The sequence below is a fragment of the Hydra viridissima genome, unplaced genomic scaffold, assembly GCF_058129835.1.
Source record: "Hydra viridissima isolate aposymbiotic clone 2 unplaced genomic scaffold, HvirCarnegie_v1 scaffold_14, whole genome shotgun sequence".
NCBI lineage: Eukaryota > Metazoa > Cnidaria > Hydrozoa > Anthoathecata > Hydridae > Hydra > Hydra viridissima.
In genome coordinates, this window is record NW_028324313.1 from 1,543,336 (window position 1) to 1,604,283 (window position 60,948).

The following is a 60,948-nucleotide window of genomic DNA, read 5'->3' on the forward strand; positions in this document are numbered from 1 at the left end:
TCAAGAGTTAGAATGTACGATGGGAATTTACCTCCAGGTAACGGCACTGTACTCACTCCTTGGACACCGTACAACACCAACAATTACACGTATTTTCCAGGATATGACGGTGACAGCACATGCATCTTTTCCTCCTCAGGATTGGAAGATTTTTATTTGTCGTCATGGAACGGCTCAAATTTAACTTCCTTCAACAACAAATCGACTGGACTGCTGTATCAATCCACTTCATCCATCGGCTCTACATCTACCATCTCTTTTTACAGAAATTTCGGAGAAGCAGATTCTATGCCTACTGTTGCAGCTGGAAGAAGACTCGTTGTCACGCTCAACTCTGGTGATGCTCAAGTCGGTCAATCCGGAAGCTTTTACCTTCTTCTAGGACAAGTCTATTACTACGCTTAAAAAATCACTAGTGATTTCCATGAATCCGCAAGCGGATTTACATGGATCTAATGTACAGATGAAAGAAAAAATTGAAAATGACTTAAATAAATTTCTTTTCATATAAAAAATAACAATGAGTATGTCAGATAATGAATTTTTAGAAGATCAGTGCGATGAACTCTATGAAAGCGAAGACGATGATAGTTCTGTTGCTGAGGATAGGTCTTACAATTGGCATATGTTGGTTGACCCTGAAGATGATGATCCTGAAGATTTGCCTTACAATGGACCTTACAATGATACTATAGTTTTAGATTACAATTCGATGAGTGTTGAAGAACAAAATGAATATGATGATTATATATATAATGAATTGTTACAAGATATGCGTAATGAAACGGGTGGAAACAACTTTATCATTTATATCAATGATGAGGAGGAGAAAAGAAATAGATTAAAGATTGAGGCGTTGATTGAAGGTTTTAAAAAGGATGAATATAGAGTGTGTGCTTCTGCTGCTTAAATAATAAGAGAAACGCGAAGAACTACTACAAAGAATAAATTAAGTCATTCACATCCTTTTTCATAATGTCATCTCATTATGAAAATGCGCAAAAATGCTAATGAGCTTGAACCCTTCGCAAAAATGCCAATGAGCCAGAACCTGATAACACCATCTTAGATTCCTTAAGTATAGAAAATGTATCAATGAGCCAGAACCCGCTTTTTATAGTAGTAATATTGCAATGAACTAAAATAAAATAGTATTTTTTTATAAACAATAAGAAGTCAGTACAAACTACAATAAATCCAGTTCTTCTTATGTTCACTCACTGAACTTAAATATGTAACAACACATACACTTATGTGCCTTAAATAGAAAAATCCGCATAACTAATAAATAAAATCTGCAAAACTAGTTTAAAGAACCAAAAAGTTATGCCACGTCTACTCTCTAAAAAGAATAAATATAAGAGAAGTCATGAGGACAATTAGAGACTGGTTTGTGCCTGCTGCCACCTCAAAGATTTAAAATGTATACCCATCAACCTGAAACTGGAAAAATTGATCAAAGATCATATCAATCCCAGCTATTCAAAACAAGTGTTTGAGTATCCAACAGGTAAAACTTATATTGAACATTTTCTGTACAAGATGTTCAGATGAGAGGATGACATGGGGAACATAGATATAAGTTGAGCATTCTTTTAATCTATTGAGAGAGAGGATGACATGGGGAACAAAGGAACATACTCTGGGATCAATGGGGCTGTCGCTCTTGCATATGCAGATAACTTACAAGAAACCCACGACAACCTATTGCAGATTGTTGAGAGCCTAAATCTGCATAAATGCAAATATTCTCTTGCTTTAGACATGAAAATCATCAACATATTGTTGGGAATTTCGGTATAATATATTATAATCCAAGTTTATACTTTTTACATTACTTGAACATATACACATTTATTACTTGATAAAATGTAATTCAGGAGCCTTATATAAATTATTTTAGGCTCACGGAGGAAAATATTCCTGTGTCTGGTGTGAAGGTACATTAACTATTGTTGCTGGAGATCTCAGAACTTTGAGATCTTTAGATGATTGGTATACACTGTATTACGAGGATAGATTGCCAGGACTTCAAGGTGACTTTAATGAACATAATTTAAGATCTTTACAAAGTTTTGCCTTAAAAATTCTACATTTTATCAGTTTTTAATAAATATTACTTTTATCTAAAATGTTGTGAAGCCATGGTTGATCAAGGAAGAAGATAAATCCAAGTTGGTGTTAGATGTTATACCTTTGCCAGAACTTCACATGCTGATGGACTTTGTAAATCATATATCGTCATTTCAAATTGTGGCCCATGTTTGAGATGTGGGTTTCAAGCTTAGGATGTATAAGAAAAGGATATCATGGAACTTATGAAGGAAATACTTCAAAACGGATCCTAGAACAGTGCTATAAGCTGAACAATCTGTTACCAGTAGAGCTCCTACCTCTATTAGAACCCTTGCAAAAGTTCCGCGTGGTAGTTCAAGGAACATTGGGAAACTGTTTGAATCCCAATTACAAAGATGACATTCAGGCATTTACGCAATCTTATGTGGTTACCCAAGAATACTGTAAGGAGGTAGGCTATAGAATGTCTCTTTTTGCTTTTAATAATATTGTTTGCCCCAGTACATTTTTTAGTATTTCACTATAGTTTATACAAAATACTTTTCTTAAAGAGATATTATTACAACAAGCAGCATTATTTAAAAATGTTTGATTGATGTTTTATTATAGTATCTTGAAAAGGATCTGACTGTCACTTGGAAAATACATGCTATTACAGCACACTTAGAAGACTTTATCTCCAGATCAGGCCATTCTCTTGGAAGATATGCAAAGCAGGCTTCTGAAGCAGCTCATGCTAAAATGAAGCCTGTCATCAACAAGTTCAATGTTTCCCAAACGAGCAAAAAACATCTGACAAGAACCAAGAGAATTGCAGAGGTGTTTAGTAGTGCAAACCTGTAATCAAAGAACCTTATCAAAGTTATATATTAATAAAAGATTTTTTGTCATTGATTTTTTAACTAAAATGTTGTAGTCTTGTAATATTTAACAAAAAATAGTAATAAACGTTGTGTTATCAAGCATACTTTTGATTTAAATACTAATTAAAGAAGTTAAACCATTAAAAATCCTAAAAAATATAATGAAATTTTTTTTAAATTTTAAAAACAAATTTTCTCAAAAAGGGCCACTCATTAGATTTTTTTAAAGTTAGATCTTTAAAACATATGGTATTAGTAACCTAAATCCATTGAAACTTCCGGGGTCACATCATTTTATACCTAAAACCTATATTTGTGAACTGTGTTAATAAGTATACTGGTAGAACTTTTTACGCTGGTCAAGAATCTTTTTTCAAAATTAAATTTGCTATTCAGGGAAAAAAGTTATGAGATAAAAACGAAGACGGTCACATGTGGGGTTGAATGAAATACGCTAATTGCTCACTTTTTAAATGCGGCTTTTATTAGCTAAATCTCAAGTGACCAATCAATCTCTATGAACTTTTTATGTAATTTTCAAATCAATTCGTGTTAAATCTGTTCTAATATAAAATATTCCTCGAAACAAGTTGCTCTCAAAGAAAAAAGAAAAACCATACACAGAAGAGTAAGTTGCGCTTGCGGTGGCCAAAGTACAAAGTGGTGAATTTTCACTTAACAAAACTGCTCAATCATTCAGCATACCAGTAGTAACTCTTCACAGGCGTGTCCATGGCATAGGTGAAACAACTGGGAGTGGTTTAAACACGAGATTGTCGCAACAACTTGAATCAACTTTGGTAGATATCCTAATCTAATTATCCGATTGGGGCTTTGGTAGAACTTACAATGACATCGTTACACTAGTTACCGACTATTTGCAACACCAAGGTCAATCTCATTTGTTTCCTAATGGTACACCAGGGAGAGATTGGTATAAGCTTTTCATAAACCGGTGGAGTCATAAGTTAAGCATCAGGGCCATAGGCAATATTTCATCACTCAGAGCCGCTTCTTGCACACAAGAAATAGTTGCAAAGAATTTCAAAACACTGCAAAAAGAATTCAACGAAACAAGAATCAATTAAAGTACTTCATGTCATTTGTGGAACTTTGATGAAATTGGCTTTTCTGGTGATCAAGGTAAGCAACATATAGTTTGGCGGCGTGGTGCAAAACGACCATTGATATTGTTTGGCAACAATGAAAAAATCTATAATAGTTGGAAATTGTATCAATGCTGCTGATAATCGTCTTGCTCCATATATTTTTTTTAAATCAAAAAAACGCCTGTACAGAAGTTGGTGCTTAAGTGGTCCAGACGATGCCGTTTACGCCATATCTCCATCCGGATGGATGGAAGATGAGCAATATGTGAATTGGCTCACTGGCGTGTATGTTCCTGCCATTAAAAAAATTCCAGGTAATTAGTTTAATCTTTAATTTAATCAATTAATTACTTAACTAAATAAATCTAATTATAGTTATCCAATTATAGGCATTCATATTTTAGTCGTAGATGGACATGTGACACATGTCACCTATCGGGCTGTACTTATTTGTATCAAAAACAATATCTTGTTAATTTGCTTACCAGCTCATACGTCACACATTCTGCAGCCACTAGATGTCGGTGTTTATTGTCAGGTCAAAAGAGTTTGGCGCAAATTATTTCAACAGTTTTATGCAGAGAAAAAGTGCAGCAACTTATCAAAAGAATGTTTTAGCCAACTGCAAGCAAAACTTTTTAGCTCTGGTGAAGTTTTTACACGCACCCAAATAGTTAGTGGATTTCAGAATACTGCCTTGTTTCCACTCGACATCAGTAAAATCGATCAGTCAAAATTGCAAATTGCTAATACGTTTGAAACACCGTCATCTCAACCTGAACCTTCATCATCTTAACCACCAGAATCTATGAAAGTACCACAACCACTACTAGCACCAGGAACTACACCATCTCAGCCACTGCTATCTGAATCTATATCAACAACATCTAGTATCAGTATGTGTTGCATAGCATCAGCTTTAAAGTCACCTCCAAAGACAACTTGCCTGCAAACAACCTTCAATAGTCTAGTAACTCAGACTATTCAAAAGGAAACTCAAAAAGAGGTTGAAAAACAATTGCAAGCGGCCCAATTGTTTGCAGCAGCTTTGCAACAAATGTTTCGCATCCAACACGTTGACACAAAAAAAAACGAAGATGTGCCAAGGTTTGATGGGGAGTGTCTCAGTAAACCTGAAACACTCGCAAGGTTGAAAGATGCTGAGAGCAAAAAAGCAGCAAACCAAGCTAAAAAACAATGTTAGCTAAGCTTTAATGACGAGCAGCAAGTAAATCAAGCAATAAAAGCAATTCCAACAACAATAACACCTGCAAACCAACTCAAGTGTATAAAGTGCCGGAAAGTTTTAGGCGAAGCTTCAACAAGTCAATACATGGAATTGTATCAGTGTGAAAATTCGAAATGCAAGGCTTGGCTGTGTCAAACATGCATACCAAAGCGATATGTAAAAGGTGCTGAGTTTTATTGCACCAAAAAGTACCGCACAAGTGACAATTCAGCTCAACCTCTAGTACCTCTCTACGACTCAACATCATCACAAAAATAAAGTTTTTTTTATTTGGTTGTTTTTAATTGCTATTATTGGTTGTTTTTTAAATTGTTATTATTGGTTGCTTTTTGTTTTTTTTAGTTAAGTGTTGTTTTAATTACACATAAATTTGCGTATTTCATTCTCCCCGAATGTGGGGGTAGAATGAAATAACTTTTTTTTTCAATTAAATAAAGTTTCTTAAAAAACTAAAAACTTTTTTTACTTGATTTGTATATATTTAAATACAGCTCAAATTTCTCTACAACTTTAAAAAAAAAAATTAAAAACCTTTTTCCCTTAAAAAAAAATTAATTAAAATCCTTAACTATTTCATTTGACCCCGTTTTACTCTATATTATACAATATATATTTAAAATCAATTGCTTATAATTATTTGATAATCAGTATTATTTTATTTTTATTTTATATATTTAGTAAAATGTGATTTTTCAAAACAAAAATTACTATATCATGCCTTTTAAATGTTGTGTGACTGGTTGTAGAGGAAACTATGATAAAGAACATAAAATTAAACTTTTTCGATTACCAAACAAAAACGTAATCCTCAAGAAAGAGAAAGATGGATTAGATCTTTTCCAAGAGAAAACACTCCAAATAGTTAAAATACATTCATTTGTGAAAATCATTGGCCAGTTAATCATGAAACTTGTCACATTCATGGTAAAACTCGTCCCTTAAATCCACCAACTGTTTTCATCTGTGTATTTCAAAGTCAAATTTCTACACCTCCACCAACAAAAAGAACAACAACAAAATCACTATCATCTACGCGTAACATGAAACCTGATGAAATTTCAGCTCACTTGGATTTGTATGAAATTAGTTGTTTTGATGATATTTGCCTAAAAGTAAGCAAAGAAGTTATTCCATTTCCAGTAACATCTTTTACATTGGATGGTTTAATAGTCCAAAGTAAGGATTATATTGATACCTCTGCTATTCCACAGTTTCTTTTAAAAGTTAAAATTGATATGCGATTTGAAGGTTTTCATTTTGGATCTAGATGCTCTATTATGCCACTGTGCAGTAATTGAATACATAAAATTACAAGTTACTTACAAATTTTATAAGCTATTAGATATTTACATTTCGTTGAAATGGATCATAAAAAAACATTATCCTACAACAAGTTGTTAGCATGCATGCATTAACACTTGTTGGTAATAAAAAATATTCTCCAGAAATTCTAAGTAGGGCTTTTGAGTATTTTTCAATTTCAAGATCTTTTTGCAGTCGTATTAGAGATGACTATGAAATGCCAAGTATTGTAACACTTGGTAAACTTATATCTAAGGTTAGTAAGCTAGAGGATTTTGATTTCCTCAAAAAATATTTTATGCAACTAGAAGATCCTCGTCAAAAAAATGTAATTATATAATCGATGAAGTTTATGTAAAGCCACAACTAACGTATCAAGAGGGTAACTTATTTGGAGAAGCAGTAAATACTCCAGAACATTTTGCAACCACTGTTTTGAGCTTTATGATTTGCTTATTATTAGGAGGAAAGAGGTTTTTGTACAAAGCACTCCCAGTGTATCGTTTAAGTGCTGATTTTCATTATGAACAAGTTGTTGATATGTTAAATTTGATTCGTTCATGTAATGGCATTACTGTTGCAGTTTTATGTGATAATAATAGAGTAAATCGATCATTCTTTAAAAAATTCAATTTGATTTCTCCATGGTGCACAACTGAAAACATTTTTTTGCTCTATGATTATGTACATCTTATCAAATCTATCAGAAACAATTGGTTAACAGAAAAAATGCAAGAGTTAAAGCACTAAAAAATTCATCCAGAAATGCAGGATTCAGGAGGAGCTGTTGATTTTATAAAAAAATTGTAGACCTTTTTAAAATCCTAAATGTAAAAAGTCAGTTCGAAGACGTTTAAACTAAAGACTTAAAAAGGGCTGTCTTTGATAACCCTAACGATCAACGATTAGATTGTTTGAAAAAATGGTTCCTAAAAAACAAGGGCAAAGAGTAAAACAACTTACCAAAGATACTGCTCTTGCTCTTGCATACACGAGTAGAGGGCTGGTTGAATCAACCAAGCATCTCCTCAGCACTTCACACGAATATGTATGCCTAGGAAGTTTTTCCAGTGATCCCATTGAAAAAATGTTTAGTAAGCTACGTCAAGGTTCTGGTGGAACATATTTTATTAATGTTCAACTAGTTTTACAAAAGGTAAACATTAAGAAAACAAAGCTTCTCCTAAATTTAAACACAGATTTTGATGGAATTCAAACAAGTTGTGAACATACTTGTTTGAAATGTGGATTTTTGCTAAATAATGACAATGCCTTCAATGTGTTTCACAATCTTTCAAATATGGAGTAAGCCTTGTCTAAGTCTGTAAAAATGGCTTTAGTTTATATTGCAGGATACATCAGTAGAAATGATGTAGATGAATATGATACACAGTTCTATTACGACGAATTTGGAGAATTTACTAAAGAAATCAACAGAGGAGGCTTGAAGATACCTGGAGACAATGTGTCAATGGGTGATTTATTGCTATGTATTTTTTCATCACATCATGTCATTAGTTTGTAGGACAAGTTTTATAAATATAACAATGATGATAGTAGAATTTTATGGATTTGAAAATATAGATAAATTTCATGGTAATATATCTAACATATTATTTAACAACTATACCAAGCTTTACTCACCTCGATCGACAAAAGAAACAGCTTTAAAAGTACCTAAATTGTCACAAAAATGATCATAGCGGAGCAGAAATATAAATGTATTTAAAATGTTTTGTGAAGTTGTAGGATTTGTGAAATTTGAAAAGAAATCATTTATATTGTTAAAGAAAAGTGTTGCTTTTTTTAGTAATCGATTAAAAAATGTTATCTTATTGTAAAAGGTTTTTAAAATAAACAGCTCTCAAAATTTGAAAACAAGCAATTTAGCAGTTAGTATAGCGAATTTTAAATTTTAACTCAACTTATTTGTTTAAAAAGTTGTTTAAATCGACATATTTGTTTACAAAATATCCGCCTACAGCTATTTTTTTTTTTGCGCGTCTTTCAGGCCTGTTATTAATTAGGTCGTGCAATACGCCAAAATATTGATAGTCTATATGGAATGAAAAAGGCTGTTACCGCAGTACTTTTTCACTGCTCACAATCTGACAACTTAGAGCAGCAATACCAGTTTTGCCCTAAAGGTTCAAGTTCATGGTGTAAGTACCATTTCAGACCAGAAAAATTACAGATCAAAGTGTATCCCCAAAATAATAATATAATTGAGCTCATTAAACAAACTTATTCCTACAATGATTTTGGCAGTGATGAACTGCTCAAGAAATGTTTACATGGCCAAACTCAAAATATAAATGAATCGCTAAATGGGATGGTTTGGACTTGCGCACCTGAAAGGGTACATGTGGAAAGAACAGTTGTTGAGATTGCTTTGGCCTCTGCAATAATTAGCTTCAACAATGGTGTTCAGGGTTTACTATCAGTGTTTGAAAAATGTAATGTTGTGCCTGGATATTTCACAACAAAAAGTTCTCTAAATGTAGATTAAGTACTCGTTAAACAGAACGAGATAAAAAGTACAGTTGCCACAAAAAACCAATGATATATAGTATATACTAGATGTCTAACTTGCGGGATTTTATTGGACAAAAAGTGAAGCCGCTTTTTTTGTTTACAAATTGAATCTGCCATTTGTAATAAGGGCAAAAACTATATCCGCCATTTGTAATAAGGGCAAAAACTATATCCGACGTGCGAAATAAAAGTTAAAAATGCACGTTTTTGCCCGAATTAGAAATGGCTCCCACGGCTTCACATTTCGGATCGAAGTTAGACATCTAGTATATATAATATATCATTGCAAAAAACAGGAAGATGCTAATAGGTATTAAAAAAAGGCTTTATTGACCAACTTAATGAAGCAGGTGTTACATACAACAGTGGTGGTTTATAGTGGGTTTTACTGTGTAAAAAATTTTATTTTTTTTTAAATTACGTTTTTCTAGCGATTCACTTTTTGTGCATCTTAATTTTTTAACAAAGAAAATTTTTTAACCGCTCATTAGAATTTTTTTAAATTTTCAACAATGATTCTTGACTTTATTTGTGATGTGCTGAACCAAAGAAAATTAACTTTTTTTTTTTAAATTAAAGTACTAAAATTTGAATTTTAGAAAGCTGAATTTGTACTTTTTTCTTTTTACTGATAGAATTTAGTGATTTTAAAGTTATTAAATGTTGTTTATTGTATAATTTTTAATTCAGCACATTTTTTGAACATATATAAAACTACTTATAAAGTTTGGTTTGTAGAACATGTATGGTTCTCAAGATATTCTTGTTTAAAAAAGGTTCTTTTTTTTTTTTTGCCTAAATATTACTTAAGGTTAATACACACACTATTACCTTTTATTTTCAAAATTACGATAGTACAACTTGTATGCCCCAGTACAAATTAAAAACCTAACTTTCTCGATACGACGAAGAACCTAAAAATTGACAAAAATGTTTGATGAACAAGTAATGCGTAACAATACGCATGTCACTTTCCATCGTGATTTACTGTCTGTGCCGAACAATATCTGTATATTACAATAATCGACATACAGACAAATGCAACACAACAAAATATTGTTATCGAATATGATTTTAGCTTAATATATATATATACACGTACATGTTAATAAAAAAAAAAAAAAAAAAGAATTAAAGTTCATTAAGTTATATTAGCAATAATTTATAGATAACGTATTCTTAGGAAGCTACGCTTGATAGTGATTACAACCAAAGTACATCGTGCGAGATTTAGCATAACCTGGAGTAAAATGCAGCTAGATCAGTTTGAACTAGCACCTTGTGACTGTTGCCATTGCTGCCACTGTTGGTTTTTATGTTGCCATTCTTGCATTTGTTGCTGATATTGGGCCCATTGTTGTTGAGAAGTTTGCTGTTGAGTTGGGTTTTGATTCCACCCGCTCTGTTGTGATGGAGGCTGTTGCGGTGGTTGGTGATTGTTAGTCCAATTTCCTTGGTGGTTTTCTCTCTGTTGCTGGTTTTGACTCCAACTACCTAAAAAGATACAGATGATATCAAGGATTATTGAAGAAAATTTTATATTCGAATCTAAGTTTTCGAGAAAGCTTATACCTTGGCTAGCACCACTACCAGACCAACCATTTTGTTGATTGCCTCCCCCATTATTATATTCGCCTCCACTACTTTGACTTCTATTATAACTATCATTCCCCCCTCGACTGCTAGAGTAAGATCCACTTCCACTATGACCTCCCCCTCTTGTAGCTACATGTACAGGGGGTCGTCCTCTGGGTGGTGGTGGGGCACTTCGAGGGGTACCATTTGTACTGTTATTATAGTTGGCACTGCTTACTGGTGGACGTTTAACCCCAGGGCCTTTGTCATCACTTTCTGAACTGTAGCGCACTTAAGATACAAATTTCAAAATTAATTATATGAAGATACAACAGAAATACAGCTCTATTTTCTTGTATGAATAATTACTAACTTCGTTTACGCCCATTGTAGTGGCGGCCTCCAAGCTCAGCTAACTTGGGTGGTATTGTCTGGTTTGCTTCCTCCATAACCTTTAAAAGTTCAGCTGCATATTTCCCATTCGCATTGGTAAAAAAAGTGTATGCTGTGCCGGTGTTCCCAGCACGAGCGGTTCTGCCGATTCTATGGATGTAATCTTCACCACTGTTGGGGTAATCGTAGTTGACAACGAAGTTAATGTCAGGAATATCTATAACATATCGCTAAATAATCATTTCATAGCTTTTGATGAAATCATAAGTTCTATACAAAAGTACAAAAAAAATTGTGGAAAACAAAACACAAAAAACCTAATTTTAAATGAACAGCTTAAATAAGAAAAGTTGTACCACAAAAAGGTACTGGACACCAGTGGAAAAGACATTGCCATATTGAACTAATACCAGTAAAAAGGGATGTTTAGGTATCACGCAATCAAATTTCTATGCCACTAGACAGTTTATTAAAAATAACTCATGTTCATTTGCATAAAAGGTACTACTTAAACCTGTTTCTTCCAACATCTAGATGAACTGAACTTATCAGGAAGCAATGCCAACAACAACCATACAAAAACAACCTGTGAGCCTTCAATGTTAAGGAAAAAGAGAAGGGGGGCCAACAGTGATGCATAACACGTAACTGTATTTTAGTAGTGGCATGCGTGATAACATGAGAGCTCCAGCAACTTCTATTCAAACTTCATCTACACCGCCATGGTGTTAACAAAAATTTATTTAGGTGTTTTTTGTTTAGGCCTACCTGCTTAACAAATTAAGAAAAGCATGGCGGTGATATGATGACTAGAGCTCTTCTTTTCGTTATCCCTACAAGATGAGCAATGTCTAGTTTACTGGCACCAACCGCAAAGCACCTACGGAAAAAGAAAAAGAAAATTAAATCCAAAATTTATATTTAAAAACAAGAAACTCTTACAACTTTTTTTAGACCTGAAAACTAATTTCTACAGAAGTGAAAATGATATAGTCTAGTATATTATGAAGAGTAATCTGAATCAAGTTATCAAAAATACTTTTCAAAATAAATAGAAAATCATGATCACCAATCAATAAAAAAGAATCATTACCCAATCCTCTTGAGGCAACATCAGTAGCAATAAGAATAGGAGCTTTACCACTACGAAACTCTGAAATATTAAAATTACTAATTAAAAGAAGCTTGATAAAAAAGTTAAACAAAAGCACTAGTTTTTTAAATAAAAAATATTAAAGCAATGCCTTCAAAACTTAAATCAGTTTTAATACATGCTTTGATGATTGTGTTTTGAATACTATGCTATCGCAGTGCTTGGTTAACACTAAAAAATCTTATTCTAAACTTAATGAAAATTTGCCAGATTTTATGTCAATTTACTTGAAGATGCAATCATTGTAAAAAGAGAATTAAATCTACAATTAACTTAAAATCAATGGCAAATTTTCAAAACATAGGTGCAATGTGCAAAGACATGACATTTTAAGTTTTATTTCTGCAGAATGCTGCAAGGCATTAAAATAACTCACTATTTTTATAAAACTAAGGTTGATTTATGCTTCAACAACAAAAAACCAAAAATCATACCCTTTAAAACCCATTCCCTTTCTGGTTGAGATTTATCACCATGTATACACATTGCAGGCCATCTAAGAAAGATTTCATTAAAATGAATACCACATGAAACATATGACATATATAGTAAGATCTATTATGTATTATAGTTCATTTGGAAAAAATATTGATAGGCACTGCATATCACTGCAAATGTTAGTTTCTTATTAATATCAGCAGATATATTGATAACAGTAATTAACTAGTTTAGTTAGGTCCTAATAATACAATGGTGCAAACTCAGTATTGATAACTAACTGTACAGATTTATATAGCTTTTAAAATTTCTTTTGTATTTATAAGATTTTTACAGATTAGAAAAAAGAAAAAAGAAAAAAAAGTGTATAACTATCTCTAATCTAGTACCAAAAAAATTGAAATATGCAAAATAGGGTGACAAAAAAAAAAAAAAATCAGTGCTCAAAATTGGACTCTCCTTTTAACTAAAATCTAAACTGTGCAAAATATTATTAGGATATTTTCAAATCTAGGGGTTTCTCAATGAGCATGATATTATCAGATTTAAGGGTCAATGTAAAATAAAAGCAAATGTTTTTTTTTTATTACAAAGTTTTAATTATTTTTATTCAAGTTTAGTGTTATTTACATGATTTTAATCAATATTTGAATCAGGTTGTTTCCTTGTTTTCACTTGTTGATTGTTCACTTGTTTTTATCAATGTGTTCACAATTGTGGACTTTTGCATATTTGGAATTTGATGTTGATACTCTTCTACAGTTTGTAAAATATATTGCAATTGAGTTTCATCTTTTGTCAAGACTTTTGTGTAATTTGAAACGAGTTTCACTGCTCATTCAGCTTTGTCATTCACAACTTTCATAGAATTAACAAGTTTATGTGCATCCTGGTATTCGTTTATTGTACTCCACTTATAAGGGCAATGTTCCTTCATAAATGTCCAATTTATTCCAAGCAATTCAAATACATATTTTGATCTCTTTGTTATAAAGTCATCTAAGTTCATGCATACAAATTTATCCATTAATCTTTTACCTTCATAACTTTTTAGCAAGGTTTTTGTGGCTGGCTTTTCATGTCCAATCAACATTTTTTCTTTAATTTGGTTATCACCATCATTGCTGAAAAAAGAGAGACCCACAAGGTCTTCAACTAAATACCATATATGTCCTGCAATGGCTTTTATGGCAGATTCAGCCACTTCTTTGTCAAATATTTTGAGATGATTCAATTCCCTAATCAGTGTCAGGTCATTATAAGGAGCAGATGAAGAGATGGGAGCCTGAAACCAATGTTCCATGTAAATCAATGTTGAAAAAATCAAAAGTCGTAGAAGATACTTATTTTCATTTTTTGTTAAATAAAATGGATGTTTAAACAAGTAAATTTTAATAGAGTACAGTGCTTTTGCCATCCATCGTGCTTGGTGCATAGCACCAGGAGAACGAAAAGTTATTCCCCATTGACCTGGAGTTTTTCCTAAACAGATTATTGAGAGTGGCTACAATTCTTTGTAATTGTTGCAAGGTTGTTTTGATCCTTGTATCATATTTACAGCGAATTCTACTGCTGGTGGTACAAGTGAATCATATCCTTTGAGATCTGAATCAGTTAAGAGCCATGATTCAGAATTAAATTTACTCCACTGATCACAAAATCATTGAAACAACTTAACCTCTGGACCAGAAGATGCTCCAAAACAAGTTTTGTAAACATGGGATAAAATCTTTCATGAAGATGGTGTCAACAGGCTGTGTATAATAAAGACTTTCCAGTAAATTTTTCCAGCAAGGTACAAGCACCTGAATGTATACCTGTGTTGTTTGAAGTAGTATCAAAACAAAGCACCACAATTCTGTCATATTACATATGAAATATTGATAACATATAAAATATATACATATAGAATATTGATAACATTCTCAACTTAATTAGTAAAATAGAAAAGATATATGATAAATTATGAAAAAAGGGTTCAAGCAGCCTTGCAAAATTAAAAAATTGGATTGAGCAACCCCTAAATATCAACAATATGTATCCAATATTCCCAATATCATTTTTTAATTAAATGGAACCAAATAAAAGGTTGAGAGCATAGGGGGAAAAAAAATTTTTTAATGCATTTATTTGTCACTCTAATGCAAAAGAAATAATAGAAAATTATCATTACTTACCCATCCTTTCTTAACCTTCTTGTTATGTCATCTGTTTTTCGTTTTGTTTCGCAAAATATAATTGTTTTATTTTCTTTTTCTCCCATTATTTCCTCAAGCAACTTAACAAGTTTTCTATCTTTTTCATATTCTTCACAAACATCAACAATTTGTAATATATTATGATTAGCATGAATGTCTGAAGAACCAATATTAATCTGAATATAATCAGTCAAAAAGTCTTCTGCTAGTTTTCTAACTTCCTTTGGCCATGTAGCTGACCACATAAGCACTTGACGATCAGGTCGAATTTGATCTATAATTTTTCGTATTTGTGGTTCAAAGCCCATATCTAACATTCTGTCTGCTTCATCTAACACTAAATATGTTACTCTCTTTAAACTTATTTTTCTCATTTCTATTAAGTCAATTAATCTGCCAGGAGTAGCAACAACGATTTCTGAACCTAAACAAATGAACTAATTTTGTAACCTGATTCACCATAGGAAATAAAGTTGTCATATAAAAATGATAAAAAATATAAAGCCTTTTAAGCTATTTTTAAAACAACAAATCAATTTAAATTATTTTACCTCTTTCTAAATCTCTAATCTGGGGGCCTTTTGATGCTCCACCATAGACACATGTACTTCTAACTCTAGTTGTCAATCCAAATTGTGCGGCAACGCTCTAAAGAAACCAAAACAGTCACTTTTTAAACAGTAATAAGATTAAATCAACAGCTAATTTGAACACATTACTGTGTCAAAAAGTATTTTTAAATTTTAAAATGAAAAACTAAAGCTTAAAATTCAAGTTTTGATTTTTTTAAATTAAGAAAAGTTAGCATTTTCCAGTTCTAATAAAAAAGCTACTACTGTCAAATATTGGCAGGTGACCCAGAGTTTGGAGAATAATAGTGTTTATTTAAGTCTATACAATATGTAATCATTTATGAAAGTTCAAACTTTATCAGCCTGCACAGTTATAAATAAAGAGCTTATTTGCAATACTAATTGCTATCTGGCAAATGATTTACCTAATTTTTTAATTATTTAATCTTTGATCACGTAGGAGCTTAACAACTTTTGTTGAAAAAAAAAAAAAAAAAAAAAAAAAATATAAGTGAGTTACTGTGGTGTGATCTAACTAAGTCCTATGCTTTAAGAAAGTCCTAATTTAAGAAATAAAAAATTTCGCATACATAAAATAAACATTTAGAGAAAAAAATTTAGTTATTTTATCTAACTAGATATCTAGTTAAAACAACAAAGTTTTTTTCCACAAATGTTTCTTTTATATATACAAAATTTGTCATTTCTTAAATTAGGACTTAAAGCATAGAACTTTGTTAGGTCACACCATGCAGGCTTGGTCAGGAAAGGCGTGCGATCGCACTCTAATCTTGACCATGTATACAATATTTAGTTGCGACAACTTGCCCACGGCTTGGCAAATGATTTTGAAATGTTCTCAAAACATTTTAAGAGCGGTGGCCAAGCTGTCGCAAATAAATACTTTATGCATGGTCAAATTTAGAGTGCAATCGCACGCCTTTCCAGACCAAGCCTGACCATGGTATATTAAACTTGATTTTCTTTTTCTTTACAGTTGTTTCAATAGTATGATCTTTAAGATTATAACCAGAAGTCGTGGTGCCTTAACACAGCGAGGGAGTTTTTACAGAAATATTTAGACGTCTTGACTTTCCAAATTAGTTAATATGTTCACTGTGCTTCTGTTCATTATCAAAAAAGAATCTCACATTTATATCTTATTTTAAATATGAAAAAACTGTAAAGTCAAGTGACTTTATACAACTTAAAAATAGTAAAAAAAAATTATTAAAAGTAACTTTTTAAAGTTGACTATTGCCATAAGGTGTGACATTTTGGAACATATTTTAATCATTCACTGCTTAAATATTAGTACAATAATAGTAATAAAAAAAAACTGTGGTAAGTCACCCCAAACCATGGTACTAGAAACTTTAACAAGGTCATTTACTAGTTGATTAGCTGCTATTAGTATGTGCTTTCTGAAACTCTATATAATAAGACTCAGTATCAAAGTGTTATCTGAAATACCTGCACTTGTATAGCCAACTCTCGAGTAGGACAAAGAACTAAACACTAAAAAAAAATTATTGAACAATAAAAAAGAGCATTAATAACAATTGGTTAAAATGTAACTTTTTCCTTCCTATGAACTTTGAAGAGAATGAAAAATTTCTTTTTCTTTCATTATCTTACTGTGCCATTTCAAAAATTTTTTTTTGAAATGGCACAGTAAGATAAGATTTTCAATATATAATTTCCACCTTTTGACAATAATCTTAATGATTATTTTAAGAGCTATTTCAAAAGAAAAAAATTTAAACTTTTACAAACTAAAAAACTTTATTTGAAATTGTGTTTAAATAAAATAACAAAAGTTTCAACAAAGTTAAGTAAAACTTAATTTTACCAATTTTAACTAACTATAGTTAAACATTCTGGATGATGGCATAGGTAGGTTGAGTACCATATGCTCACTCTTCCAGTATATTCTGTTAAGAAATATTTACATTTAATCATAAAAATATTTACATTTGATTTAAAGTTATAGTCATTGGTTTCCTATTTTAAAAATTGTATTTATAGAAATTTATCATTACTAGTTACTTACAATTGGTCCATCACCATGACTTAATGGAGGTTGATTATTAATATGTATTACAGCAGGAAGGACAAACTAAAGCCAACAAAACAAAAAATCACAATATTGTTACTTTAAGTAGAAAAATGTTAATCAGTTGTAACCATGCAACAACATGACAAAATATATTTAAGACAATACAGTAAATAATGTAACTTACAGATATAGTTTTTCCACTACCAGTTTGAGCAATACCAACCATGTTTCTTCCAGAAAGTGCAACAGAAAAACCCTGTGCTTGAATAGCTGTTGGTTCTTTAAAATTGAATTTACGAAGAGCATCAACTACATAGTCTGAAATAAGATATCTTAGTTAAGATTCATGAATTGTTTTACTTTTGGCCAATACATAATTGGATTTTTTTCATTTGATTTTTAACAAAGGCACTTTGTTAATAAACTGAAATCTAACCTGGAATACAGCATTCTTCAAAACTCTGGCAAGGTTTTGGTATATTTCTTCCTGCTACTGAAATCTCTCTACTTTTTCGAAACATTTCAACTTCTTCCTATGATTAAGTTTTTAAATATTTACAAACAGTATTATAACATTTTAAACATAAGAAGGTAAAAAGCATGCATCAAAAAAAGAGCATTAAAAATGAGAATTAAAAAAAGCTTACAAGTGATCGACTTTGAACAGCTGGATGCTCTCTGTAAAAGTTTTTCTCAAACCTTGGTAATGAATTCATATCCCAGCGTGGCTTTCTAAGGCTGGAACCAGGTACACTATATTCTTTATTAAAACTGGCTTGTGCTCCACTTCCATGATCTGCTCCTCCACCTCTTCCACTAGGATAAATATACAAACATTTAACAGTAGAGGCATTGGGTCAAAATATTATTTATTGCTTTTACACTCAAAGCTCAAATAAAATAACTATTGACACAATTAAATTATTAACACAATTCTATTATTACTTTTTTAAAGGCAGCAGTTGTTACCAGAACCGATTTAATCTTTCATTAAAGAAAAATATATCTAGCTAAACTATTATAAGAAATTATTAAATAACGTGTCAGAAACATGAACAAAATGAATACAGCTTTTCGACTAGTTTCGTAAGGCAACAAACTTATAGTTTTTTTGCAAGCCATTTTGTCATATCAATATTATTTTAGTGATACAAAGAACTGCAATTACTTACCCACCACCTCCTCGTCTGCTATCACGATTATCGTACCTTCTACTCCCACCAAACGATGTAGGTAATGAATCATACATTTTTCGACAAGTCCCAGTTTGGATTTGTGGTGTTGAGGTAGTTATTTACGAGTTTTCGCAATACGACATAGAAAAGAAACTTCTGAGCAAAATGTGACCGCTGAATTCTGGGTAACAAATTCTTACCAGTCTTTTTTTAGTCACAGGCTTTTGCACAATAAAACTTCGAAGAAAAAAATTCATTCAATCAGTTGTGATATTTAATGTCTCGGCATTTAGATGTTCGGAAAAATCGGAAAGAAACTGCTGAGAAAATCAAAACTTCCGAGCATATCGAACTTTCGAAACGTAATTTTTTTTTAATATCGAAACTGTCGTGACTTTTTTTCGGAACACTTTCCGATATTTTTTGTTAAAAAAAAGATTTTAAAAATGTTCTTGGAATAGGCCTCAAGAAGAATTCCAAAATTTCTGAACTTCAGGAAAAAAACTTTCATTTCTCTAAAGATTTGAAAAGCTAGAATTGAATTTGCAAATATTCACAGATATGGCCGCCGAGAGAGGGGGGTGGACGGGGAAGATTCCCGGGGCCCCGTGTGTTTACAAATAATTTTTTAAAATAATTTTTTAAAGATTTAAATAGTTTTGACTTTCAGAAGATTTAATTAACTTTCATTTTTAATTTTCAGTGACCACAGCACGCTTCTATAGGTCCTGGGTATATAATTGATCATAATGAGGGCTGTTTTTTTGGTTTTAATGGCGTTATCCTATCCTATATTTTTATATATACCTATCAATTGAATAAATGGTATTATAAATCGATTTGTTTCACATGAAGATCTTGAGGAAAATGGATATTTCAACAAGAAAACGACCCGACATAAAACTATTTATACAACACACTATTTTTTTTGGAATTCAGCAGCTTCAGTTTTCTTCATCAAAACTAATGAAGTTTTACAAAATCTGAATGAAAATAAATTTATAAAGTTTCATAAATCAAGTTTACGAATAAAATTACTTTAAGAAAAGATAAAAAATGGCTAAGAAAAAATATATTTCATATGATTCGTAAAAAAGTTGTTTTGGAGGAATAATATTCGGTTGATTCAGGTTCTAAAGCAGTGATTCCCAACTTGGGGGCGCGCGCCCCACCGGTGAAGCGTAGGAAATTTACAGGGAGCAATTATAAAATTGCAAACAAGAACCGATGTTGCAAATAAAAACCATTGTTAACCATGTTTTTTTAATTTGCACTCTTTAATTTTTTTTTTATTTTACAAATGACCGAATTTCGTTTCCAAAAATTTTAATTATTATTGAAAATTTGTCATTTAAAATCTAAATATTTTTCAAAGTGGAATAATTATCTTATTCATAATGGAATTTTTCTCAAATGTGATTTTAACCGAGGTAATAATTTCCTTCGCTCCACCGGTGGGGCATGCACCCCACGATGGGAATTACTGTTCTAAAGTGAATTTTATTATTGAAGTTTCAGTTTTTTTTCAGATTTTAACTAGTGACATTGTTGCTAATTTGGAAACAAATTGTTTTCAAAGAGTGATATTGAGGAAACCCGCAGCTAGAAGAAAAAATTTTCAAATTTGATGATCAAGAAAGAAATTACCGACAGAAAAGGTGCAATTTGGTTGCCTACGAAAAGCGATTTAAGAAAAGTTAAGAGCAGGTCAAAATTTAACGTAAATTTCGAAATTTGACGATTCAAAATCCACATTTAACGAATTTTCTTCTAAATAAGAGTAATGTTTATTTCTTTTTAAATTAGGTTATTGTTTATTGTTTATCAGATATTTATGATTACATTAAAAAAAAGTTAATTGAAAATGTTTAAGGAGAGGCTATGAAAGTTAAGCGTTTGTAATGCGTTGAGAAACTGACTTTGCAGCTTATCCAAAAGTTTAAAATTAATAGCAGTAAACGAAGTTAACATTTAAAAGTTGCAAAACTATTACGGTAATAGTCTAAGAATGTAGGTGTGAAAAAGACAACTTTTGCTAGCTTGTTCCATGTGACGTCGTCTAAAGCTAGAATGCCAAACTTTTTGATGCTAGAAACACTATAGAGCTACTATTTTACATCGAGATAAAATTACAACCCTGAAGTATTCAGTAAAGTATTAATCTACAAAACTATTTGTACTTAAAACTACCTAAAAATTGGTCTATAGGGATCCGAACTGGTGCCAGTTCTTATTCCAAGAGTTTAGATCGAGTTGAGTCCAGATTAATTTACTACAGATGGCAAAACAGCGCATTTTCACTCGGTCAGATTTCTCATGCACGTATAAGAGGTAGACGTGCAACTTATTGTTTTACATCAAAGAGGCCACAGAAATCAGCGAGCCATGCGAGTTTCCGACAAACTCTAAATTTTCCGCCGTCAACAAAAAATCCATTAAAATGGCTGCTGACAGATTTAATATAGAAGCTCTTATCACGTGGAACTAGTTTAAACTTTTATAGCATTTATTTAATAAGACTCTTCAGGATAAAGTAACTACTTTACGCGTAGACAAATTACTAAACAAGTTACATAAAGGAAAAGTAAGTTAGTTGTCGGCACGAACAGATTTTCATCATTTTTTTGTAATTATAGAAATTTTATCATTTTTTTCCTCAACTACTCTATAAGCTCCATAATATATATTCCACTATGAATTTTTTATGGATGTATTTTCTAATGGGCTTTTTTTATAATTCATTTGATAATGCAAAATCTTTTAAAAAGTTATTCAAATTTATAATTATCTTGCAAATTGCAGCCAGATATTTCATATTTTCGTTTTTTATATTTTATATATTATTTCACTTATCATAAAAAGCACATAATAACCCATTAGCTTAATATAGGTTAATATTAAATACTTAGTTATTCTTGCGGTTTGCCATTAATTGGCTTTGCTGAATTCTTTATCTATTAACAGTATATATTTTTGTTGTTAAACAAACAAACACACACACACACACACACACACACACACACACACACACACACACACACACACACACACACACACACACACACACACACATATATATATATATATATATATATATATATATATATATACACACATATATATATATATATATATATATATATATATATATATATATATATATATATATATATATATACATATATATATATATATCCGTTTTGTTCCATAATACTTATCCCATTTGATCAAACTTTTATAGCTTCGCTTATTTTAGACCGATTTTCAAAAGTTACAGCTTGTTGAAAAGGGTTACTCAAGGCAGTCTAAAATTAAAATAGGTGATTTTAAAATAAGTGATCCATAGGTGAATAAAAAATTACGATCCAGAAATAAGTTTCTCATTAATTATAGGTAATATCCACACTGTAATTCTACTAGCATTGTTTTGAGTACAACTGATTTTTTTTTCCCAAATTTTTACATTTAGAAAATAGTTAGAACGGTGCAGATTTAGCAAATCTTTAAAAATATTACTTAAATAGCATGCTTTTCAATACTCGGACCAAAAGTATCCAAATGTGACAACTATTATGAAACGGAGGTAGCATTAATTTTTTTCTAGTTATACATGTTCTAAAGTAGTTAAGTAGATGATCTCAATTTCTATATCATCCATCTGCGTTATTTTTGTCTAGCTAAATAACATTAAGCTAAGGACCAATGATATATATTATATATATTAGATGTCTAACTTGCGGGACTTTATTGGACGAAAATTGAAGCCGCTTATTTGTTTACAAATTTAATTCGCCATTTGTAATAAGCGACGTGCGAAATAAAAGTAAAAATGAATGTTGAGAGCATCTAAATATCCGACGTGCGAAATAAAAGTAAAAATGAATGTTGAGAGCATCTAAATTTCTCAATAAATTAAATAATGACTTAAATAAGTAATATATTACTTTTTTTAATAATGACTTAAATAAGTAAAAAAATAGTTGCTGCAAAGGACCGAGTACTTTAATGCAGTAAACTTCTCACGTTCTAATGCGATTGTCCACTTTTTGTTAAATTCTTAGTTAAGAACTGGAAATCTGTGAAAAAATGTTACTTCCTTTCATGTATCTATTAAAACGACCATACGCAACTCATGAATTCACTATTTTAATGTTAACTTTTAAAATATCAAATAGGTAGATAAGCTTTTTGCCCGAATTAGAATCGGCTTCCATTTTCTGATCGAAGTTATAAATCTAGTATATATAATATATCATTGCTAAGGACTTGGTTCCATTTCTCTTATATTTAATAAATACAAAGAAGTTGATGTGACTGGTTAGACGAGACCACCAAGAATTTTCGACGAATCCGACAGATTTCAAGAGAATTAAATTTCGATTGTTTAAAGCCAAAGATTTATAACAATGCGCAAAGAGCGCGGTTCGCCGAAAAAAAATAGAGAGCTTACGATATGAAAACTGCAACGGCAACGGAGACGACAAAGGTCTGGATCGAGCGGTTGCGACTTGCAGTTGCGGTATTCAAATAAAATTAGTTACGAATTTCTGCATCAAAAAAAAAAGAAAACATCTTGAAATAAACAAAACAAAAAATTAAAAATGGCTCTTTTAAGAAATGTTAGAAATAGTTTATTGCTTGCATTAGAATCAAATATCATAGACGACGAGGAATTTTTACTACTGTACAAATTTAATTAGTCTAAGAATCCAGATTTACCGTTTAGGAGTTGTAAGCAATTTTGTTTAGAAATCATGTCTGATGATGAATGCAGAAATGAATTTAGATTTCTACGTAGTGATATATATATCGCTTACTCAATGTACTTCAACTACCTCAAGAGTTTGTATGTTATAATGGGTTAAAAGTTACTCCGGTAGAAGCACTGTGTATTTTTTTAAATACCCATGTAGACTACTCGATATGATACTCGATATATATATATACATACATTTATACTTATGTATATATCTTAAATTTGTACCAGAAATTAAATAATTACTTTAGTACACATTAGGAGTAAGTGCTACTTTGATCCATTTATAAGCCTTTTTTAGAAAACACGAATTTCAGCGTTTTGACGTTGCGTAAAAAGTTTTAAAACGGCATTTCAGGGAATCCTATCTATTGCGCATGCCTAGTGTCAAATATTTGTCATAAATTGTATCAGTTGCCGTTGCGGTTTTCTTATCGTAAGCTCTCTAATAACGCTGCACGTCCGTCTCTTAATACGTCCATGGATTTCTTAACACCCAACCACCTTCCGGAATCGGCTTATTTCCATTACTATTACATCATTTAAGCATGAACTTTTGTTTAAAAGATATTATGAAAATAATAATGAAGATTCTGCAAATTATTTACGGTAATAAAGACCACAACTCAGTTATTTAACATATTAAAAACGGCTCAAGATTTAGCTCAAGATTTTTCTCCTCTTACATTACGCTAGAAAAACAGGTTTTAGAAAGTTTGTACATTTTTGGATCGAATTAAAACTGAACAATCGTTAAAAAGTTATTTCCGGCTACAAATATCCATAAACATTCCGTTGAGAGGCATAGAAAATAATTATGCTCGTGTCACGTAATAATAATACATAATCATAAAAACTTTTATAACTATTTTGAATAAACGTCAACACCTTGAGGAAGGATTACAATCCAGCAAGTAACTAATACTAAAGAGTTACAGCATGACATTAAGCTCTAATAAAAAACGTTGGTCTGGATTTGTTTTATAATAGCCTTTTTTTTATTTGAAACCCTTCCATTCTCTACAGCTTGGTGAGCGGGTTAGCAAATCGCTCGAATGAACGCACTTGCTTCAAAAACTTGCAACTCAAATTGTAATTGTTTCGAAAGAATACCTTCCTACATATTTATCCGGCAGTTTAATTCTGTTTTGAAGGAACATCAAATATGGTGTGAGAGAGGATATGTCACGGTGAAATTGTTTCTAAAAAAAAAAAAAAAAAAAAAGAAGAAATACTAAAAATAAAGCAAAGCATAATTTAGTTAGATAACTGAATGACTTGAGCTATTGACCTGTTTCAGAATCAGTCTCCTCAATTCCTCAACCATAGGAGTACATGTTGGAGACACAACAAAGGATAGCAGATGAGCCGAAAGTAGAGAATCGATCCATTTTAATACCTTAAGAGAAGTAAATTAAAGAATACCCAAAATTGTCACTTAAACCATTTGAATATTCTTTACAATAAATGTCTTATATCAGTCTAGCAACAATAAGTTCCCAAGAGCTCTTTATATTAAAAGGAGTTACTCACAATAGTTTCATTAAGTAAATGAGAATTCTTGAAGCTTAAATCTTTGGTTTTTAAAGCTGGTGAACAGATCTTTAAAGCAGCTACAAGAAAATGCAGCAAAATCTGAAGAATAAAGTTACAAATATACATATACACACATACAAACACATATATTGCAGCCATTTGCTATAGCTGGACCCAATTTTCTTGCCTAGTTCATTAGCTATTTACATTTTTTGTCGTTATACATCTTAAAATATATTCAATTGAGCACAAGACAGGGAAAAAAATTAACAGTTATTTGATTAAGAATATATTTAAGCATTGTTAAAATTCATTTGCTAATTTCTACAGCCACACTTTTTATTTAAATAGATATATAATACAATATTAAATTTGACGATGGTTTGAATGGACCCGAACAGTTGATCAGAACCTCGATGTCATCTGAAGAGCTTATCTAATTTAAACCATTAGAGATCTTCTACCAAAGTTATGAGTTAAAAAAATATTCTGATTTCTTCTGTAGATATCTCTAACACCCTATAAACCCATTGGAACCATCCAAATTAAACTTCTTTTTATCTGAAAATATCATCTGCAGTTCAGAAACACAAATAAATTTTTTAGATGTTGCATTAAACTTAATCAGTTTTATTGCTCAATATTTGAAAAGTAACAAAGATTTTACAGTATCCAATTGACATGCCATGTTCAGTTCAGCGAATTTCAAAACATCTTTCTTTGTGCATAGGAATTACATTTGGAGCCTTAGTCATTTTTGATCAAATGGTATTAAGACCTTAAAACCTTAAAAATTGTTTCCTTACAAACCTGTAGTTTCAGTAAAGAGAAACTTTGACAGTGATATAGTGGAATTTGAAGTTAGTTTCACAATACTTAGGCTATTTCTGTTTTTTGGCTTCTGTTTGGTCTTAGCATAATTTTTTGGATCTTAAGTAATTTCTTACTAACTTATAGAATCTACCAAGCCTACATGTGACTTCTATGATTGACATTGTCTGTAAATGTCAACTATTTCTTTCTCCTTTTCATCTGATGCACTTACTTTTGGCATTGTGAAGCAATTTACTTGAATTTTTCAACTTAAATTTAGTTGACAAAAAAAAAAAAAAATCCTGTGCTGCTATAAAAAAAAAAATGCTCAAAATTTTGTAAAACTTATCTTTTTGATAGCTATAAAAAAACACAATAAAAAAAGTTTAAAACAGCACATGCTCAACTAATAAGTAGATGATCATTGTTCGATTTCAATTTGAACATTACAAAGTATGCAAAAATGAGGTGTGGCTACAGAATATGGTCATAGTGTATATAAATACATTTCTTAAAAGTATAAATATTTCAAACAAATTAACAAATAAAACTTACAGCAGCTTCATTTGTTGATAACAGTTTTAGATGACTTCTCATAGAAACTTCATCAAATGGAAGAAGAATAACAGACGATCTTTCAAGACGTTAAAGAATCAACTGGCAGGCATAATAAAAACATACGCAATCAAAATAACAATTGCAAAAGAGAATCACAATAGAAATATTAAATTTATGTGTAGATATTTTCTTCATTCATATTGTAGTTAAAACAATTTTCTGAATCAGTTTGCTTAGCCTCAAATCTTTGAAAAAACTATACCAACTCTGGTTAAACATTAAGCCTTCAGGAATAAGGAATTCACTAATTATCAGTGATTGTCAAAAGTGAATGTTCATAAGTTCTTTTATTCATTACAAAATGAAAAACAATAACAAATAGAAGACATGAGCAACCAAAGCTACATAAAGCTTCAGAAACGAGGAATTCACTTAAAATATTTCATAAAATGTCATAAGTGAAATTTCATCATCAGCAGTTTAGTAAAGTGCAAAGAAAAAAACATAAGAGTGCATTGCTTTAAACTTAAAAAAACCCACTAGTTTTAGACAAACATAACAGCTTCAGAAACGAGGAATTCAGAGTATAATCAATCATTATGTAATAAGTGAAAAATCATCATTAGCTGTATATACATGGAGTTTAGAAAACCAAAATGTATTTACCACAAAGTTTGCCAAACTAATTCTAAAACAATTTTATTTTGATCTATTAATTCCTTGACAAACTTATTTCAAGTCTAAATTTTAAAGATAAATGCTAACCAAAGTGATAACATACTTGAAGTTTTATTGTATATGAATATATTTTGTAATAGATCTAATATTAAAATTTTGAATTTAAACTGATGTATACAAAGTACATAAAATAACATAAAGAAATATACACCATATGTCATGTTTAAAATATTAAACTTTTGTAGTTTTAATCTAAAATCAATTAATATTGCATAAATAAACAAACTATTTTGCATAAATTCTATAAGTGTGTAGTTTACTGCTTCTTTTTAAACTTTAACATTGAAAATATTTGTAAATACTAAATATTTCATAAATTTAACATTAAGAGAAATTATAAAGCTATGCGATAGAAAATAAAAAATGTATCATAGACTTTACAAGACCTAAGACATTTGAAAAGAATACAATTCACCATACAAAGTCTTGGATAGCTGAGTGATGTCTTTGCTGACTGAAGAACTGAAATAAGAAACCATTTAAATTCATTATCTAAGAAGAGATTCAATGAATAATATATTTTAATCAAATAATTTTAAACAAAGTTATGGAAAGCGTCTTTAAAAAGAGCTTGAAAATTTCTTTTTTTTTTTGTCTTAAATGAGATAAATTTTGTTACATTTACAGTAATTAAAATAAAGAAATCAATACTTTTGAATGTAAAGAATTATGGAATTACTCAATTGTTACTTCATTTCTTTTGTCCAACCCAGTGTTTGCCAATTTTTTGACATTTATTAGAGGGTAGAAAATGATATAAGAATATTTGCTAATTAAGAGTGCATAGAATATCAGACCCCTAGTATTTCATTTGATTGACAAGTTGAAATTAATTTCAGATATTAGGAACTAATTTTTATATAACATAACTTGATACAGAATTTAAATTGAATTAAGCCATGTTAAAGTCTTTGTTCATGTTAAAGTCTTGAAATTTGGAGGTTAAATAATAAAATTCATGGTTAATCTTAATTCTAACCTTACATATTTACAATTTTAAAAAAACTACATCATTTTCATACTGAAAAACAAAATTAAAATTCTTAATGTCTGATAATTGTAAGACACCCCAAATTAAACAAATGAAGTTTAAAAACAACCATCAAAACTAATTTAGCATTCATCCTTGTTGATGTGCACAGTAAAAGCACACTCAATTACACAGAATGCGGAATGTTTGTCAATTTTTTAAAAAAAAGCAAACACCAAAAAAGAACTAAACCTATTTTTATGTTTTTACTATTATTTATTCTAATAGATTTGATGCTCTGGTAAGCAATTAACTAGCAAGACAGGTAATTTTTTTGAAAAATATAAACTAGTTAAAATATAGACTAGTTAAAATATAGACTAGTTAAACTAGAAAGTTAAACTAGAAAAATATAGACTAGTTAAACTAGAAAGTTAAACTAGAAAAATATAGACTAGTTAAACTAGAAAGTTAAACTAGAAAAATATAGACTAGTTAAACTAGAAAGTTAAACTAGAAAAATATAGACTAGTTAAACTAGAAAGTTAAACTAGAAAAATATAGACTAGTTAAACTAGAAAGTTAAACTAGTTAAAATATAGACTAGTTAAACTAGAAAGTTAAACTAGTTAAAATATAGACTAGTTAAACTAGAAAGTTAAACTAGTTAAAATATAGACTAGTTAAACTAGAAAGTTAAACTAGTTAAAATATAGACTAGTTAAACTAGAAAGTTAAACTAGTTAAAATATAGACTAGTTAAACTAGAAAGTTAAACTAGAAAAATATAGACTAGTTAAACTAGAAAGTTAAACTAGTTAAAATATAGACTAGTTAAACTAGAAAGTTAAACTAGTTAAAATATAGACTAGTTAAACTAGAAAGTTAAACTAGTTAAAATAGACTAGTTAAACTAGAAAGTTAAACTAGCTAAAATATAGACTAGTTAAACTAGAAAGTTAAACTAGTTAAAATATAGACTAGTTAAACTAGAAAGTTAAACTAGTTAAAATATAGACTAGTTACACTAGAAAGTTAAACTAGTTAAAATATAGACTAGTTAAACTAGAAAGTTAAACTAGTTAAAATATAGACTAGTTAAAAGTAAAAAAACAAACAATGCCATGTTTAACAACTATTTCAAAAACTTTCAGAAAAAAAGCCTTTGTTAGTAAAATGATTGTTTTATATTATTTTGCATTTATCCTTGTTGATATGCACACTGATAGCACACTCAATTACACAAAATGCAGAATTTTGCTTACTAAGGCATACTTACTAACATACCTTAATAGGAACTTCATGATTGTCATGATTTGCTTTGATGATAAAAAAATGTTACTCCTTGATATGGCTTGAAATGCTTCCATGAACTCATATTTCAATATTAACTCCAGCATAGTATCTCGCAATCTAAATAAAAAAGATTAAATGTACAATTAAAAAATATAGAATGTTGGCAAAATAAAAATAAATCATTTAATACTAAAATTTCAGTAATAAGCTATAAATTATACTTTAATGTATTCCCTTTGAATATCCATGGTAATCTGATACTTTTAGGCTGCCTTTATATTTATCTATCCAGATTTTATATAAAAATAAAGTGAAAAATCGAGATTTTCAGTTCACTATGAAATTTATAAATATCTAGAAATAGTGAACTCTATTATAAAAACAACTGTAATTGTAAATTATTTTCTTAAATAATTTAGGAAATCAGCTGTTGGATTTCCATTTCTAATCCAAGCTATTCTGATGAACTGTACCTTCATCTTGGCTATTTGTTACAATAATAATTTGTTGAAAACATTTTTACTTTTCAACTTTATAAAATGAATTCATGTTTGTAATAACTTTCTTTTGCATTGTGGTTATTTTTAGTTACTTATATACCATCAACTCTTAATATTACATTGCGAAATAAGAAAACAACCCCCCCCCCCCCACAAAAAAAAAAAAAAAAAAAAAAAAAGGATTAACAGTATCCTATATTATGTGAAATGATCGAATAATCTAAAATGACAAATGTGTGGCATACCTTTGTGTAATACAACAGCTTTTAATAAGAATAATGAGACCAGGTCCTGACCAAAACTTTTTATCGGTAAGACACCTTTTCAAAGCTGCTTCAATAAAAACTTCATTATGTAAGTCAATTGAATGCTAAAAAGAAAAATTCAACATTACAATATGAAGTTATGTTCAAGACTTTTTATGAAAACACCCACTGCAGGTTAGCTTTTACACAAACAACTTGGTTATCAATATTTTACACAGACAACTTGCTTACTGCATGATGCATTTGGGCTTCAGACAAGTTTTTTTGGTGGGTCAAATTAAAACAGCTTTTTTCATCTTGATTTAGAACTTTGCAACAATCTACTTAAATTTTTAAGTACAAATGTATTTATATTACATACTAAATGTTTTTATAAAAATATATTACAAAATTGATTTAACTTTTGAATACGGAGCATTACTTTTAATTTTTCATTGCCATTTAGAACTTAACTGTATTTTTAACTAATTATTTACCAAACTACTGAAATTTTAAGCTTCTCTCTCTTTTTTTTTTTATGTATTTACTATATTATTGTGGATTCCTACTATCAGACTTTAAGCACAAAAAACTTTTACAGCTAAAAATATTCATTAACATTGTTTGAAGACAACCAGCAATTATGTATTCTTGCAGAGATTCTAGCTATTTACATTCCTTTAATTTCACATAGTGTTTACAAAATATTCTTCTTATATTTACTATTCAAAATGACTGGCTAGAATTATGACTGAACTGTCAGCTACTTCAATGCTTCAATGGAATCCAAACAACTTAGGAGGAACAGAAACAACCATTTCTCCTGGTACTATTAAGACATGGATAGTCATGTATGTGATTCTCTACAAGTGTTTTATTGAAGTTGTACAGAAGAATAACATGAAAACATGATATCAAGACGACGTCAACTGCAACTAGTTTGTGAAACAGCAACTTCTACATCAGTAGACAGATAATTGACATTTAACATGTTTGATGAAAATTAAAATTTGAAAAAACTTAATTTTGAATAAGTGGCCATTCCTTCGCACTCTAAAAATTAAAATTAATGCTTACAAACTAGCAAAGTTTAAAAAAGCACATACATTTTCTAAAATATTCTTTTTAGATTTATCATGTTTTCGTTTGCGGGATCCTGTATTGGAATCAATAGACATACTAAGATGATCTGCAAACTCAGCCAAAGATTGGAACTAAAAACAAAACAAGCAGACTTTTTATAATTACACTGTTTGTTTAGGAGATTAAGCACACATCTTTTTTAAGGAAACTGTACTTTGAAAATTGGAAAAACACAGGCAGGCAAGAAGGCTAGTTTGTAAATAGCATCATTACTATTTATAAATAAGAACAAACCTTATTAATATCATCTTGCTTTGCCCCTTTAAGTAGAGTTAGCTCAGATTTCCAACGTGATTCTATCTAAAACAAAAATAAGAAATTATTTTTAAACAAAATTTTGGAAATGGTAAAAATATCAAATTTATTTCCTGTAATGATTTCCTAAAACTATGACTTATGATAAAAAAGCATATATTCATGAAATTAGATGAAATAAAAATGTATTTGGAAATATTAGGACTTTCTACTTGCTGAATATATATATTTGAAGACTTTTAAGTTGAATATAAAATCCCCTACCTTAACAGGTACTTGAAGTACATAAACATCAGTTGTATTTGTAGACGAGGAAAAACTGAAAGTATGACAGTATTTTTAAAAATAAAATTTACTTAATAGGTTTTAGTCATCTACTTTTATATCATTTTTTTAGAAAGATGTATCAGTTCTCAAATAGTATATACAAAGTGAACTAAGTATATATTTTGTTGGAGAACTGGAATAATCTACCAAAAATGAATATCCACTTATGTATGAGAACATAACTGGGAAAGTGATATTGGAAGAGGATTTTTAACCTGTCTCAAATCTTTCAGAGTGTACAATCAATATCAAATCTTGTACATTGACAAAGTATTTGAAAAATCTACCAAAATTGTATATCCAGCTACATATTAGGATGAGACTGGTAAAGTGATAATGGATTAAAATAAATGCTTCAAAAGGTAAATTTTAGATTAGATTTTGTGAATTATTTTACTTATTATACTCCTTAAATTACTTATTAGTTTAACAATTTGCAATAAAACATAACTTACTTTTTCTTCATTAATGAAAGAAGTGATTCTTCATGCATCATGAAAATAATTTTTTTATTTTCCTCAAAAAACAAAATGAAACAAATAATAACAACCTAATATTTAGTTTTAACTCAATGCTTTATGTCAACCATTATTTTTTACTAAAAGCAAACTTAAGTAATTTGATTATATTTTAGCATAATATTTCTTTTAAAAAAAGAGCTGTTTAAAAACCTTTAGAGGTGTTTACCTGTAGAAATTAACACAAATAACAAGGTTTTTTTTAAGTAACAAGAATAAGTCAATACATGAGTTCTAAAATTTTATTCCATTCAAGCAGATACAACTTGTTTTTCAGCTTCAGTTCTAGCTTTAATGGCTTCTTTTTTAGCTTTGTAGTAAATTGCTGATTTTGCTTTACGTTTCTCCTCAAGAGTTTCAATAACAGTCTGGTATTTCCATCCAGTTTCAGAAGATAAACGAGCAAGTGTACAATATTTACGACCTAAATGAAAATATAAGTTCCTACATGAAAAATTTAGTTCAACGTAAAAAATTTAGCTATTAAAGAATTAAAAAGTACAATAAAGAAATCATCCACTTTATTCTTCTTTTAAACATATTTGGTATTATATCTGAGTTTGCGCCTATTAAAAAACCCTTCATAAATCTTATTCTTTGACACATTAGCTCAGCATTGCAACAGATACTACTAAAACAATTAACCAAAAACAGCAAACTTTTGCGAGGATCAATTGAATATATGACATAAATTTTAAGTATACACTATCAGTAAACTAACCAGGTGCTAATTTCACTACTCTAAGTGCTGAAGGTACAACCATTCGCTTCATTCTATCATAAGGAGGAGGAACACCATCAAAGACTTTCAAGCGATTGAGTGCTTCCATTCCACGCTTTGTTTTATGAGGGATCATTCCACGAACAACTTTAAACAGTCGTTTACTAGGACATCGAAAATGATATGGACCCCTCGATGGGTTTGTATTCATTCGCTTTCGAAAATAGTCCAAAACTTTCAGCTTGTTTCTAAAAAGACCTCAGTTTAATAACATTTAACTATAATCAAAAAGTAAAATTATTTGCCCTCTGTTAATGATACTGAAAACCTCCTTACTGTCTCAGAATATTACCAATAAATAAACCATTATAGAGTATAAGACATTCTTCTTCTTATCTGAACTATTAACTTAGATGAAAAAGTAAGTTGTATTAGACTTTTACTCTCTTATGAATGAAAAATTACTTATGTTATAAATCTTGTTTTTCATGTAACTTTAGTAGTAAAACATCATCAAAATTTCACTAACAATTAAGTGTTAGTGTGCAGGCAGAAAAGAATTTAAGCACATTATTTGATGATTTTGAAAGAAAGATTTTCAATATTTTGTCAGGAAATTAAAATATAGAATACAGAAACAAGAAGATAGTCAGAAAGATAGTTTTTTAAAGTTGCTTTTCTAATATTGGTTTCTTTTTATTGCAATTAGTTAACTTAATAAGCTTCACAGGAAATAATTCATATACCTTCATAGAAGTAATTTCAATTTACAACATTTAAAGCTGCTAGAGTAGGATATGTAAGATTAATGAACCTATTTAATTGAATGTTTGGTAATAAAGATCCAGTGAATTAAGTTATAAATTATAATTTTAAATCAGCAAAAGAGTAACAAAGAAAATGCATAAAATAAATAAATTGCATAAAAAATATTAACAATTGCAAAAGATTGGTGTACATTTAAGTTAGAAATTAAGACAGCAGTAGAGCATCATTCTAAACTGACCAAAAATAGTATTCCTTGATTTTTGTTTCAATATAAATGTCCCTTAATCTAGTAAATTTAGTGCCTTTTTGATGAAAGGCACTAAATTTTCTAAATTAGAGGACTAGTGCATCTTACCATTACAAATACTAACAGTAACATTAGTTTACCAAAAAATTATGTTGCTCTAACTGTAGAAGCTCCATTGAATCAGTATATTTTAAAAAAACAACTTAAAAATTAATTGTACATGCAACAAAATTAAAAGAAAGCATCATAATTTTAAGGAACAAACCTGTAGAAGTTTCCACTGACGTTGATTGATTCACATCGCACAACAACAACTCTCTGTCCTTGAAGGATTGCTTTAGCTATTACTGAAGCTAATCTCCCCAATAAATGCCCTTTTGCATCTATAATAACCACTTTTTCAAAACCCATTTTATAACAGGGCACTTCCTGAAAGAAAAAAGGGACTATTTTTTAACTTAAAACTTCAAATAATTTTGAATTGTTTAAGAAGATAGCTGTATCACTTAATATATATTTAAAACATCAATTTCTATTGTTGAAAATATCTTCTTTATTTGATCATAATTCAAGAAAATATTTCTTCAGGGCAAAAATAAATGACTAATGGTTTAAATTCGTATTCTTCTACGTAAAAATTTAGAGAGAATTTATTAGGTTTTACAAGTTACGTTCAACTTTTTGGATTAAAAAAAAGGAAGAAACATAAAAGTTTAAAAAACACAATTTTAAAAAATCAATAAAGACCTGGATATGTAAAATCAGTGGTATAAAAATATTACACTACAGACCTCTTCACGTGCACCGGGTTTGATCTGTTCTGGTAAAGAAAGCAAGGTTTGGAGGTACCATTTTTGAAGACGAGATTCTAATCGCCCATTCTCCTTACCCACCCCGTCTCCAGTTCTCTGGAGTTCTCAGGGAAAAATCCTTAAAATTGACAGTTAAAATGAATGTGGTTAAAATAAGATGAGTTATTAAGTCCAAAATATCAAAAAAAGATAATTAAACTAAATTTTTTTTAAATATAAACATTTTAAACAATGAGGCTTTTTCTTTTGCATTCAAGAAATAGAAGAATTTACAAGTGTGCGCTATTCTTAATCATCATAAATGATCGAAAATTTGTTTAAAAACATTTTTGATATTCGAAATCTCATTTAGTATATAAAAATTTTGATTAAAAAGAGGCAAATAGTAGAATATTATAAACGTGGTGCTTCTTTCAAAAGAATTTCCCTCGATACATCAGTGTAGAATAATGATACTAGTATATGTTAACTAGATATCTAACTCGCGCTTCCGCAATGAAGCAAATTTTTTGCCAGCCCAGGTTTGCTTTGCAAAACTGAAATGACGCATCAATGAATTAAAGCAAAGCAAAAATGAATTATTGTCAGTTTAAATAAAACGGCTACCGGCATTAAAAACTTTAAAAACTTGCTTCACTTTTTCTTATGGAATTTTTGTGAAGTTAATAAATCTAGTTAATAAATATCATTGGTGTAGAACAATTATATGAAAAGGAATTATAAGAAGAAGGGAACCTGGGAGAATTGCGATATAAATAAACTAACGAAAAAAAAACGTGAATTTCATTTGTTTTTTTTTCTTAAAATTTTTACTGGTGAAAATGTGCAGGTTATTATTTTCGCAAAAGACATTTTAATCTTTGCATGACCACAAAAAAATAATATAATATACCGATTCAATGGAGGTTTTAGAATCAAAAATAACCAATTGCCATTTGGATTGAAGAACCACAGTTTCTTCGTTGCATCGATGAAATTTTTGTTCATCGACGCATGGGAAAACGAGCATTGGAAGAGTCTTAATTTACATATTTATGTTTTGGCATGATTAAGCTGACTATATATCTTTACATATATAAAGGTTCAATAAAGGTGACTTTCTGAGCAAAATAATCCTTTTGTTAATGCTGATACTTTATCAACCAATAAGCAACTTTTTTCACTTAAAACAATTCGTTACTGGAAGTAATACGGAAAGTATTAGCTATGATTTGGATTTTTTCGGAAGAACCAGGCTGGTAATTTAATTAAAGTCAAAGGAACTTAGAGAATAGAAGGATATCGTGATATTTTAGAGTTGAGTGCACTAAAATCAGGGAAACGTTTGACCGGACGAGCAATTGTATATTAGAAGGATAAAGACCATATGTACTCTTTGAAGCTGTGTAAAGAACATTTGTTCGAAGAAAAACGTCTAATTGTAAGAAATGTCATAACGGGAAATACTAAAATTTAGTTTTGTTTAAATTGGGTGTTTGAAAAATACTACTAATTTATCTATCAATACCTTAATTAACACCTAACAATTAAGGTATTAATAGAAAGTGTATTGTATCACCTTTTATAGAGACTTAAAGTTTAAATTAAGCAAATAAAATATTCTCTACGTTCTGTAATATTTGGACGACTGCATTCTATATACGTTATATATTTCATACTCACGCTCTGTCGCTTTTACAATTTAAATATCATTTCTTAATTCATTGTGCACAATTAATTATGCACAACGAGCCATATATAGTCATTGAACTACATATTCATTGTGCACAATGAATTACACAATGACGCAACTACATGTTCTTGTAATGTAAAAACTTTTCAGTTTTTGACCATTTTCTAGGAAAACCCTAAATGTATATTTAAGATTTTTTTTGGCGCAACAACCAAACGACAGGTTTTTTGACGTTGCTTTGGCAGTAAAGGGTTTAGAAGAATTTATTTTAATATTTTGATAAATTTATTGTTAATTTATTTGGTGGATTTAATTCGGTGACGTTTATTACCATGCCAAAATTTAACACAAAACATTTGACAACAAAAATCCAAAACTTCAATCTTTTTAAAGCTTTCTGTATAAATATCTCATTAAATATTCTATACGGCATTTGGAGTAACATTTCAAAGAAAAATTTTTTCTGCAGATGGTAATACCTCGTACCATCCTTATTTACTACGGTGAAGTATAGATACATTTTGTGTATATGTATTTGCATATGTATAATTATAGATGTTTATATACATATATCAACGCTTTGTCAAATAACATGAATATCGATTTTCTCAATTAAGAAAAAATGTAATATAGAAAAATAAAGTATAAATATTTGTGTCAAAATAACAAAAGCTTCTTAAAATTTCTTAAAATGCTGCAACTGTTTTATAAACGATTTACTATCATTATGACTTTTCGTTTACGGAGATCTGTTACGTTGTGATCTTTTTGTAATGAACATTTTCTTGCATTTTTTTTTTAGTGCATTTTGTTGCATATGTTTCATATGTTACATATGTTACATAGGCTTCCCAACTTTTAGTTCTCTCTATGTCCACATAAACCTTAAAGAAGATCCCATTTGAACTTATATAAATTGTAATAAATGAACTTGGTCAATTTAAATTAAGAGGTTTATATAATTCAAAATAAAGAGAAACTGTGAATAAAAAATTATGAATGAAGTTGTGCACATTTTGTTAGGTAAAAGCAGTTTATACAATAGAGAAAAAGAAAACAGAAAATATTGAGGTATCACCCTGTTATGTTTATTGACACCCTGTTATATTTGATTTAACCAGATTTTATTACTTTGAAATAAAATCGGGAATGTGTTTTTAAATTTTTTTTTTTTTTTTAAAGTTGTAGAGAACTTTGAGCTGTATTTAAATATATACAAATCACGGCGATATATACTGCAGGCCTTGCCAACGCGCAAACGGCGTATCTGACTGGGGGTCTATTTTATAAACAGCAAAAACTAAAAATATCGGTTTAGTAATTTTATTTCAACTCAATAAACTTTTTTCTCTCAAAAAAATTTACTTTATAATTAAAAATTGAAATAAAAATAAAACATTATATATATATATATATATATATATATATATATATATATATATATATATATATATATATATATATATATATATATATATATATATCATCGCCAAAAAAACTTTAAAAAGTCAGTAAACTTTAATTAAATAACATATATATACAATTTTAATATTTTTTGAGCTGGTTCTTTATTTGAACGTGGAGTCAGAAGTTTACATAAATTGTTCAAAAAGATATTTGAAAGAATATTTCCATGGTGTCGCTGCATCTCAAAATTGTAAAACTCTGAAATCATCATTAGAATATTGCTTAATGATACTCTGCATACTCTATCCTTAATTGCATTGAAAACTATAAAGCAGATATTACCCATTGACAGGTATTATCTGTGGGAATATTAAGCCCACCACGGTCAATTGAGTCTATGTATTGTCCATACTTTTGGTGGTAAAAAGTGGTTTTATCTAGCAACTCATGGTTCTTTATCTTTACGAGTTAAATATCCTGATATATATAAGAGCCATATTTGTATCGAGAGAAATAAAAGAATCGAGATATGGTAGATTGTCAAATATCTCAGCAGAGGGCTCATCCAATAGAAAGCCACAATTTGGACAAGAATGGGTTGTATCAAGACTTATCTCAACAGCTGGGTTATCAAGTGACAGCAAAAGCTTAGCTCTTGAAATATTCAACTTTGTACTGTTGTACTGTTATGAAATATGTACCTCCTGAACCTTGGCGCAATTTGCTATATTCTTTTTCCAATGGATCAGTAGAAAACTCACTAAGAATGACAAATTGATTTGAGCTATCAAATAATGATTTACATAGTTCAACAATACCATTACATGTGTCGTAAATTGACTGTGCAGCGCCACAAGTAAGTTGTTTCTCCCTTTTACCTTGCTTTCCAGCCATCTTTAAAGACATACTTCCAAAATTCAAAATATCTTCTAATCTATTATCATTAGGATCTCTAAGATGAATTTTGTCTCTGCATAAAACTGTTGAAGTACTTTGCGCCAAACTCTTTTGATATGACATATCGTCAGGTTAGAATTATTTTGTTCTATCTCCAATTTTAAACGTTGGGAGAAAATGAATTGTTAATTTTACTAAGCAATGATTACTTTTAAAATAAATTTTTTTTTTGAAATTTTTTTTCTAAATAGTTTCTTTAAATATAAATTATTTAAAGAATAAGTTATTATTTCTTAAAAAAGTAATAGTAAAATTTTAAATAATTTTTACTTTTAGAAAAAAATCAAAAACATTCTTTCAACGTATAAAATGGGAGATAGAACAAAATAATTCTAACCTGACGATATATCAAAAGAGTTTGGCGCAAATTTCTTCAACAGTTTAATCAATTCTAAAATATTAACATTTTACTAATAAAAAAGTGTGAAAAAAGATTCTAAGAAAGAAGTTACGTTTATTAGTTTGTTTTAATTTTTCTGATAATTCTTTTTCCACATTTGAATTTAAATAAACGTTTTATACATTTATCAATATACTCTGCTTTATTACTCCCCCAAACAACATGAAGCATTTGCATGGCATCCAATATAGAGAATTCCAGAGGAAGCATTTTTTTCTATTGAATCTATAAATTTTTTTGAACAGACAATATTCTAAATGGGTTTTAAGAGACCTAATCACGCCCTAGTCCATTGGTTGGAACTTTGAGGTAGTGTTGTGTGGTAGAAAGGTCAAATTTATTGATACGAGATTGGGCTATACATTATCAACTAGTTAATAAAAAAATTTTTCGTCCTTTCTTCGTAAGCTGCCAGTTTTACGAACCCATTCCTCAAAATGGTATGCCATCAATTCAACTCTTTTGGCTACGATAATGGCACGGCAAGTGCTTTACATTTTTTAAGTATCTGGGCAATTTTTGCTTTGAAATGAAAATGAAAAACATTAGCAATTTTTTTCCAATTAGCGGATGATAATCCTGTAAGAAGCAACGATCAGAAGTCATTTGAAAATGGCTTGATCTAAATTTGCAAATGACTCTCTCTTCAAACGCTGATGTTTTTAGTTGTTTCCTTTCTTCACAGCATCAAAGATTTTTTCCTTGTTTCTCAACCAGGTGGATAAGGTGTTCTTTAGTATCACTTTAAAACGACCTTTGACTTAAGGTGGCTTCACAGGAAATAAAAGGTGTAAAATCAAAACAAAAAAAAAAAAATTGAAAAACATGATTTTTGAGACTTTTAACAATGCTGAAAATGATGGTACAATTATTTTTTAATAATTTTAATTTTTTAAGCAACAATTTTGCATTTTGCAGGTATGATATAAAGTAGCTTCCTTAGCAACGCCTATAGCAACGGAAAAAAGCAGTATGAAAACTTTTGTTTAACCACTCTTTTGGTATGTTTTCGTGTTCTGCAATTATAAAAGATTTAGTTTAGAGACTAACCATGTTCAGTTTTAAAAATAAATAAGTTAGAATAGGTTCACGTTTGAGAAGTCGACGCAAAGTGTCATATGGCAATAAAAAATTGTCTGGAAAAGGGAGATTAACTGAAGCAAGTGTAAATACATTACAGAATGCTTTTGGTATTGCTATCAGGCAAACAGCTGCAAAACAAAATTTAACTGATGAACAGAAAGTGTATCAAATGAAAAAAAACATAAAAGCTGTTTTGCGCCATTATACAGATTTTGAAGACAAATCTCATCGACATATTCTTTGCCCAATTGGTCCAGATAGCTGGTGCAAGTGGAAAAAAAGTAAAAATGCAGATGCAGATGAAAACTAGTCTCCTAAATTAAACTTGCCTGAATGGATTTATGAAATTATTAAGAAAGACTTTGATGAATTGAGTAATGATAGTTTATTGAAAAAATGTCTTCATGGGCAAACTCAAAATTGTAATGAAGGACTAAATAATATCATCTGGTCCCGATGTCCTAAAAATATTTATGTAAAGACAGATGTTCTTGAAATGGGAGTAAACTCAGCAGTTCTTTCTTTTAATGAAGGTTCATCTGGTATTTATCGTGTATTTAAACATTTAAATCTAGACTTTGGAAAAAATACAATAACCAGTTCAGTAAAAAAAGACCAAAAGCGGTTACAGAATATGGTGAAAAAAGGACAACCAAAAAAAAAAAAAAAGAAGAAAAGAGTTGAGAGGAATTAGGAAAGGTTGGATTGATAAAGATCAAGAACAATTATCAAAAAATAGCTACAAAAAGGGATGTTTTTAAAACTTTTTTAACTTATTTGCCTTATATCTAAAAATGAAGATTTTAACATAATTTATAAACTCAAAACACGATATCTCAACATTAAAAAATGCTCAGACCTTCAAATTTTCCCTAATTGTCCAATACATATATATGTAGAGAATGAACTAGAATCTTGATAATTGAATGAATATTTATTGGTTGCTAAGTCTTTTTTTGAACCCTACCCCCTAAAAATTAGTCAATTTTCAGTTTTTAGGGACTTAAAAGAAATGTTTTTGTTTTTATATATTGATCTTAGTTCATCCTCTACCTCATATATCAGATAATAATATTGCAAAGTTGCGAGTTGTTTTAATTAGCCATTCTGGTTTAATCGTGTTTTGAAAAATAAATAAATATATGCTTTATTATGCGTTTTTTATAAATAAAGTCCTCTTTTTTTTTTTTTTCAATAAGCATTTATATTTTATCGTTATTTTCATTAAATTGAATTTATAAAACTGATTTTAGAACAGATTTAAGTTATTTTACTAAAAAAAAAACATTTCCTGTGAAGCCACCTTAAGTGATGCCATCTAAGACTTCCTTCATTCCGTTGCATTTGACTCGAACAGTTTTTGAATTCAACTTTCGCTTAGATGTAATTGTCGCCATGTTGCAAACTTTGAGTTAAAAAGCAACTTCACGCTAACACTCAAAAGAAGATTTTCGCAAAGAATTTAGCAATACAATTACTTCTTTAATATTCGGCATATACATCGCGTCTAACAGCTTATTAAACGTACGAAAAGTTTAAGTAATCCGAAGAAATTTTCCGAAGGGCACGATATTGATGAAGTTCGAGTTATCTAAGTTCCAACTTTACTGGAAAAATTTACTAGAAGTCGGTTAGACTTCTTCAAGGATTTAACCAGTGTTCGAGTTACCGGAATGACTGTAATACCCATTTATTGCTTTAATTCCACAAAACAAAAAAGGAATAACAAAATCCACATTTGCAAAGACTTTCCATTATGATAGGGTTTGCTGCGTAAATATTGAACATAAACTAGTCAAGTTGATTAGATTAGATATTCTATTTGGTTTCGTATTTTGAAAAGAAGTCTTCAAACAACATAATGTAAGAGTTTAACCGAAATTTTGATAAACATCTGGTCAAACAGATTGTGCAACAATATTTATCATACAGAATTTACCGAGTTTTTTCTTTTGATGTCCGTCGTTTTATTAAACACAAGTAACTATTAACACAATAACTAAGGACAGGTGAAACAAAAAGGGCTAGAAAAACAAGGGAATACAAAACTTTAGATTTTATCCGCCTTTCTTTCATTTGAATATTTAAAAAAATCTTTAATAATATAAAATATAAACAAATATTCTTAGAAAGAGCCCATGTAAACAACACCCTACAATTAGCTAGCATAGATCTCACTAATAAATAAAAAAAAAATTGGAGTAAACAGAACTTGTATTTATCTTTTTGCGTTAAAAAGCAATCAAGAAGTCCACATGGTATCTAAATAACATGAAGTAGCTATCTAATGGTAATAAATAGATATGTTATTTCAAAAATATATAGTGAACTAACCAAGATAATTTCGATTTTAACAAATATAAATATTTCAGAAAAACTAGAGGTTGAGTTATTTTTATAGCTCAGTTTTCACAGTAGCATCTCCTTCAACAACTTCTTCTCCCTCTTCAGAGGTTTCTTCTTCAGCTCCTTCTTCACCTGCTTCAATAGGTTCATCAGGACCATCTTCTTCAGAGCTACCAGCACCCTCTTTACCTCCAGATTCAATAAATTTTACAAAATCTTCTAAGGTTCTGCCACCATTATAGTCAATGACCTATTTTTAAAAAAATCAGCAAATTTGAGTTACTGCATTTTTAAAATACAAAAGTTCATCTTAAAAATATGAACATATCACACTTACTCCTCCTTCTTTAGGGAAATATTTAATTGTTGGGAAACTTGAGATTTTAATATCTTCAACTTCATTTGCAGTTGAGTCCATTTTTGCTATAATAACATCACTACTTTCTGCATATTTTTCACCAAGTTTCTCCCAAATAGGTGCAAGCTGTTTACAGTGTCCACACCAAGGAGCATCTAAAAAGGTTAAAAATTAAAACTGCTAAATGCCTTGTTTAATCTGCTTTTAAATTATTTAAGAAAAAATTAAAAAGTTGCTTACAAAATTCAACTAAAACATTCTTTTCTGAATATGCAACCTCTGCAAAATTTTTTCCTACAAGAACTTTAACAGGGTTCTTATCCCAGTCTTCAGGAACATCAGCTGACATTAAAAATGGCTTGAGTGTACCATCAACAAAAGCTGACACAAACTTAGAAACTGTTTCTGTGTTAATTTCTTTAGTTTCAGGTACATATTTAGTCATATCTCCTTCCAACTTGATAATTCTGAGAGTTGGAACATCTTCGGCTTTAAGTCCGAAAAATTCCATAATTCGAGAATTATCTTCAAAATCTGAATCAATGTATATGAAAAGAACTTTTCCTTTGAACAACTTTGCAGCTTCAGTGAACCTAAAGTTATAATAGTATAATTACAATATTAAATCAAAACATTATTAATTAAATGGTTATATGGGTTCAGCATAGAATATCTAGGTAAATATTGAAACTGAATGGTTAGAAATTTAAAAATAAGTCAAAGTAATTACTGGTTAATTGTTTCCTTGAAATTTTCTGCTTTTTTGCTAATGAACAAAAGAATATGTGATTTAATATCTCCACCAAAAATTTTGGATGCAGCTTCATCAGTGAATTCAGTGACTAGAGCAATTGATTCACCTCTAACAAATGATTTTAATGAGCTTTCAACAGCATCACCAGAGTAGTCAGCACGTAAATCATCAAACTATTTACAAAAAAAAACAACAAATAATTAAACTATTAGTCAAAATTAAAACTCAAATTTTAAAAAATAACATTAAATTTCTCATCAAATAAACATACTTTCTTAAAAACAACAACTTTATCTTCAGTAACGGCATATTCTCCAGAATTTGAAGGGGTAGTTATTGCAAACTCAATATCATCTGTGCTATCAGCCACATTTAAGAAAACTTTAGCAAGATCAGAATCTTGGCTAGCAAAAAATCCTACAACGGCAACATCTCTAGCATCAATAAATGTTTTTAATTCTTCTGATGTAGCAACATTTGTAGCAGGAGGACCAGTCTTTTTGTTAAGCCATGAAATAATTTCTGCTTCAGTTCTGCCACCTGATATGAGAAAATAGTTCTTACTTTTACAAAACTTTCTTGTTTGAAATTTATTATCAAATAAACTAGAAATATAACATTAGTATTTTAATATCAACATTTTTAGAAGCTACAAGTTATGTTAAAATGTTTACCATTATATTCTTGTTCTTTTCCATGCTTAAAAAACTTCAAAGTTGGAAAACCTTTAACACCATATGTTTCAGCAAGTTTTGTCTCCACTGTGGCATCAACTTTTCCAAGAGTTATTGTTGATTTCAAGTCTTTTAACTTTTTAGCAGCTTTAGCATATTCTGGCTCTAGTGTTTGGCAATGACCACACCAAGGTGCATCTAAAGTTTAATGTATTTTTTTTTTAATGAACCAATACGAGAGTTCAGCAAAACCATTGATTAACTTAAAAAATCTACAAGTGGATAGGATAAAAAAAATTCCAAATATATAAATATTAAATCGGAAATAGATACGTAAAATGTTCAAATTTGTTTACTAACAGAATTCTACTAAAATATTGTTATCATCACGAACGGCTTCCTTCCAATTTTCTGTGGTGATAACTATAACATCCTTTTCCTCCTTTAGTTCTGTTACAATAACACCCACAAGAGCAAAGAGTATTAGAAGCTTCATTCTTTTCGAGGTCAACTGCTTGAGGCGTCACTATCACTGACTATGTTTTGAAAGGAGCTTTAGACGTGTAATGTTTTGATGAACATTATCTGCCATTATGCGCGCGCACATTTTTAGCCGTGTGTTGTTTTGATTGGTTCAATGTATAAAGTATGTCCCGCATAAATGTTTACAGAAAACTGTTCACGTGGACGGATTGAACAGAAAGTTTCGTTTAAGGGGTTAAGAGAGATTAACTTGAGCATTTTTTTTTCATGAAAATGGAAGCAGTTGTAATGTTTTCTTAAATCGTATTCTAAAATTAAAAAAAAAAAGAAATAATCTTGTGCTGTTTGAAGATAAAATTATAAACGTTATTGGAAACCTACAAGGTTTATTGAGCAAATATAGTATTTGTAAATTGTAGCCATAAACTGAATGTTAAAAAATGACTTAAATTTATGGTCCTGCGAGAAAATATGCGAAAGGTTTTTTAACATACTCATCGTGTGGCAGCACTTTAAGTCAATATTACGTTTTTTAGTCAAGAATCTGCCACAGTTAATTAAAAATACAAAAAAATACAACAACAACAAAAAAATACATTTTTGGGCTGGCAGCTGTCCACTCATTGATCATCGTGACTTTCTAAAATTGGTGCTTTGGGTTTAGTTATCATTCTTACTATTGTTATTACAATTTTTGTAATTGCCACCATTATAAAATGAAATGGTTTCCTGTCTGTGAAAAAATTTCATTTATTTATTTTATCATTCTTTTTCTCTTCTACAGAATCTTTTTATTAAATTGGTTTTTTGCCAAACCCCCCCCCCCCTCATCCCTCCTCCAAATAAAAAAGCTCAATTTTACCAGAGGATTGTTTCCAAATGTTACTAAGAGAAAACAGTCGTAAACATTGCAAAACGTGTTTGATAACTTGAGATACAAATAGTTGCAAAAGAATCTATGTAAATGAATAAATATACTGCGAAAAAACATGTGACAATCCAGGTGTTTAACATGATATAAAAGAAAGAAAAAAATTTGCTCTAGCAGTTAACAAATATGGATGAATTTGTTGACACATGCTGAACCGGTTTGCAGCACAAAATGTGGAAATTGAGTGCGGCGCTTTAGGGAAAAGATTTACTACTTTTTTTTTTCTTTGTTACCTAAGTTCATTTTTTTTTTGCTTGGTTTTTTTTTGGAATAAACTTCTTCTTTCTAAATTTGTATTTTTTGTCTTAAACTTTATATTATAAGTTAAACATAAAATGGTTTGAAACCAAAAACAAGTTTTTTTCTAGGAACATTTGCATTTTAATGTAGATAATATTTAGTATATTTAATTATTTATGAAGCTTATGCCCACTATAGAAATATTGTTTAAGAAATGTTAATACTATTATATTTCCCAATCCTTTATACTAATTCCGAGAACAGTTCCTAATTCCTTTAATTATGATTTTTTTTTTCTTATTGTGTGAATAAATCGACTGCGAAAAATATCATTCCGCAACATCAATACACGGGTAGTTTAGAAACCCACCCACGTTCAGGACGTTCATGAATCAGACGATGTGTATGAAGTTGCGTACTAAGCGAAATAAAAGAAAAGACTTTTCTCAGAAGATTTAAATAGTAAAGAATGTTGCGCGATTGTACCTTGCAGTCTATGAAGCAAGAAATAGTTACACTCCTTTGGGGCTCTCGGAGCAGAAGCCAGCGAATTGAGGTTGTTATAAATATAATAGATTAAAGCCTAGGTACGCCAAGTAAATGAAAATTTTATATCCATGCACGACAACGACCAGAAGTATACAATATTGGTATGTAAAAATATTTAAATAGTACGATGGAGAATAATACACTACAAATGATGACATGGCCACCGACAAAAACCTGACACAGCGCCGGTTTAGGGTTTTTAGTCGTGAAAATTTTACTACACTTCGTCAGGTTAGAATTATTTTGTTCTTTCTCCCATTTTACACGTTGAAAGAAAGTTTTTGATTTTCTTCTATAAGTAAAAATTATTTAAAATTTTACTATTACTTTTTTAAGAAATAATAACTTATTTTTTAAATAATTTATATTTAAAGAAACTATTTAGAAAAAAAAATTTCAAAAAAAAAACATTTATTTTAAAAGTAATCATTACTTAGTAAAATTAACAGTTCATTTTCTCCCAACGTTTAAAATTGGAGATAGAACAAAATAATTCTAACCTGACGACTTGCAAACGAGTGAGGTTAATTTATATAAGAACAATTATAGTTGATATTGTTTGTAATTTAATTATATTTTTAAAGTTTTTAAATTACTTTTGATTTTTCTGTTAGCTTATTAACAGCTGTTAGAATTTTTGGTTTTTCGAGCATCAAAATACTGTTTTCAGCTCCTTATTAAATTCAATAATCCCTCTCATCGAGAATATCCCCTCCCTCCTCCGCCTTCAATTCCCTAAGCCAAAAAAAAAATCCTAGCATTACATTTATTTTAATCCTACGGATGCCAGATCCACAACATTCCGATAGCTTACTATTACATTCAGAACTCTAAAATATGGTATAGTTGTTGTTATTTAAAATTTTTATATTTTCAGTATTTTTAATTATTGTTGTTTATTATTTTTGTTATATTTTTTAAAATTAATGTGGTTATATTATAGTGTTGTTGTCGACTTCGACTAATACAACTAAAAGTTTAGTAGCCAAAAGTCGAAGTTAGTCGACTTTGAAAAATCGAATAGCAGATTTAATCGAATATCGGTTTCTTACTCATCGACTAAAAGTCGATTTAGTCGGGTTAGAATTATTCTACAACCCATTTTAAAAGTTGGGAGAAAATGAGTTGTTAATTTTAGTTAGTAATAATAACTTTTAAAATACGCATTATTTGATAAATTTTTTTCTAAATAATTTGGTTAAACATAAGTTATTTAAAGCATAAGTTATTTATTTTTTTTAAACTTTAGCTAAAACTTTAAACAATTTTTACTTTTAGAAAAAATCAAAAACTTTCTCCCAACGTTTAAACTTGGAGATAAAACAAAATAATTCCATAGTCATAAGAAATAGATAGTCTGGTCACTTGGGCCGTAATATCTGGATTTTTCTTATAATCATACGAAACACTTGAAATTTGTCGGGCGGCCAGGAACTGAGTGCACAAAAAATGGAAACGCAGAAAGAACTCTATGGTGAATTTGATAAAGAAGCATTATTTTTTTCTTTGGAGAATGATATTCTTTTTGAAGACGAAAATTTTGTTAAAGATTTAGATGCTTTGGTGTTGGAGTTATCTAGTGAACAAGTTGATTGCACATTTTCTTGCACAATTTGTTCTAAGAAGTGCATATCTCAAAGAGGACTTACAAGGCATACAAATTCAAAGCATCAAAGTATTCCTTTAGATTTAACGATACAAAGTCCTAAACCACCTATTCTTCTTGATGAATTTAAAAATCTGCTTGATAAAAGTATTACTACCTTAATCAACGATGAATGCTATCCTGATTTGTATAGAGATGAGTTAAGGATTAATCATGCAATAATTTTAGATACTTCACAACAAACTCTATCTCTATTAGAGACAGTAATAGCTGGTTTTAAAGCTGATGGTGATGCTGAAAGATTTTATCCTAAATTTTACAAAACTGTTAATCAAGGAATTTTATTTAGCAATCTGACTAAAAAATCGACTAGACTTCTTGGCTATGAACTATGCAATCATGTTTTAGCATTTCTTACAAACTCACTTTACAATACTTCTTTTTTAAATTTAAATGGTTTATCACCTGTTGAATTTTCTGATAGAGACAAAGAAATTATCTTTTATCTAAGTGGTTATGTATTTAGCACATTTTATTGCAGAATTCGCAGTTCTCGATTATGGCAGCAAAAGTTAAGCACAGACTGCCTTTCACTTCTTAATGCTGGTAAAACAGAACAATTATTTGAGAGTCCAGAAACATGCACTGAAGCTTATGATAAATTTGTGAATGCTAAAAATCGTGGTGGTTTGTGGAAAGTGTCTCCTCCAGTTTTAGAAATTTTTACAAAAGTTGAGTTTCTCTTTCGCCATCAAAGTAAAAGTTTTGTAAAAAAAATTGATTCAGAGTTAATTGTAGCTGAAACCTTAAAAAACAGTGGAGTTTTGGCTAACATATCTGAACTTCGTGGTCTTTGCACAAATCGAGTTTCCAAAGAACTGTCTTTAAACTTATTTTATCATCTGATTACACTTTATGTCAGAGTAAGATCTTTTTCGTATGCAAAAGAAAAACTAAGTATCCACAAAATCAAAGAGAATCAAACAAAGTCAAAATCCCTCCGCTCAAAAATGAAAAAAACATCAATTGGATTATAGAAGTTTAGTAGAATATTACACTTAAAAACGGTTATTTTCATAGCCACAAATCTCATGAAAGCATGCTTGGCATAGTAACTTTAGCAACTATTTGTCATTAAAAAGATTAGTTTTTAAAATTTTTGTTATTTGTTTATAGAAATAAAAGCTAGGTAAGAGACCCTCCCTTATCTAAAAGAAAACAAAGAATAGTTAAAAATGAAGTCCAAAATTAACTATGCACACTAGTTTTATATTTATAATAAACAACTAATAACTCATAGATCAAAAACAACTCAAAGATCAATTCTACCCCTAATATATATATATATATATATATATATATATATATATATATATATATATATATATATATATATATATATATATATATATATATGCATACATCAACTAATCTTAACTTAGATCTGCCTGTGAAATCACTAGTTTTTTTGGGGGAAGTGGATACCTGTGGAGGTTTTATAAAAAGAATAATAGGTGCCTGTTTATATTGTAACAAAAGTAAATGTAAGGAAATGTCTACAAAATTAACTGAAATTTAGTTTATTACAAATATAAAAAAAATTCTAATGTAACTAATCAATATTTTATGCCATTTAACATTTTTAATAAGATTTGTGGCTATGAAAATAGCCGTTTTTATGTATGTTCTTTTTCTTTGTTTTCAGCAGTACAAGGAGACATAAGGGAAATTTTTATTGAATCACTTGAAAAGTCAACTTTTCATATTAATACATTTTTCAGAGTTGGTCCATTTTCTGCGTGGTATACGTGTTGTACTCTCCCTTGATATTTTGTTTGATTCATTGACATTTTGACAGTTACCTGCAATTGGGTGAAATATAAGTTGATTTCGAATGGTATTATCATTGAAACCAAAATCAAACAAGGAAGGATTATCTTTTCTTCTACCAATTGACCGTTGTTGTCCAAAGTAATTTTCTAAAGGATCCTGACAAAACCTTTCAGTTAATACATAACTTACATTGTTGTTAATTAAAAATTTGACAAGTTCAATAACAGAATTAACTGTGATTTTTAAACCTTCATGAGTTTGCCAAGTAATAAACATATTACTTCTCTCACTTTTTGAAAAATTTCCAGATCTTGATTCAATAGAAAAAAGCCAATCAGAAAGATACTTTAAAAATGTTTCTCTAAGCCATGTAAATCGAACATCATTTGTGTCAGAAAATGGTTTCAAAAAAGAGTTGCATTTTAATATACAATCATTTGTATTCCGAACATTTAAGCAATCAAAAAAATCATTAAAATATTTGCAAAATTGTGCTGTCCCAGCTGTATCTGATGGTGCATAGATTTTTAATGCAGTACTACATGAATCACTTAAAACTTGTGCAGCTAAACGAACATTCATAGCTGAAAATGGAGTTATTTTAATGTGCTCAACAGTTAGCTTTGGACATGCATGTAGTTGACATTTTAAATCTTCATAAAATAAATCAGAAATATGGGACCATAAAATATGTTGACCCTGATTCCACATATAACGATTGCTTTTACCAGCTCCAGAATGGTAAAGGTTGTTCCTTGCTGTTTTAATTAAATGAGGAACATCAGAAATAAAATATATAAATCTTTTATCATCATCATCAGCAAATAGATTATCAGTGCGGTAAGTCACATCAACATTACCATTAATATCTTCTTCTTCAGTCAGATTAAAATGCATTTTAAAAAATTTTCTATTCGATGATGCTCCATCACAAGTAACAGCAACTACTTTTAAACCAACAGAGATTTCTAAAATTCCTACAGCTTTCCAAAATAGAGAAAATAATTGCACTGATGTAATATTTGTAGTAGCAAAATTTGCAAAACTGTATTTAAAAGGATTTACAATACTTCTAATTAAAAAAACTAAAACATGAGAAGCAAGCTTATCAGCTTGTTGTAACGTTGCAAAATTAACACTAGGATCACCCAAATCAACATAACCAATTAATTCTCCAGAATGTTTGTCCCAAACAAGATTTTCTTGAATTTTCATTTCATCAAGAACTAGGACTATAAATTTCTCTTGAACTGAAAAATTAATGACTTTATCTTTTAATTCTTCTATTATGTTTTTATTGAATCCCAACTTGGGCTTTACATAGTTTTTATAGTCACGCAATCGCCTACGACTTGGTAAAATTAAAAAACCAGAATGAGTTTTCTCATTTAACCTTATTGCTTCATAAGCAGCTGGTGATTTTGCAGCTAATCCCAAACAGTAACGTATTATTGCTGGATGATAACGAATCCCTTGCTTTGAGCATTTTAAATATTTTTGCTGCTCCTCCCAAAACAGGTTCATAAATGGAGAAATCTGACTTTTATCAGCTTCTGCCATTATTTGAACTAAATCACTTTCAATATTTTTACTAATAGCTAGTGATGAATTTTCAATCTCTTGCTTCATCAAAGCTAATTCTTTTTTTAATTCTTTATTTTCTAGACGAACACTCTGTAATGTAAGCTTCAGACGATCTGGAGATGTAAATGTAATTGGTGCATTTAATTTAGCAGGGATACTAGAAGTAGCTAATCTTTTTTTCAAACATTTAATTTCACTTTTTTCAATACTTTTACATTGTGAACAGCATAACATCCACTCAATCAGCATAATACATGACTGAGATCGAAAATACTCTGTCTGGTTTAAGGGAAACTCACTCCTAGATGAAAATAAATCAAATTTTTTTGAAATACAATGTTTAATATAAAGATTTGATTTTAATGCAAAGACATCAGTTATTCCAGAACAAAGGTTAAAAGAAGTAACAATAGATAAAAGATTAGATGCTGAAATATGTCGCATAGATCTTCTGTATTTTGTATATATTAAATGATCATCTGGAATGAGCCAAGAATATACACGAATGGTGAAAGCAAGACTATCATCAACATATATTTCATATCGAGGACATGTGTGGATTGTATCATAAAGTTTAAACTCTGCCACAACAGGACTCACACTCATGGTCCAGTCACTAATTTTTAACTTGCTAATACGATTTAAGAACTCTTCAAATGATTTATATATAGGCTTAAAGGCAGTAATATTATTTGAAGTCGTTAAAGCATCTTTTTTAGCAATGATGGCAGAGGCAGATTTTCTTTGTATAGGAATTGATGGTGTGAAAGATTTTTTTGGTAAGCACAGAGTCGGCAATGATCCAGGTTTTAATGTCTTTTTTTTATCATTATAAAGTATCATTTCTGGAAGATAATGCTTTTCACAAATAAACAGACGCTTATTTTCTATTTGAGTCTTCAAACTTAAATCTTCATAACGATCTTTGAGAATAATGGCAATCAGACTTTCCCTCCAAGACGTATTAAAACTGTCGTTAGAAGCAGGAACTTTAAATATTGAGACTCCCTTATGCCTCCTAGAAGTACTGCATCCATAAATAGAACAATTAGCACCAGGCATTCAAAATATTGGATGAAAAAGATGTAATTTAAACAAGCAGTTCGTAGATAAACAATCGATGAAAACAAATTTTGTGCACTCTGAAGCGGACTGGACACGAAAAAAATGCGAACAAAGAGTTGATCAAAGGAATACCGCAAGTGGCCAGACTATCTATTTCTTATGACTATGATAATTCTAACCGCTCGATAATATATCATTTTGAAAGAACTTTAAATTATTATTACAACGGTGAAAACCTAATAAAAAACGAATCTATAATAAGTTATGAAAATTTAAGTAACAAAATTTAATTACAAGGATCGCTTAAGAAAACTGCGACCAACATAAAAAAAATTTCACGTTCAACTAACGGTTGTTCTGTAATGGATCTCTATTGTTTATTTGCGCAGTATTTTACTTTGGTTAAATTTGCATTCAAAATAACGACTTTAATACAAAATGTTTTTATAATTTTAAGAATATTTTAGTATTTTAATTAATCTATCATGATGGATAAAATAATAAAAGATTTTTGATAATGAATTAAAAGTTAAAAGAAAACGTTGTAACTTAACATGATATATGTATATGCGTATACAAGCGTAATAATAAACTCCGTTTAGCTGTAATATACTCTATGTAATTGTAAAATTATACCTTATTATTACGCTTATAATATGTTAACATGAATTGAATACTGCTTATATATTAAAAAAGGCGTATTCCATGACTGTACATTATTACATACTGCGCATATTGTGTGTATATTAAATGGCCAGCTTTTTAGAAAGTCAAAAACAAACTTAAAGAGATTTATAGTTTCTTGAATTATACCTATTTTTCACGATGCTGTTTTCGGATAGTACTTTGATAAAAAAAATTTCCTTATCATAAAATTAGACCTTATCATACAATTAGAGGAGATATTTAATGTTAATTAGTAAGAGATTTCTCTTAGTGATTCTCGGAGATACTAAGAGATTTCTCTTAATAAGTTCCAGCATGTGATTTCTCTTAGTAAGTTTCGGTATGTTCCAATTCTGTATCGGTATCAAAGAATGAGTACTGTAAAAAATGACCGATTCATTGACCACACGATACTTTCAGTCCCGAGACTTTGATGCTTAGCTGTATCACATAAACTTAACTCTTACCTTATTGTATGTAGTACCACTTTATTAATATGTTTCACTTATTGTAACCAGTTACATACTTTTTAAAACAAAAAGTTATGTAATGTGTTATGGCACTCAGTTAGGGATGCGAAAAAGATAAGAAGTTTTATAAATCTATCTCCCCAAATAAATTTTGTCCGGCCCAATCTGCCCCCACCTCGCTAAGCTTCCGTTCTTTGTTAATTAAAGAAATCGTTGATAATATTTGGATATTATCAACGATTCGTTTAACTGCCTTTACACATTTTAAACGATTGGTATAATTCCCACTGGACTATTTAATATATAAAACCCAAAGTTTGTATATGTGTTGTATGTAGGTGTGTTCTTAAGCCCACAGTTTTCATCCGACCCCTCATTTTACCAGGGGAAAGTCATAAACTATTTTTCTTCTCAGAACTTTAACCCTAAGGAGTTCCTTATTTACTAGGGTCACCCTGTTTTACTACACAGGGTACCCCAAGGAGGCAAAACCATATTTATGACTTTTCTTTAGGAGTTCTCGTGTAAATGCACTTAGAAGCCGGGCTGCTAAATTTTAAATGAGAGACGAAACGAGAGAGAACATTTAAGAGATATTTTATTCTGTTTTTATAGTAGAAACAAAATGTTGAATAGCAATTTTCATAAAAGTAAAGTCTGGAATTATTTTGTAAAAAAAACAATGACTCTACAATAACCACGTGTAAGTATGAAGATAAATTAACAAACAAAATTTGCAACAAAAAATTTGCTAAAATACAATAGAAATACCAACTCAATGGCAAAACCATTTGTATAGTAACCATCTTGTTAATATTAAAGAGTCTAAACTTCCAAGTACAACAACTGGTCATCTACCAGAGCTGCATTTGCAAACTCTCACTCGTATTGTTAAGTACACAAAAATATAAAGGTTTAGAGGAATCTATGTGTAACTTTGTTCTTCAAACAGGCCATCCGCTGTCAGTTGTTGATAATAAAGCATTTTATCAAAATGCGAGCTTCGTTTGATAACAAATAAAAATTGCTGACGAGAAAAAAAATTTTCATAAGAAATTTTGCCGCTTAAATTTGAATCACGTAAAGTAAAGGATTTGAAACGAAGCTGAATTTTGCCATCTTACAACTGATGGATGGACATCACAAGCCTCGCATTCATACACCAGCGCCACTATACATTATGTTAATCAAAATTTTTTTTGAACTCGATTCACATTGCATTAAAGCTTACCCCAAACGCTGGTATGAACCTATATTAAAAGGAACAAATCAAATTAATTCTAAATGAATGGAAAATAAATAAAAAACACTTTCAACAAGTAGCGACACTGCTGCGAATATCAAACATTGTCAAGAAGATCTAATGAACAAATTGTATATACCTTGTTTTTGTCATATATCAAATTTAAATATTAAAGATGTTCTTATAAAGTACGAGCTATCAACTGAAGAACATCAATGTGTCTTCATAATTTTAAAGAAGTGTAGAAAACTAATTGACTTATTATAAATATGCAATGAGCTTTTTGCTCAGCAAGTTGTGTTGTGTTAAATAATATGAAAACTGACAAAACTTGTAGCTACAAATTTTATGCTTACAATATTCTTTACGCACGTTCTTATAAAAAAAAATCCTATTTAGGAAAATTAAAATGTAAAATTTATTATTAATTTCCCATCAATAATATGGAGTTGATAATAGTTATAAAAAAAAAGATCATAAAGAAAAGCGTTTAAGATAGGCTTAAAAAAAAAAGGTGAAAAGAGATGCAATAAGCAGACCTCTTTCAGATACCTTTAAAAATTCGACTTAGCGTCTCACGTTTTAGAAGTCTACGTGTAAACGTTTTAAGCACCAGAAAAAAACCTCTTAAAGATCCCTTTTCGACATCATTGTAAAAGTCAATGTAAAAAAACGAGTTGGGTTGATATTAGTCAAAAAAGTCAACGTAGGGGGTTTGCCTGAAGTCAAGCACCTCTGTGTGTAGCTGGTATAACTTTCAACAAAACGAACTTAAAGTTTTTTTGCTAATCATCGTTTGAAAGTTCAAACTACAGATAAAAAAGTCTCGGCTGAAAAAGTTAAAATAGTTTTACTTTAAACAAAAAACATAAATAAAAATTTAAGATGCATTGAAATAGTGACCCTAAGCCCTACACACGTGCAAAATATGGATATTTTTGTCTTTCCAGTCCTGTTGGAAGCAACCAAAGGAATGCCCATAAAAAAGAAAACTATATATTTTTTTTGATAACAAATATTATAAGGAACTACAAAAACCAGTGTGTTTTCGTTTTGTTTCTTCTTCTTTTTTTTTTTTCATCGCTGTTTCTCATCGTTAAAAGAGCCAAACGAGTATGACACGTTAAGAACAATAAGCAGCTTTGGAAATGTATGAAATAATAAAAATAAAAAAATGAAAGTTACAACGATTTTGTTAATGCCGCTTGATTCGATCAAAAAAAACTCCAGTCGGATATATGTTCCATCAAACCGTTTGTACTTTACCATTGTCCAGGGCGGAGCAAACTCTTCTTGCTCTATGTAACATAGACAAAAAGATGATGATGGCAAAAATCTGAAGCGTGTAGATCTTTTTTTATCCTCTTCTTATAGTCCATCTGAGCAGCAGCATATGCTTTGTGTTAAAAAGAAGAGGAAGACAAAAAAAGTTAGAAGGCAAGCAAGTTTAGCTTTCTAGATAAAGGGCAACCGTTGGTATCATTTATGTCATCTTCCATGAAGATATGGCGTTTTTGCTTTATGGATTTTAATTTTAGGATTTCAATGCTAGTGTTTCCCAGAAGAAGAGCGTCAGTGTCACTGTAATACTTAAAAAAAAGATTAAGAAAGTTTGCACACTCATGATGACACCTTCAACTTTCAGAAGTTTTGCATTAACATTTTATTTACTCTTCGGTATATTTTATTTATCACACATTTGACACTACGTTTGCGTTTACACCAAACAAAATTGTAATTTGACGTCATAATCAACGAGATTTACATTTGACGCTACGTTTGCGTTCAAACCAAACAAAATTGTAATTTGACGTCATAATCAACGAGATTTACATACTGTAAATAATGTTTACCTGTATAGAAGATTCCCTTTTCACCTTCACATGGATATTTATACAGTCTAACAGTCAGAGAAATCCTGAGCAACAAATATAAAAGAAGTAGTTGCTGAGTCATGAACAAAAACTCTCAATATTATTGCTGCTATGATAAAAATATGAAGAAAATTCGCACAAAGTTACTTATAGTGTTACAAGAGAAATCTAAAAGTCATCTTTTGAACCAAAAGAGATGTTTTTTTACTTACAACGTTAAAATTAAATTTATGCCTTTCAGCTAGTTCATCCAAACAAAGCCTTTCTGTTATTTTCTGCTTCCCTGAAGCACCCTCTTTTTTGCTTGCAAATCTAAAAGTTACTTTTACTTTCAACTTTGAGCTGCAACAAACAAAACTGATTTTTATTTCTTTTTTATATTTATAGAGGTAAAACAATAAAAAAAAAAAAAAAAAAAAAAAATCACCTAAAGGAAACAACTTGTTAAATTGTAATACCACGATTCCATTTCTTCATTGAAGATGACGTAAATGATATTTATGGTCGCCCTTAATCTCGAAGCTAAACTTGCTTGCCTTCTATTTTTTCTTGTCTTCTTCTTCTTTTTAACACAAAGCATATTGCACTGCTCAGATGGAGTAGAAGAAGAAGAGGTAAGAAAAAGATCTTCACGCTTCAGTATTTTGCCATCATCATCCTTTTGTCTATATTACATAGCAAAAAATAATTATTACATAGAGAAAAAAATGTTTGTTAATAAACGTCAATGCAGCCAAAAAATGCTCTGCCCCCTGGACTATGGTACAAATGTGTTACCTTTCCTTCCTAGCACTCTCCATAGGACATTGATCTATTTTACCGTTGTTTCTACCACGCAATATTCTTTTGAAGATCATGATAACACCTAAAACTATCAGACGTTTTTGCATTAACATTTGTTGCTTGTAGATTGAAAAAATTTTTTCAAATTGTTCGAACAGACAAAAGAATTTCTCAAGTAAAAAAAATTTTTCGTTTTTTCTTTACCGTATCTGCAAACATATTACGCTAAAATCTAAATGCCTTGAAAGCATTTCGTATTAAACTATAACTCGTTTCATTTTCTTTATTATTTTTTTCTTTTTTTATGAATGTAGATGAAATTAAAAAAAAAAAGATTAAACCATTCGAGAAAGACTTACTTCTTGATTAATGATTATTTGCACAACCGCTCTTTCACCTTTTGCTCGACTTGCAGAACTACACGGAAGATCACAATATCTTCGCTTAAATTGCATTTATCATAAATTGCACGTGATGTTTGCGTTTACTTCAAATAAAATTATGATTTGACGTCATATTCAATTTAGGACATTTACATACCGTAAATGATATTTATTTGTATAGAAGATTCCATTTTCACCTTCACATAAATATTTTGATGATCGCTATTTATAGTCTAACTACCATAGAAATCCTGAGCGACAAATGTAAAAGAAGTATTTCCTGAGTTAAAAACAAAACTTTTCATTCTTCTTACTGCTACAAAATCGATTTTTGTTACTTTAAGTTTAAAGAGGTAAAGCAAGTAATCCAAACAAAAAAAAAAAAAAAACAATCACCAAAAAAAAAACTTCTTAAGTTCGCCAGGTTAGAATTATTTTGTTCTATTTCCAAGTTTAAACGTTGGGAGAAAGTTTTTGATTTTTTTCATAAAGTAAAAATTATTTAAAATTTTAGCTTTAATGCTTAAAGAAGTAATAACTTACTTTACGTAATTTATGTTTAAACAAATTATTTAGAAAAAAATTTCAAAAATATAGCGTATTTTAAAAGTAATCATTACTTACTAAAATTAATAACTCATTTTCTCCCAACTTTTAAAATAGGAGATAGAACAAAATAATTCTAACCTCGCAAGTTGTAAAGCCAACATTCCATTTCTTCATTGAAGATGACGTACACGATGTCTATGGTCGTCCTTAATCTAGAAGCTAAACTTGCTTGCTTTCTAACTTTTCTTGTCTTCCTCTTCTTTTTAACACAAAGCTTATGCTGCTGCTCAGATGGACTAGAAGAAGAAGAGGCAAGAAAGAGATTTGCACGCTTCAGATTTTTCCCATCATCATCTTTTTGTCTATATTACATAGAGAAAAAAGAGTTTGTTAACAAATGGCGATGCAGCCAAAAATGCTCTGCCCTGGACTATGGTTCAAAATGTGTTACCTTTCGTAACAATCTCTATTGCGCATTGATCATGTATTTTTCGATTACCAATTCATTTTTTGAACATCTATTATAAATGTTGCATGTCAGTTGAGCTATTAAAACAAACATTACGAAAACGTTTACATTCAACTCCAAGTAAATCAACGACGTTCTCTTTGTTGTGTTATAGAATTTTTTTAGAAGAACATAATTTATATACTTTGTTCACTTTGCTTTTTGGTAAACAACTGCGTAATGCATAAATAACTTGTATCTAAATAAAATAGCTAGTTTAAAGAAAACAATAAGAACGCAGCTGTGTGCCTATTTAATCACAACATGTAATTATGTTATACACCAAACAAAATTGTACATTCTTTACCGTTTTTGACACTTTTTTTGATGACAAGCTGCACTTGAACTGGATTTACCAATTAAATACAAATAACAACCATCTTGAATCCTTTTTAGGGCCACATAACTTTAATGTTTGTTTAATGTATGAAAAGATATTCTTTGAATAAAACCAATAAGATAAATCTGCCAGCTCGTTTTCTTTGGATTTGCGAACATTAAACAAGTGGAATGAAAAAAAACATACCAATCGGAACATTTGTACTATAACCATGAATGTATTCGTTTTTTCCAAAGCACTTTGGCTTTTTCACTTTCCTTTAGTTCTGTTTTGTTTCTCCATCTTAGTTTGCTCATCAGACAGTAACTATGAGCGAGAGGAAGTTTGAATGTGGTAACAGTAAGAGGAAAAGAAAGTTCGGGAAAGAAAAGTTTCTCGCAATTCTGAAGAATTCAGTTTTGCGTCATCTTAATCCTCTGAGCGATGCAGATGCTCGAGAGCTCGCTACTAATGTTGCAGATCGTTCTTATCCTGATGATAACTTTCATCTTGAAGATTTACAAGCTCAGAAGAGGATTTTGACAATCTTCCTGTAGTAGAACACGAAAGCTTTTAAAAAAAAGACAAAACTGATGAATCCAGATCCACAACCTCGTGGTGATACAATCCAGGAATGCAGAATGCTCAAATTAAATGCATCTTAAACATTGGTAGGTCAAGCTCTGCTCTCTTAAATATTGCATTTTAAAATGGATGATCGTGCTCTTTAGCCTAAAGTTTTAATGAATTCGTTAGAGAAACTCTGCTCCAAAGAGGTCCAATAAACCTGAAAGAGAAAGATTTTCCTAACAATCACTATAAACGATAAATTTCCGTATTTTAAAATGGGAATTTTTACAAATGGGGAAACCAAAGAAAGAAAACGGTTAGTTTATTCCAAGCATTCAACAGCGTGTTTTTTTTTCAGTGCAAAATACAGCGTATAACATAATCATAGCTTACAAAAGGGGCGATTGGAAGTCGAAATTGTCATGCATACTCACTAGCATCCATAGGACTTAAACAAGCGTACCTCATTTTGCGAAATAAAAGTGAACCATTTGGACTCTATTTTGAATCCGAATGGTTCGCTTTTTTAAGTCCTATGGATGCTAGTGAGAAGGTGGAAGAAGAGAAGGAGGAAAAAGTGCCCAGTCTTAAGCGTCCACAAGATTAAAACAACCGTACCGTTCGGACTCTTTTTTTTTTGGCATGGGTAGGAGGAGAATGGATCTTATTACATGAATTTTAAAAATTCCTAGTTTTTTGCGGAATTCGCGTCAGATGAATAGAAGTCGTACATTCACGTGG

General features: G+C 29.9%; 8 protein-coding genes and 1 pseudogene across 13 annotated transcripts; 2 read left to right on the top strand and 7 right to left on the bottom strand.

The window, feature by feature from the left end:
* The first annotated feature begins 2,238 nt into the window (after window positions 1–2,238).
* On the top strand, window positions 2,239–3,010 carry LOC145193917 (uncharacterized). The gene is made up of 2 exons (XM_090071924.1): window positions 2,239–2,527; window positions 2,686–3,010. Exons 1-2 carry the CDS (start codon window positions 2,261–2,263, stop codon window positions 2,917–2,919), a joined length of 501 nt encoding a protein of 166 aa, XP_089928050.1. The 5' UTR covers window positions 2,239–2,260; the 3' UTR covers window positions 2,920–3,010.
* Window positions 3,011–10,190: 7,180 nt separating this feature from the next.
* Window positions 10,191–19,016, bottom strand: LOC149878723 (uncharacterized). 3 transcript variants are annotated; one of them, XR_016447030.1, is made up of 14 exons: window positions 18,695–19,016; window positions 18,170–18,338; window positions 17,959–18,055; window positions 17,707–17,840; window positions 17,517–17,582; window positions 16,937–16,981; window positions 15,443–15,539; window positions 14,871–15,315; window positions 12,690–12,751; window positions 12,196–12,255; window positions 11,871–11,982; window positions 11,083–11,319; window positions 10,707–11,000; window positions 10,191–10,628 (listed from the first exon to the last, which is right to left on the bottom strand). XR_016447030.1 is itself a non-coding variant. In XM_090072231.1 (13 exons), exons 1-13 carry the CDS (start codon window positions 18,769–18,771, stop codon window positions 10,396–10,398), a joined length of 2,016 nt encoding a protein of 671 aa, XP_089928357.1. In that variant the 5' UTR covers window positions 18,772–18,902; the 3' UTR covers window positions 10,191–10,395. The 3 variants fall into 3 exon arrangements, 1 of the variants encoding a protein (XP_089928357.1); XR_016447029.1 differs by having other exon boundaries at window positions 11,459–11,982; window positions 18,695–18,875; XM_090072231.1 differs by lacking the exon at window positions 11,871–11,982 and having other exon boundaries at window positions 18,695–18,902.
* Window positions 19,017–24,112: 5,096 nt separating this feature from the next.
* LOC149878724 (uncharacterized) lies at window positions 24,113–32,470 on the bottom strand. Of its 2 annotated transcripts, XM_090071520.1 has the most exons (11): window positions 32,290–32,470; window positions 31,772–31,826; window positions 31,487–31,552; window positions 31,216–31,323; window positions 30,110–30,234; window positions 29,356–29,481; window positions 27,507–27,560; window positions 26,358–26,436; window positions 24,987–25,088; window positions 24,745–24,852; window positions 24,113–24,655 (listed from the first exon to the last, which is right to left on the bottom strand). In XM_090071520.1, the coding sequence occupies exons 1-11, from the start codon at window positions 32,328–32,330 to the stop codon at window positions 24,539–24,541; spliced, it is 981 nt and encodes a 326-aa protein (XP_089927646.1). In that variant the 5' UTR covers window positions 32,331–32,470; the 3' UTR covers window positions 24,113–24,538. The 2 variants fall into 2 exon arrangements, 1 of the variants encoding a protein (XP_089927646.1); XR_016446863.1 differs by lacking the exon at window positions 24,113–24,655 and having other exon boundaries at window positions 24,987–25,066.
* Window positions 32,471–32,580: 110 nt separating this feature from the next.
* On the bottom strand, window positions 32,581–34,967 carry LOC145192927 (large ribosomal subunit protein uL13-like). Of its 2 annotated transcripts, none has more exons than XM_080070264.2 (4): window positions 34,880–34,967; window positions 34,354–34,517; window positions 33,074–33,321; window positions 32,581–32,776 (listed from the first exon to the last, which is right to left on the bottom strand). In XM_080070264.2, exons 2-4 carry the CDS (start codon window positions 34,497–34,499, stop codon window positions 32,604–32,606), a joined length of 567 nt encoding a protein of 188 aa, XP_079926390.2. In that variant the 5' UTR covers window positions 34,500–34,517; window positions 34,880–34,967; the 3' UTR covers window positions 32,581–32,603. The 2 variants fall into 2 exon arrangements, with proteins under 2 accessions (XP_079926390.2, XP_079926391.2); XM_080070265.2 differs by having other exon boundaries at window positions 34,836–34,953.
* Window positions 34,968–38,136: 3,169 nt separating this feature from the next.
* On the bottom strand, window positions 38,137–39,007 carry LOC149878725 (uncharacterized; annotated as a pseudogene).
* A 3,461-nt stretch (window positions 39,008–42,468) lies between these two features.
* Window positions 42,469–45,143, bottom strand: LOC145192890 (protein disulfide-isomerase 2-like). The gene is made up of 7 exons (XM_080070216.2): window positions 44,912–45,143; window positions 44,552–44,749; window positions 44,149–44,417; window positions 43,854–44,050; window positions 43,364–43,716; window positions 43,103–43,278; window positions 42,469–43,015 (listed from the first exon to the last, which is right to left on the bottom strand). The coding sequence occupies exons 1-7, from the start codon at window positions 45,045–45,047 to the stop codon at window positions 42,815–42,817; spliced, it is 1,530 nt and encodes a 509-aa protein (XP_079926342.2). The 5' UTR covers window positions 45,048–45,143; the 3' UTR covers window positions 42,469–42,814.
* A 937-nt stretch (window positions 45,144–46,080) lies between these two features.
* LOC149878726 (uncharacterized) lies at window positions 46,081–49,516 on the top strand. The gene is made up of 2 exons (XM_090071504.1): window positions 46,081–46,985; window positions 48,033–49,516. The coding sequence occupies exon 2, from the start codon at window positions 48,204–48,206 to the stop codon at window positions 49,395–49,397; it is 1,194 nt and encodes a 397-aa protein (XP_089927630.1). The 5' UTR covers window positions 46,081–46,985; window positions 48,033–48,203; the 3' UTR covers window positions 49,398–49,516.
* Window positions 49,517–50,048: 532 nt separating this feature from the next.
* LOC149878727 (uncharacterized) lies at window positions 50,049–53,000 on the bottom strand. The gene has a single exon (XM_090071667.1). It carries the CDS (start codon window positions 52,837–52,839, stop codon window positions 50,113–50,115), a length of 2,727 nt encoding a protein of 908 aa, XP_089927793.1. The 5' UTR covers window positions 52,840–53,000; the 3' UTR covers window positions 50,049–50,112.
* A 3,203-nt stretch (window positions 53,001–56,203) lies between these two features.
* On the bottom strand, window positions 56,204–59,065 carry LOC149878728 (uncharacterized). Of its 2 annotated transcripts, XM_090072090.1 has the most exons (7): window positions 58,949–59,065; window positions 58,238–58,512; window positions 57,873–57,966; window positions 57,523–57,760; window positions 57,308–57,407; window positions 57,075–57,139; window positions 56,204–56,810 (listed from the first exon to the last, which is right to left on the bottom strand). In XM_090072090.1, the coding sequence occupies exons 3-4, from the start codon at window positions 57,950–57,952 to the stop codon at window positions 57,523–57,525; spliced, it is 318 nt and encodes a 105-aa protein (XP_089928216.1). In that variant the 5' UTR covers window positions 57,953–57,966; window positions 58,238–58,512; window positions 58,949–59,065; the 3' UTR covers window positions 56,204–56,810; window positions 57,075–57,139; window positions 57,308–57,407. The 2 variants fall into 2 exon arrangements, with proteins under 2 accessions (XP_089928216.1, XP_089928215.1); XM_090072089.1 differs by lacking the exon at window positions 58,949–59,065 and having other exon boundaries at window positions 58,238–58,644.
* Between the last annotated feature and the right edge of the window lie 1,883 nt (window positions 59,066–60,948).

Coding starts and splice junctions, on each gene's coding strand:
- LOC145193917 (XM_090071924.1), top strand. CDS start 2,261: ATGTTTGAGATGTGGGTTTCAAGCTTAGGATGTATAAGAAAAGGATAT. Junction 2,528..2,685: donor CCCAAGAATACTGTAAGGAG/GTAGGCTATAGA, acceptor GTTTTATTATAG/TATCTTGAAAAGGATCTGAC.
- LOC149878723 (XM_090072231.1), bottom strand. CDS start 18,771: ATGTATGATTCATTACCTACATCGTTTGGTGGGAGTAGAAGGTACGAT. Junction 18,056..18,169: donor CTGTTCAAAGTCGATCACTT/GTAAGCTTTTTT, acceptor ACTTAATCATAG/GAAGAAGTTGAAATGTTTCG. Junction 12,256..12,689: donor AAGGGAATGGGTTTTAAAGG/GTATGATTTTTG, acceptor TTAATATTTCAG/AGTTTCGTAGTGGTAAAGCT.
- LOC149878724 (XM_090071520.1), bottom strand. CDS start 32,330: ATGATGCATGAAGAATCACTTCTTTCATTAATGAAGAAAAA. Junction 31,827..32,289: donor CTTTCATTAATGAAGAAAAA/GTAAGTTATGTT, acceptor TCATACTTTCAG/TTTTTCCTCGTCTACAAATA. Junction 29,482..30,109: donor AGCTGTTGTATTACACAAAG/GTATGCCACACA, acceptor TTTTTTATTTAG/ATTGCGAGATACTATGCTGG.
- LOC145192927 (XM_080070264.2), bottom strand. CDS start 34,499: ATGGGTTTTGAAAAAGTGGTTATTATAGATGCAAAAGGGCATTTATTG. Junction 33,322..34,353: donor GTCAGTGGAAACTTCTACAG/GTTTGTTCCTTA, acceptor AGGTCTTTTTAG/AAACAAGCTGAAAGTTTTGG. Junction 32,777..33,073: donor AGTAGTGAAATTAGCACCTG/GTTAGTTTACTG, acceptor ATTTTCATTTAG/GTCGTAAATATTGTACACTT.
- LOC145192890 (XM_080070216.2), bottom strand. CDS start 45,047: ATGAAGCTTCTAATACTCTTTGCTCTTGTGGGTGTTATTGTAACAGAA. Junction 44,750..44,911: donor CAATATTTTAGTAGAATTCT/GTTAGTAAACAA, acceptor ATTAAACTTTAG/ATGCACCTTGGTGTGGTCAT. Junction 43,279..43,363: donor GAATGTTTTAGTTGAATTTT/GTAAGCAACTTT, acceptor TAACCTTTTTAG/ATGCTCCTTGGTGTGGACAC.
- LOC149878726 (XM_090071504.1), top strand. CDS start 48,204: ATGGAAACGCAGAAAGAACTCTATGGTGAATTTGATAAAGAAGCATTA.
- LOC149878727 (XM_090071667.1), bottom strand. CDS start 52,839: ATGCCTGGTGCTAATTGTTCTATTTATGGATGCAGTACTTCTAGGAGG.
- LOC149878728 (XM_090072090.1), bottom strand. CDS start 57,952: ATGATCTTCAAAAGAATATTGCGTGGTAGAAACAACGGTAAAATAGAT. Junction 57,761..57,872: donor GAGAGTGCTAGGAAGGAAAG/GTAACACATTTG, acceptor TATGTAATATAG/ACAAAAGGATGATGATGGCA.